The sequence below is a fragment of the Ascidiella aspersa genome, chromosome 4 (genome assembly GCF_963924565.1).
Source record: "Ascidiella aspersa chromosome 4, kaAscAspe10.2, whole genome shotgun sequence".
Lineage (NCBI taxonomy): Eukaryota > Metazoa > Chordata > Ascidiacea > Phlebobranchia > Ascidiidae > Ascidiella > Ascidiella aspersa.
In genome coordinates this window covers 418,708-489,187 of record NC_139450.1, presented here as the reverse complement: position 1 = coordinate 489,187, position 70,480 = coordinate 418,708, and the positions used below count along the sequence as shown (strand labels likewise).

At 35.0% G+C, this 70,480-nt stretch overlaps 8 protein-coding genes across 9 annotated transcripts in view; 6 read left to right on the top strand and 2 right to left on the bottom strand.

The window, feature by feature from the left end:
• LOC146146512 (uncharacterized) overlaps nt 1–3,257 on the top strand; it is a 12,234-nt gene extending 8,977 nt beyond the window's left edge. The window contains exons 13-16 of the mRNA XM_083386835.1: nt 351–415; nt 777–883; nt 1,976–2,137; nt 2,993–3,257. Coding sequence (XP_083242961.1) covers nt 351–415; nt 777–883; nt 1,976–2,137; nt 2,993–3,190 — 532 coding nt within the window. The 3' untranslated portion in view covers nt 3,191–3,257. The remainder of the gene's footprint in view (nt 1–350; nt 416–776; nt 884–1,975; nt 2,138–2,992) is intronic.
• Nucleotides 3,258–4,324: 1,067 nt separating this feature from the next.
• LOC146146511 (neurocalcin homolog) lies at nt 4,325–14,472 on the bottom strand. Its single transcript, XM_083387235.1, has 5 exons — nt 14,311–14,472; nt 11,730–11,853; nt 10,384–10,529; nt 8,975–9,080; nt 4,325–6,271 (listed from the first exon to the last, which is right to left on the bottom strand). The coding sequence occupies exons 1-5, from the start codon at nt 14,416–14,418 to the stop codon at nt 6,162–6,164; spliced, it is 594 nt and encodes a 197-aa protein (XP_083243361.1). The 5' UTR covers nt 14,419–14,472; the 3' UTR covers nt 4,325–6,161.
• A 3,487-nt stretch (nt 14,473–17,959) lies between these two features.
• On the top strand, nt 17,960–39,822 carry LOC146146510 (uncharacterized). Its single transcript, XM_083386834.1, has 28 exons — nt 17,960–18,068; nt 20,790–20,926; nt 21,233–21,410; nt 21,856–22,085; nt 22,665–22,847; nt 23,416–23,520; nt 24,024–24,207; nt 24,727–24,871; nt 25,157–25,252; nt 25,795–25,946; nt 27,198–27,304; nt 27,777–27,942; nt 28,504–28,677; nt 29,083–29,208; nt 29,632–29,748; nt 30,645–30,860; nt 31,316–31,482; nt 31,914–32,300; nt 32,968–33,450; nt 33,790–34,060; nt 34,723–34,944; nt 35,379–35,599; nt 36,188–36,357; nt 36,740–37,000; nt 37,484–37,610; nt 38,046–38,168; nt 38,826–39,021; nt 39,659–39,822. Exons 1-28 carry the CDS (start codon nt 17,960–17,962, stop codon nt 39,820–39,822), a joined length of 5,217 nt encoding a protein of 1,738 aa, XP_083242960.1.
• Nucleotides 39,823–40,472: 650 nt separating this feature from the next.
• LOC146146509 (mediator of RNA polymerase II transcription subunit 20-like) lies at nt 40,473–43,478 on the top strand. The gene is made up of 4 exons (XM_083387233.1): nt 40,473–40,573; nt 40,732–40,868; nt 41,806–42,059; nt 42,642–43,478. The coding sequence occupies exons 1-4, from the start codon at nt 40,560–40,562 to the stop codon at nt 42,843–42,845; spliced, it is 609 nt and encodes a 202-aa protein (XP_083243359.1). The 5' UTR covers nt 40,473–40,559; the 3' UTR covers nt 42,846–43,478.
• A 213-nt stretch (nt 43,479–43,691) lies between these two features.
• Nucleotides 43,692–45,800, bottom strand: LOC146146508 (peroxisomal trans-2-enoyl-CoA reductase-like). Its single transcript, XM_083387229.1, has 2 exons — nt 44,811–45,800; nt 43,692–44,381 (listed from the first exon to the last, which is right to left on the bottom strand). Exons 1-2 carry the CDS (start codon nt 45,550–45,552, stop codon nt 44,281–44,283), a joined length of 843 nt encoding a protein of 280 aa, XP_083243355.1. The 5' UTR covers nt 45,553–45,800; the 3' UTR covers nt 43,692–44,280.
• A 1,920-nt stretch (nt 45,801–47,720) lies between these two features.
• On the top strand, nt 47,721–48,825 carry LOC146146507 (protein CREG1-like). Its single transcript, XM_083386832.1, has 2 exons — nt 47,721–48,084; nt 48,511–48,825. The coding sequence occupies exons 1-2, from the start codon at nt 47,758–47,760 to the stop codon at nt 48,823–48,825; spliced, it is 642 nt and encodes a 213-aa protein (XP_083242958.1). The 5' UTR covers nt 47,721–47,757.
• Nucleotides 48,826–50,897: 2,072 nt separating this feature from the next.
• Nucleotides 50,898–56,752, top strand: LOC146146506 (ribonuclease P protein subunit p30-like). 2 transcript variants are annotated; one of them, XM_083387224.1, is made up of 7 exons: nt 50,898–51,167; nt 51,892–52,037; nt 52,855–53,043; nt 53,704–53,843; nt 54,065–54,322; nt 54,393–54,499; nt 56,666–56,752. In XM_083387224.1, exons 1-6 carry the CDS (start codon nt 50,999–51,001, stop codon nt 54,463–54,465), a joined length of 975 nt encoding a protein of 324 aa, XP_083243350.1. In that variant the 5' UTR covers nt 50,898–50,998; the 3' UTR covers nt 54,466–54,499; nt 56,666–56,752. The 2 variants fall into 2 exon arrangements, with proteins under 2 accessions (XP_083243350.1, XP_083243351.1); XM_083387225.1 differs by lacking the exons at nt 54,393–54,499; nt 56,666–56,752 and having other exon boundaries at nt 54,065–54,372.
• Nucleotides 55,969–59,310, top strand: LOC146146505 (contactin-associated protein-like 4). The gene is made up of 7 exons (XM_083386829.1): nt 55,969–56,035; nt 56,666–56,752; nt 57,215–57,328; nt 57,679–57,801; nt 57,913–58,061; nt 58,447–58,576; nt 59,119–59,310. Exons 1-7 carry the CDS (start codon nt 55,969–55,971, stop codon nt 59,307–59,309), a joined length of 861 nt encoding a protein of 286 aa, XP_083242955.1. The 3' UTR covers nt 59,310.
• Nucleotides 59,311–70,480: the final 11,170 nt, after the last annotated feature.

Here is a 70,480-nt window from a genome sequence, read left to right as displayed (position 1 = left end):
ACTTATAAACTGAAATAACATACTGAACATTATGATTTTTTTTATCAATCCTCGTATTTCGCTATGAAACTTATTAAAGCGATACCATTGTTATAAATGTATATTTCTGGTTCAATTTATAAAGTTTTACAAACAATAGCAATGTCTTGGTTTATTTTTGGCCATTTATTAAGTTTCCGAACAAAATAGTTGCGGAAATATATAAGCTCTCTGAACCCACCTTGTAAGATTTAAATGTTTTATCCGAACTAGTCACTCTTTGATTTGTAGATTAGGTTACAGTTTGTTGTTTTTTACTTTCTATCACTTTGGATTTTTAGAAGATTTAAATTTGTTTGTTCTGTTTTTAGATTACCAGCGAGAATTCCAATCGTGGAAAATAACAAGAAAAATACGACGAAAGTTCAAAAACCAGGTGAAAAACAAACTTCACGTTTTTATTAAATGCCTGGAAGGTTTTTCGATTAATTAACACAACTTTTCACGAAAACTCATTCATACTTATAATGTTATAAAGCCTAAAATAAGTGCACAATGATTTTAAATAATTTCTATTTTTTTTGACCTATTGGAAGTTGACTATTTTTTATTTTCCTAAAAATTGTGTTTTAATTTGTTACACTAAAGTTTTTCCCATTACTTTTGGATACCCCTATCTTAAATTTTATCATCCGTGATCTTAAAAATATCTTATGGGTTAAATAAGGTTGCTGGCGAGTGCGTCTAGTACCTAGAATCGGATATATCGGGCACCCGAACCCCCTTGTACTTTACAGAGCAATCATGTTGGCGATGGAATGAACGAATTGAAGTTCCACAAAGCAACGGAATCGCCACAAAAACCTTCTACAAATCAGCAGCCAAAGACCACTACGTTATATCGGTCAGTTATAACTACAAAACAATGTGATTTCATAAAACCTGTACATGATGGTTGGAGGTTGTAGCCCGAATATCACTTTAGTTATTTTTTACGGCATATGTTGATTGTTCATTGTTCATCCGTATGGCGAAACCTTCAAAATACTGACTACTTCTGTATGGGTTTGCTATCCATTCTACGTCTAACTACAACCTCCAGCCATTATCTTAAGATTTATTCGAACTTTAGCAAAATGCTTTCTACTTCTGGAAGGGCTTTAATATTCTTACTACGTCCTGTGCTTAAGTGTTGAAAGCAGCGAGTATGAACTATGTTTTGTGTTTACATCAACAAAAAAAAATACAAAAATGTGTTTAAAGTTCAACTCTTGTTTTTTCGTCTTAATTTAACCTAATGTTTTCTTTAAATATTTCCATCAAAATTGAAACAAACAAAAAACTAAAATAGTGGATACTCAGTTTTAACTAAACTTGCTTACATACTAACTATTTCTTCGCATTGAACTATGTCAGTGGTCGGCAAACTGTGGGCCGCACAGCCATTTTTAGTGGGGTGAGCCAGTTTTTAGATACTTTTGAATAGTTTAGTGCTATCATGTAGTTCTCGGCCGCGTGATCACAGAGTGGCCCTGATAGTGCATTTCGAACTATATTATTATTTTTTGTTGTTTGGAATTTTTTTTTTGTAGTGGTCCCCCACTAGCTCCGAAAAAAGTACTTTGGGCCGCGAGGAAAAATGTTTGCCGACCACTGAACTATGCATACGCCGATTAGTTTCTTGACCCACAATAAGGCTATTAGTGTTGTTCGTTTTTTAATCCAAGTTTCCAAAATTAAACCACAAAAATTTAAAGAGTTTTAAACGGCTTTATTTTGCACTAGAGAACTATAGAAACGCTCAATGCCAACCTAATTGCAAAATGGGATCTTATCATTGTTCGATAAGAAGAACTTTTCTGCTCGAATCTTTTACAAACTTAGATAAAATGGTTAAACTCTCTGAAATTTTTAAGCCGCCACCAAACCTTACAAAAATGTCTATTTCGACTTGGCAATTTATTTTTGGTGTAACTTTCTTTGTTGCTATGCGCAGTGCGGCGACTGCGCAGTGTTCCTGTCGTCAGGACGGCCAAAGCTTCCTTACATCGGTTTGATCGAGTCGATGTGGGAATCGTGGGCGAAGACGATGGTGGTTAGAGTGAGGTGGTTCTACCACCCCGAGGAAATAACTGGAGTCCGGAAACAACACGGAAAGGTAAATATGGTCACCTTAGTTACAAACCTGTCTGGAAAGCATGGCAGATCTGACGAAATCTCGGGGGTGCACAACCGAAAAAATCGGGTGACCAGGTGCAACAAGCGTCAAAAGCGCACCTGCTACTCTAACCTGTGGTTGCCGGGAGTATAACACAAAACGCAAATCAAATAGAGTTAAACAATGCTGCCAAAGTTACCTTATTGGCGTCATAGTTTTCACAGCTAAACATCACTGGACGACAGGACAAAAATTAATTGGTTGGAATGGAGAGAGCTTGAGGTCCCTACTGGTTAAAAAATGCGGAATTTTGTGATGGCTTAGTTTTTTCAACGTTTTGTGGGAAACATGATTTTTTTATTATTAAAATATGATGGCTTTCATCTATTGGCTTTATACCAAGACTATAGGATGGTGTCTTGAATTTATTTATTTTTTAAATAGTTTAGGGCTAGGCGCAATAATCAACCTTCAATAGCAAAGCAACCTTTATAATCCACTTGTAAGCTATGTGGAGCTTTTTCACTATTCGGATCGCATTACTTGGAAAGGGACGTTTGCAGCTTGAAACACCCCTTGTCGCACTTGGCGCAGTCGGGGTTCGAACCCGGGTCTGAGGTTGTAACCCAAGCCACCTGCCGCCGAAACGTCGATTATAGCTTCGTTTACAGCAGGGCTTTCTATGTCGGCTGGTGGAGCTAACACTATTTTAAGCTTATCGCAAACTAGATCCCGCAGTTCACGGATTTGCTAAATTCAGTAAAATTAGCTTCGGGCCAAAACAACATTTGTCGCACTTTACCCGAGTCGGGATTCGAACCCGGTTCTCAAGATCCCAACATCCAATATTCGCAGAACGCGCTTTACAAATCGACGCACATCGACGAGAACGACGTCCAGACGATCTCACACATCTGCTACGTTCTCTCCTACGACGAATACAAGCGCAGAAGAAGGAAGGCCGGTTCGAAGCGACAGTTCTACTACTGCGCCGGAACTTACGACCCAACTTCAGGACAAATTACGCAAGAGTTTCAAGAAAACCTGGGTTAGATCCGGGATAGGGGCGTCCGATAACCGATACTGTGTTTCGATAACCGATATTTTGGACGAAAGTATCGTGATCTGACCAAAAAGTGGAAAACTTTGCGTTAAATCGTGAAACAAGGCAAAATACACAAGTTACTTGTTATCGGATCGGCACCGATACCACCCTAGTATCAGACGAGTATCGATATTACAATTGGCATCCGGTATCGGCTCCGATCCGATGTTATTGGACATCCCTAATCCGGACCTGCACAGGGCACGTTTTAGCCCTTTTTCCACTTTTCTCTCGCGCATAATCATGTCTGTACTGCCTTTATTTCGTTGCGTGCTTTTGAACGATTTTATCTTTCCCCGTTTTACCATTTTGTTTTCTTTTTTATGAAATAAATTTATGGCCAGTTTCTCCCTGGTACAAACGCAACAAAAGTTTTGGTGACAATCGAGACGTGTTTTTGCTTGAGTAGAAAATGTTTAACAAACCGACACCAAAGATTTGTATCGCATCCTAGCTAGAAGGTTTAAGATGAATAAGATTGAAGCTTGCGAATCTCAGTTAAAACGAACAAAATAGGGCCCCAGCCGACTTCAATGTAGCAAGGACAGGGGATTCACAGCAAATTAGCCTTGGCTCCAACTCCGGAGCCATTAATCAGTCGTTCCCAAACTTTTTTTTTTTTTTTTTTTCTGAACTATTACGCGGCACACTTTTAACAGAAAACAATGGAGTCATTTTACAATCGACAAACTATATGTAAATGTCTCAATATTAATAATTTGTAATAGATAGTGCGTATTTAAGTCTAAAATGCTTGCGTGTATGCCTATTGGTAATACAAATACTCACTTTTCCAAAATTGCAAAAAAGTTTTGCGGCACACTTGGCAATCTCTCGAGGCACACAGTTTGGGAATCACTGCATTAATCACTTAACAATAGTTCCCATTCTGTGGCTGTTATTGGAGTTCAAAGTTGCCTTAGTACAAGCTACATTAAGTTATATTTTCCACACAACTGTTGAGTAGCTTTCATTTGAGCAATTTGAAACTCTTTCGAGGTGTAGCAGAAAACAGTTTCATAGCTTTAGCTCGCAAAATTAACACATGGCTCCAGCTCCAGTCCTGAAATTAACACTCGCAATTCAAACTATGAGCAAGATATTTATTACAAAACTCATTTTCAATGAAAGAAACACCAGAAAAAAGCCAAGAACAAGATCATACTAACAACGTTCAGCGTTTCGGTGAAATCAAGTCATGCTTTGCGTTATAGCTTAAGTTCCTGTATGAACCAATTGCACAAAACGCAAGCGAGCGAGTAAAATGTGAAACTTAACGGGATTTTGGTCTTTTGTTAATTGCCAAAAATAAACGTATTTGGCGATTTTGTTTGAAACAGGCGTTGGTGTTTTTTTGTAACAAAAATTGAAACTGCTTTAATTATTTTCTAGGAATCGTAATGCAGCCACTGAAAATATTCAAACGATGTCATTTTTTAAGTAAGAAATAAGGGTTTAGTAACAATAAGGTTGAAATATTTAAACCAGTGGCAACCATAATAAAGAATCCCAAAACACTTTTTTTTCAGAAATTTAAAATTTATCTGTGTCTTATAAAATTGAACTTTTGAAAAAGCAAGAAAAAAAGTTAATTAGGCTTAATGGCGTTTGTTTTGATGAATTGGGAAATACTAATATGATTGCCACTGATTAAAAATGAGCGAATAGCAAAAAAGCCTAAAAGTGTGTTTTAGAAGTTAATAAAAACAGAAGAAATGTATATTAGGCTAACGTTAAGGTTCATGGTGACAAAATAGGAAAATTTAAAGTTCACTACACACACAGAAACCTGTAAAGCTTTTGCAAACAAACCACTGGAAAAGTAGCAAGAAAATGAAAATCACACCTTCCTTGTTTTAGTAAAAAAATAGAAATAGTCTTGACTATTTTAATTTGACGCAAAATCACTATAAGAAGCCATTAAGAACATTAGCTAAGGAGCATAGTGTCTGGAGGTTGTAGTTAGATATACAAAGAATATCAAAGCCCATACAGAAGTAGGTAGCATTTTTTTCGTAAAAATGTTAAAAATGACTTTAAACGTTCACAAAATGCTACTTACTTCTGTCATGGCTTTGTTTTCATTTTACATTTTTTAGAGAAAAAAAATTAGGAAATGTATACGATTAGAGAAACGTGAGTTGTAATTGTGAATAAAACACAAATGAAATACTTTTAAAAGCGCTGGGTATACTGCTTCAAATGTTTTGACACAGTTTTGGGATAAAATGTTTTCATTTAGTGCAAACTGGATACTTAGGGCCATTTGTGTGTGATGGTATAGAAGCCCAATGATGCATATCTCAAGAGGAATATACAATGTAAAAGAGGAAAGTAGGATTTGAGAAATCTCTAGGCAAAAAGATATAGCGTAAAACTTTCAATGATTTCTCTATGTACATAAAATCCCCAATCAAAAGCAATATCTCAAAAAAACAGGGGGATAATTCAAAGATGAAAGAAAGTTGTATTTTGTTCTTTGGACATCCCATAATTAAGGAATCTTTATTTACACAAACTAGATTCATTTTAAAACACGTAAATCTGCAATCAATATGACAGTAAAGAAATAATGCAGCATACAAAATCCCTTTGATTTGTTAAGTGGATTTTTTTGTATTAATGCAGAATTTCTGTGTAGACTATTTCTTCGGATTTACAATTGCAATCTGATCGTAATGCAATTCTAAATTATAATACTATGAAGAAGCAACCACGGCCCAAAGTCTTTCTTAATGCTTTCGGGTAAAGTTATTTTCAGGTAGGGTTTTGGAAGTTTACTAAATCAACTTTACTAGTGTATTATCTTTTTTTTGTTTTTTGCTTGGGGATTATATATTGGCAGGTCTTTTTGAATGGTTGTAAAATGAGAGACCTCGCTGCATTAAACGAATCCTGAACTTGCTAATGTTAGATTTGTTACTGTCCCTGCTGTCCGAACCCCCCACTTCCGGGGGTACATTGCAGGAGTCGGACAATCGACGGGTCATTCTTCGCTCCTTCGATGAATTCCTCCAAAGAAATGTGACCTGGAATGTAAACAGAAAAGTGTTTATTATTTGCAAAACTTTTTTCCAAACCTTATGTGCTCTAAAGGCTACTCGAGTTCTCATGTATTCAAGATGCAGCAACAAATTGAAAGTATACACCTTATCAACACATCTGTACCTGTCCCACACCTTAAGGTTAAAGTTGATAACTAATGAATGTACCGAGCTATAAACTCCTAATTAATAGTGGCCGGCTTTTATAAGTGAGGTTTGAATTGACTTCAGCCACACTAACTGATGATGATGCAAGTTCGTATCGAAACTTCTTTATTAAGATGATGTCGATCTACTCGACCTTTTTGGTTTTGACATTCACTATCAAGCTACATTACAGATCCTCACACTAAAGTGTTTAATTTTGGTAAGTAAATAACCTGCTTATATACATCAGGGGCAAGCAAAGGAGCAATATTCGCTCCCAGTGGTAATTATTGCCAATGAAGATTGACATACAGTTTAAATGTTGTCAGCTGCAATTCAATACTAACTTTAAATGAACTTTCGAACTGAAGGACAATTCCATAAAGATCACTACAGTTGTTAAATAGCTACTTTGTTCCAATGTTAACGACAATCAAATGAATAAAGTTTGCAGTAAAATTTTAGATATATCAGTTTTCTGTGAATTAAACAGCTCTTCTGGTTATCGTGATTTTATTCCAACGTTTCAATGTCCTACACAGGATGCTCTAACAGGGTTATTAGCACTTTATAACCTTTTATGGCTTACGATCCCCGGTGATAAAAAATAGATTGCAAAAAACTCTACTAGAATTTTCGTAATGTGTCACCATAACTGAATGTAGGAAATTATATTTGATTTGTTGTACTCTAATTGTACACAAAGAGTTGTTTCAAATGACTTACCAATATTTAAAATAGGTTCCTATTTAAATATACTATGCCTAATAGCAACAGCATATTTATTGACTTATCAATATTGGCAAAATCAATTCCAAAATATTTCGTGGCACCCTTGAGCAGTAGAAAACACTTAACTGAAACCGTCAACAATTTGGTTAAAACCTTTGTGCATTGGGAACAATATTGGTTGAATTACATAAATTGATGGTGATATATGTGCACATCGAAACGTCTTTATCAAAAAGATGTTGATTTACTTCGCCTATTTGGCTTTGCCATCCATTATCAAGCAACAAATTTGATTAAGATAGCAGATGCTTCCAAATTGATTGTAAGTTTTTAATACACGGCAATTAGCTTGGCACGGCTTTAAGAAAGCAGCTGTGCTAGCAATTCATACTTCCTGGTCTTGTAACACCATTGTCCATAAACACACCCACATGACAAACAATTGCGAGCTGTCTTCGCTAGCTTTGACAGTTCCTTATAATGAGGGTTAATGTGATCAAAGTTAATATTGACTTTATCATGTTTCGCACTTCAATTGATTTTATTGCTGAAGTGCAATAAGAAAACTGGGTTTAAAAAAATAAAATGTAGTAACTTATCATTTTTGAAGCAGAATGATTGGAGGTTGTAGTAAGAATATAAAAGAATATGAAAAGAGTTATTTGAAGCTTTGAAAACAATACCTACTTGTGTAAAGCCTTGATATTCTTACTAAAACTTATAATCGGATGTTAAGATTTAGGAAGTTCTATTTGGTTGAAACCTACACTTTGTTTAATACAATACATCAATTTATTTTTTGCATCTATTTTTGACATTTCCAACATAACTTTTTTAAATAACGTGTTAAAAATTAAAAACAAAACTATCACAAGTGAAACGGTTTATGGGTAAATGATCAGTGTACAACACAGTTAATTACCATTATATTTTGCCTTATGGTAATAGAAACAACTGAAGCCTGTCTAATTGTCAAATCCCTCGGGTGCTTTTGATACAAGTCTGTGAGTCCCAAAGGGAACTTAAAACTAAATGATTGCACTCAATGTAGAAGTTACAGTTGAAGCCTAATTAACTAAGCATCTTGAATTTAACCTTGGTTCAAGAACAATGCCCTTTAAACTTTCGGCTCGTATGAAATTTTAAAGAGTCTCTGCAACATCTTTCAAATATGTTAGTTGACAACTTGGGTTTAGCAATTAGTTTATATCAGGGGTTCTTAAACTGGGGTCCATGGACCCCTTGGGGGTCCGTGAACTAGTTTTAGGGGGTACATAAAGGCCTAATTAAAGAACTAGTGTATACTTAAAGTAATTAATTTTTAAACGTAAACACTTTAATTAAAAATTAAACGGTTTTGCACTCAATGTATAGTTAGACTCCATTTAAATTTCACATTTTTCGGACCGAAATAACAGAGTCATGAAGTCTATTTGTATTATGACGTCATTTTGGAGCATTTTTTGCCTACCGGGGACCATGCAAAGCAAAATAAAAAATTTAGGGGTCCGCGGTAAATAAAGTTTAAGAACCCCTGGTTTATATGAATACTGATTTGTATGTAAAGTAATTATGTTAGTTTGATCTTTTTTAACTTATTTTGTTTTAAAATTAATGGGGTTTACCACAATTTTAAATATACCAAAAAGGGGTTCTGGCGATAAAGTTAACCAAACACTTTTCACAAAAGAACAACAAAATATAAACTTCTAAAAAGTAAAAGTTGTTTGACACAGCAAAACTTTTGTATTATTCCACTCTTGTATCAGTTAATGTGGAGTTATAATACAATTTAAACCTGTGACTCACCGTCTAAGTTTTTATCCATTTGTCGAAATATTTTGTCGGTTCTTTTTTCTGGAGTCGATTCATCGTCAGGCATTTTCATAACAGCTCCAACCATTTTGTAAATCGCCTGAAATAACATAATAACGATACCAAAATTAATTTCAATTAGAAAGCAAACATCTTCAGAATTCAACTAACTTAAAGACTTGTAACGTAATGATTATTTGTGATAAAATAGTGTGTTGGTTTCACAGTTGGGTACTGATATTACAAACAAACAAATGCTAAAAAGAGTCCTATGGTAGCAGCTAGGTTTTATGGTAAGTATAACCTTAATAACACCACAGTTGTATTGTTTCATAAACTGCAACTGGGAAACTGTTAAATATGTAAAAATTTTTAACCATACCTTGGTGCAAATTAAGAAAAAATGTTTGAAGTAAACTTAAGCACTTGAATTTAAAGTTTTCAAGTAGCTATTTTTAATTAAATTCAGTCAACAGTAAGTTTCTAAAGTGAAGGATTGACAGGTAAAAGTGGATTAGCATAGATTATTGTCGATTATTATTTGAATTCCAGCATTATTTCCAAACAAAACTTTGTATTTTGGACAGGATTCTTAAGAGAATATAATCCAGGGTTCTAACTTTAACAAAAATATATTTGATAACAACTTGGAAATTTGGTCAGTAGAAGTGTCAATTGAATTCTTAAAGCGAAAATTAAACAGAATCCAAACTTAAAGACATGTTAATACAATCCCTTATGCTTTGTGCTGCTCTATAGCTCAAACCATTATTTGTAAAGAGGCTTTTAGCAGGTCTTGAGTCACACAATGAGTCACACTGTTAGGTCAAATTTCATGGCCTTTTAATTATGTAGTGAGTAGAAATAGCTGGGTAGCACTGAAGCTTAACGAATGGTGGCAAGTCACTGAAATGTTAAACTAATTTAGATTGGCACTTGCTAACAATGGAACTCTAGTTCTTAAGTTACCACATTCAAGGTCAAAATAATTATATTTAGCAGTTTTATCGCAGCATTGTAGTTTCTGGCTTCAATCAGAATTTTAAATTTTATCCTTTATAAGGTAGTATGCTACTTTCTTTTCAATAAACTAAATAAAAATATCACAATTTAAACTGAATCTGAAGATTATTTTTTTACAAATCAAACTATTGTGTTTTAAAAACATACACCTAATGAATGCATTTTTTAACACGTAAACTTCAATCTTTACATTTTACAATTCTTAGTAATAATGGTGAAGCATGCTATTTCATATTTTAAACAGTAAATAACTAAAAATGTCATCATGAGAATTTTGTTTTGAATTAATATATACATTACTTAAAATAACAGAGTTTAGGTTTGTTTTCAGCCAATGTAGACAAAGCAAGTTTTTAACGCACAACAAAATATTGACTTACCCTGACTATTTCTAACATTTCGTCTCTCGAAATCGTTCCATTTCCGTCGCAGTCGTACATCGAAAAAGCCCATTTCAACTTATCTTCTAAATTTCCTCGCGACGTTACACTAAGCGCCACAATAAACTCACGGAAGTCAATCGTTTCTGAAAAAGCAAACCAATCTCATTATATCAAAAAGTTATGCAAAAATGAATAAATTATTGATAGGCGCATTAAGCATTTTTATACCAATTAATTATTAATTACATCATAATTAAAATATTGATTTTCAAGCAAAATCAAACAAAATGCTTAATAGGATGCAAAAGTGGAACTTTCTTTTGTCTGCAAGAATGGGGGCAATTAGGAACAATTGAACTTCCTGTATGACATCATAAACCTAATTAACAGCAGACAAACAAAAACAAGGCAACAATAAATTTAAAAAAAGCAACTTCTTACAACCATTAAATTAACAAATTTGCATTAAATAAAATTCCAAAAACTAACTACAATGAATTAATATTTTAAAAGGAAGCTGTATATATGGAGTCTTTAAATTCAGTGTCATCATAATAACCTTTATGACAAGACAATAGAAACCATGAAGCCCTACTTTGTATAGGCTTCATTAGTCTGTCCAATGCCTTATATCAAGCTGGCTGCATTTTTACCGAAAGCAACTTGTATGGTTCAAGGCTCTAATGCTAAACCATTAACCATTACTCATTTGAAAGCAAGAAGTAAAAAAATTACAAGGCAATAATTAAACTTGAAGACACTTCTTTATATAAAGCAGGTTGTGGCCTTTGGTCAGCTTGACTATTCATTGTGGTTGGGTCATTTTTTGACATAAAAAACACACAGCCACAAAACATTGCAGTTTGCAACTAAAACCATTAGCTTGCTGTACTATTTTCTGTTTTAGTTTTTTGACCAACAAGAAATAGTTAACCAGTTAAAACTGAATTAAAGCTTTAAACAATAAAATTAGAAGCTTAAAAAACATGTTCAATATTTATCCTGAACTACAAAGCCCTTAACTTTTTTAAACTTCGGGTTATTTGTCCGCATTGGAACTCATTTGTAAACCAAAACTTGTAAAAGTACTAAGTTAAAAAAAAACATCAGTTTAGGCCTTAAAATAAAAACAAAAACTCTATAAACCTTTACCATTGATGTACTACAGCAAAAGTGAAACAAACTCCAAGAAAATGAAAATGCAATTTTGGGTTTGTGCAAAAGTTAAAAATATTGTTCGGGCTAACTTGTTTCTAATATTTTACTGCTGTAAGCAAGTCTCTATTACAACACAAATCCAATTGTTTGAATGTTACATTGGTTGGCTTCTAAAAAGCACTTACCGTCGTTGTTGGAATCGAATGTGCGGAAAACGTGTGCGGCAAACTTTGAAGCGTCTCCTTGTGGAAAAAAGTTTCCGTAAATGTCTTGAAACTCAGCCATGGTAAGATTGCCCGATGGACAGTCCTGTAAAAATGATACGCTTGGTTATTTAAAACAACATAATATTGCACACTAAAACCAAGGCAAATCGCTATTTCTTATCTCTTCACGAATGTTAAGTGCCAAAATGTAATATGTCAAACTTAAGTGCAAACCACAATAGAGATCTTGTATGGCCTAAATTATTATTTTAACAGACACAAGTAAGAGCTACTGAACATTTTCATTGTTGCATAAGCCTATTGACTTCTAGAACACAATATAAAAATATGTTGTACGATTTCTACCAAGCCTGTGATACATAGGTGCCGAACTTTCAAAATCTCAGGGCGTTTTTCGAATCAGTCCTTAAAAAGGGGGTTCCGGAATTTCAACTTAGGGAATTGCCCTGTTTTCCGTCTGACTTTAATGAATAATGACGTCATTAAAAATACGCAAAACAAACATGTGCGTCGAAACCGTTCAGTGTGCAATCGTTAACTTCAGGCGAAAAACTAAACAAAGACGGTGAAGTATGTGTGATTGATTTTGGTAGAATCGTGTTTCGACTATTAGCTGCGCACTTTCCCAAGATGTACGGGACTATGCTTAATTACAAGCACGCCTTTCTCCACCTGCAAAACTAAACTTTTTTCGTGGGAGTTATTATGCGATTAGCGCAACATCTGTGCCGAGCAGTGTGCCAAGTCAGCTAAAGTACAAGCTGCGGTTTTGGGAAAATAAGTTGTGTGAATGTGAATTACACACTAAACACGTGGTCTTTGGACATGAAAATAATTATGCGGTGACTATCATGGGTGCCGAACCCCGACTAGGATGCACCACTGCTTGCTCATTACAAACAAAACGTAGCAGGTCTCGCAAACGGATTTTCCAACTTTGTATATTATGTTTAAAACAAGCGTTATGTCTCCTGTAATTTCGCCAGAATTAATTGTAAGCTAATGCGTGCTTTGTTCCTGCATTAAAAAGGACGAAGGTTAGTGCTAATCTACTTTGAGCAGTGTCTGTAACTTATTATCAGGCATACCATACGTGCAGAAGGAGCGAGCAAAGCGAGGGGGGATTTTTTGGGCTATACCGATATTAAGTACTGAAGAGACTTGTGCGAGAGGAGTCGGTGTTATTGAACAAGGATTTTTATGTGTTTGGCGTTTAAATGCTTATGTTCGAAATATTAAGTTTATTTATCGAATTGAGTGACAAAACATCTCAGCATATTAAACATTAGGAAGCACTGTGTTATAAAGCGTTTAAAAGTTAGGAAATAGGTTATTAATACTTGTCTATTTATGACTCACTAATTGGCTTGACCCATGTTACTCATCAGCTTAAGCTTGACCTACATTAGCGCGAGCTGGTATTTCGTTCTTTCAGCGCCGCTTCGGTTTTATTAATAGGTGCGAACGAACACTTTCGCAGATGGTACTTCTCCCCATGTAATTCAGGAAAGTCGCGCATACTGTGTTAGTGAACCACGATTGCACTACTTGCGGTGTACATTATGCTAGCTTTAATATAGTGTTCACAGAAGTGGAGTTGCACACAAAACTTTGTCAAATTCTAGGGCATTTTGATGCCCTGCAAGAAATCCAGGGCGTCAAAAAACGCTCTGCACACCCACGTTCGGCACCTATGCTGTGATATCTATGTTTGTATATTTATATCAATATTAAGTGCAATTTGCTTTAGACGAGTAATGATTGACACCCACTTGCCCAACTGGCAAGTGCCCTTAAGCAAAATTGGTTGTTGATTTTAGGCCTATGCACTCAATTTCTTGCTCAGTGACAAATTCTTACACCAAAAATTAAATCCAAACTTTTGCCTTTTTGGTTCTGTTTTGTATTAAAATACTTCTCCTTTAAATTGTTTTAAGGGCTTGCTTAAGTCAACAAGGTGAAAAAAATGTGATGGTGATGTTTTCTAGCAAATTGTTTTACGTGTACTTTCCCATCTTTAAGTGAATTTAAAACATGTTGATTTATGATGTACACAGGATACAGTTAAGGTGCGAGACATTGTACCACAGATCAGTTATCATTAGTTGGTGTTTAACAACGTTCCCTGGAATTTAGAATATCATTGATGCTTTCTATTTATAAACTTAATACAACCATCCCAATATTCATGACAAACAACATGAATATTTTATGACAGGGTTATTTCATACGTCATATAAAAATGAAAAGCAAAACCAATATCACAAAACACACAGAACCTCATAGAATAAACCTTTGGAAAAAATTCTTTAGAAAAACTATAAAATAAAAAAGGTAAAAGAAAATATGGTGAGCATGACAATGATTGGGACAGCTTTTAATCATATTCAAATATTTATAGTCAAAATATTTTCCTCACGACTAATGTTTAAAAAAAATATATATATACTTGGTTGTTCAAAATTATAAGACAAATTAAATATAAACATAAATAAACACATCAATCAAAATTTAAATAACACATTAAAAATTATCCGACCTTGATGAATCCCTTGTACCATTCTTGCAACTCGTATTCGTTGAACTCAGTGATGGCCCTCAAATCACGGATGTCCTCGGGTTTTAGTTTGCTGTTCTGCTTTCCCATCGTGTCAAGAAAATTATAAGAAAACAGAAACTTACAAAAGAAAAAATAATCCTTTTCACCTGAAGTAAAATTGTAGAAGTTAAGTTATTTACAACAGTATATATATATATATAAAGTATGCCATGGTGTTGAGAGTTTGATTTACCAAACAGAACCAAATGCTATAAATAAAAACAAAAAGGGATGGCAAAACACAGTTAATTAAAATTAATTATTTAAAACCCCATTTCTATTAAACTGTTTCAATAAGATGAAAATGTAGTTGCAGATTGCCTTTTTTTAAGTACTTAATAATTGGTGTGCACCAACTTAATCAATGTCAGTACTTATACTATAATCTAAACAACACTAAACATTCAGATAGATAGACAGATTTATTTCGGAGCAACATTATGTAAATGCAAAAAAATGAAATAAAATAAGATATCCAAACTGTTAAGTCATATTATAGTTAGCTGCCCCCTGGCTGTCAGTAAGTCTGTGTTCAACATTTTGACAAAAAAACGGCGAAACAAAATAAAAGCGCTATATCTATTAACTTTAAGTTAAATTCCATATCACACATCCTAACTTTCCATAAAAAATTATTCGACACACAGCAAACTTAATACTATAATATAGTGTATATTATACAGCTGATTCCAGAACCCTGTACACAAACTTATATTTTACTAATCAATGGAATAGTGAACCATCGGCTGTATTTTTTAATAACTGATAATATAATACAGTAACACATTTCCAAAATCCATTTTTTAAACAAGTATAAAAATTATTTAATGAGAAGGTAAATTAGTGCAAAGAAAAAAGTTATTTTCAAATAATAGTTAAAAGTATTCTGATGGTAACTTATTTTAATGATCTGTTTTATTTAATATTTAATGTTGTTTTAACTTACATGGACCACTCAATGCATATATTTGCAGAAAAGTGTTTAAGGTGCCTTAAATAGGTAACCTTAGTTGTAGTATAATCAAAAAGTTTAACTTCCAGAAAAAAAAGCACTAGTTTTTTTGATTTACTAAATTCCCTATTTAAAGTTTTATAGTGCAGAGCAGAATTTACTGTCTTTAAACCATTTTCTCTTGTTGCTTATTAAAAAACACTTAATGTAATTACTACTTGAAAACTTAAATTGATTTATCCGCATTTACATTTTAATGTTATAGAGTACAAGGTCTTACAGCACTAATGTTCACAAAACAAGAAACACGCCATGAGGCTTAAACTTTTAAAAATACACAAATTGACAGACGTACCCCTAAAGCAAATTGACACGCGAGCCTCTAACATATAATTTTGTTGAAGGTAGAAATTATTTAGGATTATAATAAAAAATGAATGAGTTCTCTTCACTCAAGTCTCAAGCCATTACTTTTTTGCACAAATTGAAATGCTTGTTTGGGGATATTTACGTTTAGGTTACACCAGGTCAGGTTAAGCTAATTAATTTATAAACGTTTACAAATTTCTGGGAAAAAATAAAACTGTCAAACTTTTCTGGAATTAATAACACTAACTGGTGTCACTTTTTTTCTAAAAATATTCAATTTTGCTATAAACAACACAAGCGTTTTAAAAATCAATATTAACCATCTAATTAACGTAATTAAAATACATTAAAAACATATGGTAAGGTATGTTTCCTGGATACAACACTTATAACCTGCCCACGTTATAATTGTATGAAGCATAACATCCTGATTTCATCAACAATGTTATTCACGCAAGTTACATCTGCGTTTCTTTAACAAGCATAAACAAAAATCAACAACTAGACGTCATGTTGTTTACTGTACTTTCCCGTTGTAATTTTTCCGTCATTGGAAATGCATTTTACTTTATTCATTGACAGCTTAATAATCTTGCAGCTAAATTGGAAAACAACGTAATCTTCGCAAAACCTTGGAATCCTGTTTAAAACGGATGTACGAAAAATGACGTAAATTAATGGGGTGTAATTATAACTATTAAGAAACCCTCCAAAACTGAAAACCACATTTGCTTAAACATCGCCAAATTTGCTTTAATTTTGCGAAAATGAAAGTAATGCCATTTTCTTAAAGAGAGTTCATCACTTTAATAAACAACATTTTAATGAGTCATTTTTCGACTACGCTCTCTGTATAAAATCTATTATTTACATCTTGTTAAATAAAATATTAAACAAATTTGACATTATCGCATTGCGTTTCTCAAAATTGCAAATAAAAATTTAATTAATTTATAAAACTTGTTATTAAGTGTAATCAATTACCAAAATGGCGATTAAAACATAATATTTTCGTACACCGTCTAGCGGATATTATTATAAGATATAATTACCACTCTAGGTCGCTCGCAACAACGTAGTAAATGGTAATGTGGTGGTATAGCGTAGAATAATCTCAAAATACTAATGGGATCAGATAATTAACCACAATATGGTCTTTAAAACGAACAAAGATTCAATTTTACTGGTGTTGGCTTCGCAATTCCTCGTTAAAGGTATTTGTCTTTTTTTTTCTACTAGAAGTGTTTTTTGTAGATATTTAAAACCCTACTCCAGGTAAAATATCCGGTAAATTTTTTTAAGAAAGAAACCACTATTAATAAAATGATTGAATACTATTACTTGGGTAGGTTAATTTTAACCCGAGATAAATAATGATTTACGAAATTCGTAAAATATAATTTATAAAAGTTTCCCGAAATTTTCTTCTTTGTCGAAACGTGAATAAACATTATTGTTAAACCGTCAACCTGAAGAATAACTGCTTATACAAGTCGGTTTAGAAAAAAAACTAACGTGTTCTCGTATCGAATGCAATTGTTGTGTCTTTTTGTAATCCAAGGACATTATCAAATGTCCGAGTCTGTACGAAAGTGTAGATAAACGAATTAAAAAATAATGTGTTTGCAGCTTTTTTACGTGGTAATAAAACACATTTTTCAAGCTTTTTTGAACAAACGGGAAATGTTTCCTAAATATTCAAATGTGGAGCCGCTTTGCAAAGGATATTAAAACAATCGCCTCCATACACTTAAAAACGCACTAAAAACTATTCCAGTTTTATCCGCACTTAATAAAACGTTTTTTTAAACCTTTCGCGCGCACTTTGAACATTGAAATATGATCGCATTAAAGGTAACGCCCAAAAATATGAGGAGTCGGAACTTCAATTTTCTGCCTAAATCCTCTGCCGGGTAATTTGAAACTTGATACTCAAGAAAAAAGTGGCATTAAATAACGACCTCTCGGTAATTTGAGACAACGAGTTGCAACTTAACGCAGGTAAGGTGCGCTGGTAATGTAAAAACTTCCATTATATCAACGCTTTTAACGAAAAAACACTTTTAATGTTTGCTTTTAAACCAGGATCTGTCATTTTTTAATGATGTTTGCTTATTTGTCAAATGTTGCCCATAAGATGTAACTCTCATTTAAAAATTGAACCGCAAAGTTTTAAACAACCTTACTTAAAACGCAAAATCCTACAGTAAAAAAAGCCTAAATAGAATTACTTTCAAGGTGGGCAAATAAATTGACAAAGGGCTCAAAATGAAATACTTGATTAACAAAGAGAGCTTAGCAGTTTCTGAAGTAAAAGTCCTTATGGCAGAGCTTATGGATATAAAAGTCCACAATGATCATGTTCTTATAACCTTCCGTATACAACTTTACAATCGTGCTTCGTCCCATCAGCAATTTGTAAAAAGTAGACCGGAACGTTTCGGCTTTTTTGTCAACCAGGCCATCCCATATTCTTGAAAATATCTAAACTAAGATATCAGTTGCATTTTTGTGCACAACATCGAACGGTAACTTCAGGTTTTCTGAGCCTGCAACATCTGCAACTGCTTTTTTCGTGTGTTTGATCATGATAAGTTTGACAACTCAACGATAGGAATAAGATTACTAAAGTTAATTATTTGATAAACAAAAATACCTTAAACGGGAAATACTCTACTACAAGAAGTTAGATGAAAAATTAATAAATTTCATTAGTAGGCTATATATCGAAGTTTATTGAGATGAGCTAATCTACTCGCTTCACTCTATTTACCTACTTTGGGTTTCGATTATGACTGCAAACTTTTTTATTAATCCCGGTGTGAAGTAACTGTGTTGTGACGTCATCTTGAAATTTGATTTCCGTAAATTTATTCTCCGTTGAACCCTGTTTATCAATAATTAGTAATGGTAGGAACGATATGAGCAAGCTACGTAAAGACACAGATTGTAAACTTGGAAATACAGTTTGTCAAGAGCATCGCTGTCAGTTTTTGAATAAAATAAATGCGGACATCACCTAAGATTGAAACCAAAGCTTTCTCAGAAGTAACGATACAGAAAAGTTTAAGAAAGACTGTAGGTTTAAAATCCAAAGTCATTAAGGTTAAAAAGTTCTAGAACAATTAGAATACTGTAGTTAGGTACGCCAAAAACGGCATCAGGAATTCCACTAAAAACTGCCAACACAAAGAAAATACATAAAAAGGCTAAACATGGTAAAAATTCACTACAAGATTTAACTGAATTAAAAAAATGAAGTGAAAGAAATGTTTTTTTCACGAGATTTAGACATGGCTTAAAAGTAGGCCAGAAAAGGGAGCCAGTCTATATTTAAACGGCCATGTAAACCAGCTCTTTAATCGGATCAACCTATTCGCCCGGGGCTAAGCATATCACGAAATCGCAAAACGAAAGGGTGCCATTATAATCTGCAATCGACACGCCCAATGCTTTGGGGTATGAAGCTCACGCGACTGTTACCGCACATATGATGGATTGTGACGTTTGTATACTCATTTGTTTGTTTACAACCAATGGCGCGCGTGGGATTTTATTACGTGGATGTTTATTCTATAAACGAAAAAAGTAATTCCTCGAAAGAATTACTATTAGTAAGATGAAAAAACAGATAGGTAGAGGTAGTTTGACTGGTATTATTCCTGATTTGAATCGTTAAAGACCCTTTACTCCTGTTTTAGCTTCAGTTTATCGGGGAATACCTTTTCATTGTTTTATTATTTAGTAGAAATTCTGTTATGGTTGACTGCTCTTGCATTGTGTTTGTTGTAATTAATTTATTTTAAAAATATCAAAGTTACATACAGCAAAGTTGTTCGAAAAATAATGCTGTTGTACCTTAATTTTAACTGTTTAAAGTTAATCTTAATCAGGTATTCAAAAGCTAACTTAGATGAATTTATCTAATATTCGCATGTGTATTTATCCAAAAATGTCAATTGGCAGTTTATTAAGATATATAATGTAAAATATGTTTTAGGAACCTCAACAGTTTATTTTTTGTAGGGTAGGGCTTGCAGCAAATAAGCACTGCGCTGTGGCGGTGAAGTTCATATCCGCTGAAGTTCACCCCAGCCAGAAGCATGTTGTTATTACTGCCTTTATTCAGCTTGTTTGGAATATTCAGTCAAGTTATATCAGGTATCTGCAAGCACATGGTATAAAATACATTTGTTTTGTCCCTCAATTAATTGAATCCAGTAGGTCGGATTACAACAACGATGTTTTGCGTGCAAGGCATTCGCCAATATAGTCAATCAGCACTTGCCCTGAGCAAATTACACTTCCATTGCGAAATCGCAACCTGCATCAGGAAAACAAACAAAATGTTCTTGTAGATTAGTATTTGCAACTCTGTAGAATGCAGAAGATTGTTTTATTCACCGACCTATATTACGTCACAAAGACATTTCACGCGCCTAAAATATTTGAATATTTATATGTAGCGAGACAGTGCGGCATTCAAGGGGCTTCATAAACTGGGTTCTGTGAACTAATTTAAGGCGTCCATGACGGCCTACTTATAATATAGTTTATAATAAAAAAATGAAAAGGTTTTTTAAAATTCAGAGTTTGATTGAAAGTAACACTTCAGGTTCCATTTTCGTATTTAGACTTCAACATTTTTCGGACCGAAAATAGCGGAAATAGTTTTATATAGTGACGTAACGTTAAAAAATGTCGATTTAAATCACACTTGGTTCAAAGGTTTTAGAGTTTTTAGAAGTCAAAAGGTTTTAGGTTTTTAGAAGTCGCTTGTCGTTACTTGTAATCATTTTGTTTCGTAATCCACAATTCTATGTACGTCATTCTATTGATAAATCGGGCGCTTGACTCGATCACACTTTATCGGCATCTTTTGATTGCTATAAAAAGTTTAAGTAATATGAAATAAAATTTGGTTAAGTAATTGCATTTTGTGTCCTAGAACCAATTCTTTAAAAAGATTCGCTAAAATAAACAAGATTTACGAATGGTTTGCGATAGTGGACCACTAAACCGTTGAATTAACCTTTATTGAGATTTAATCTGTTAAGATGTCAGCAGTTCCAATCCAACGACACTTTTTATTTTGCAGATGATTCTTGTGGCTACTCCATGTTCAAGAATGCCATGGTTCAACCAAGATCCCAGCACAGACCTTTCGATATCCTGGGCATTTCTCGCACTCTGCACAGAGCCAAGCAGTTTTGCGACAGAAACATAACTTGCCAGGTAAATTAATAAAGGTTTTGTGGCTTATTCTTGGTCGAATTCTCTGTGAATTAGCAAAAACGAACCACTTTTAAAACACAATAGACAGGTTTTCTCAGTAATGTAATAATAATAACAATAAAGCCAGAATATTATGGCTTTTTTGTTTTTATTAACTCACTTTTATTTCGCTCAAAATTAGCAAACTTTTTGTTTTCTGTAATCGTTGGACAAAAAGCAGCTTCACAGGGGCTAGATCACAGTTGTCCAACACAACATATGTGTGTGCCATTGAACTACTTCAACGTGGCTTAACTTGACATGCAGGCGATAGCAAAGGGATTCCACCATTCCAACCTTTACTTCACAACATCCGACGAGGAGGGACTTCAGTACACTGATGACGTCAATTGCACCGTGTGGATGAAATCATGCCCCGGAGACCCGGATTATTTGCTCCGTACAGCTCCGGATATACCCGGCTATTTCGACCCGGTGTTAAAAGGTAATTCTATTGAAAATAAAATATACGTTTACCATTTTTAATACTTAAATGTTGTAATTCTATTGCTTTTAGCTAAAACGTTTTTTTTTTTGCAACGTATTTACTGTGAAACGCTTCTAGCGTCATTTCTTGCTTTAGTTATGCTCTGTATATTTTGCGAATATGGTCGAGGTTGTGGGTTCGAATCTCACCCTTCGCCTCGAAATAATTATCTTTAAATCTACAAAAATCTTTGATTTCTTAAAGACTCTCCGGGGCATTGGCTATATTAATTGTGACATTATCAAAACAACTTTAGAAGTACTCGATAATTGCTTTTCACATTTGTATTTGATATAGTTATGCTATTAACTAATATTGATATTTGTTCGCTAGTTTTGTCATTTTTCCCCTCTCTAAGCATTTACATTTACTTAAATTATTTTTCCTTATTTATTTCCGCCAGGAACACAAAACTCGGCCATGATCCGCCGCAATTACCGATCCTTTCACGACGAGGCCAGCAATGACGTCACCGATGACGTCATATCCCCAGCCAGGGCAGTGACGTCACTGGGTGATTATGATGTCACATTGGGTCGTGTGTCGCTGCCGAGGGGCGTGGTGGCTGAGGAGGCAGTAGAGAGCTGGTGCATTTATAAGCAGTGCGAGATTTCACCGAGGACTTATTTCCAGGTCAGGTTACAAAACTGAAATAAAAAGTGATTAAACATAGATTTTAAAAACCGCTAGACGACGCAATTTGAGTCGTATCTGGTTGTAGTTTTAAGGCTTGGCATTAACGTTTGTAAGCGTCTGAGACAAATAAAGTTTACCTTAGGACAGCATATCTAAAGAACTGTATTTTACAAATGCATTTAAAATATGTTGTACGGACGCTTTGGAACTTTCTTATGGACTTAATGGTTTCCTCGAACCTTGTTTAAAACCACTTTAAGAGCGTTTGAATTGTGTTATTTTAGTGTAATGGTATTTAGCTAAAACACAAAATAAATATTCAAGAGGTGAGCCATAGGTTCCGTAATTCCCTCACTTCCCTCACATAAACTCTCCTTCACATAAACTCATTGTAACACGCCGGAATCCTTCGACAGATTTAGGGGATTAGTCGATCAAGGTGCAAGTCTGTGATGGTTCGGTGCACTGTAATGATACGTAAGCTGTAATCGTTGGTCAATAAACAAGAAGGGCTAGATCACAGTTGTTAAACATGCATGTGTGTGTTTCATTCAATGTAACACTAAATACTTTCAGCCTGTCACTCAAGACTTCTCCATAATTGGTCTGACCGACAGTCGGGGACAAGGTCACGTGATGCTTTTCGGCGAATCAGAGCTCGTCCCTAAAAGCCACGTGGTCACCAAGGTCAACAACAAGCCTGCCAAGGTCGCAGGAGTGCATGGTTTCCACGATGGAAGATTCGCAGTGCTGCTATTTGTAAGTAGAGCTTGATAGAAAAGTTTATTCTATTAAAATGTGACATGTGAATTAGCAGCGTTAAGATTAGTTTAATTTAAATCGTTGGTAGTCGGCATTTCGTGACTGTTTTATTACAAATAAAAAAAAGTTCTAACAACTTTTATAGGTAATATTTTTATTACTACCCAGCATTCGGTTACAAAGCATACAAAGGTTTATTAATCGTTTGTATACAACGAAATTTCCTAACAAACAAACCATAGTTAAAAATACTATTTCTTGGAGGTTAATTGGTGAGATTGGTAGTAATACATTAGAAGGGAGGTTTGTATTTTTTGCTGTATAAGATCCTACTTTGTTTACAAAGAGAGTTAAAAACGCTTCAATGGTTACCAGTCGCCAAAACATATTTTTTTACTTACCTTAGAAATAAGCAAGATGGTAAAGTCAAACTTTAGAGTAAAAATATTATAATTCAAAAACAAAATGTATGCTTTATACAAAAATAATATATTTTAAATTATGGTTACTTCACCTGTCTTTTAATGATTTAATGTAAGTTCCGAACGTATGTTTATATTTCCAGGTTCCAAGCGCTAACGGCAGCATCCCTGAGATGTACTTGCAGTTTTACCGATCCGATTTAAGCGTTGGGTGGACGACTTTACTCAACTCAGCTATTGCTGTCCCGGTGCGTTAAATATTGTTTAGATGTTTCCTAGATTTAAAACTTTTCTCGTAAATGGTTAAACCGTAAATATCACAACAATAACGCTTTTTTAATGTTGACAGCATTAGCATTTGTATTTTTCTCTTTATTAAATTGTTTTCTATCTGTTCAGCACTATAGTATAATACTGATTAGGTCGACTGATTTCGGTAATCCTTTCCTAAGGCATCTGGTGCATTCGTAATTCAATTGTTCATTTTCGACTGAAGTGCAAAAAATCAGGAAATACCTTCCTTAGTTGTGTGTTGTTTGAATTTGGTTTATTGTGACATTACAGCGAAATGTTTATATTGACTATGTTGAAAATGAATAGATTTATTCTAAACGTTCAAGATGATACCTACTTCTGTATGGGCTTTGATATTCTTACTACATATTTGTATATTCTGTGGGATGCCGTGAAAAGCCATAACAATGTTCAGAACCATTGTTTTGAGGTATTTGAATATTTTTTTTATTTTTAGGCTCGGGATGTCGGGGATTTCAGGTTATCCTACGGCTCAGGATATTTCGCGGCTTATTTCAGCGTACTGGGGACCGAAAACTTTGCGAATGGAACGAACGGGGAACAACTTGCAATCATTGATGATCGGGGAAAACTGAAAAGTACTTCGTTTAAAATACCCGGACAAACATTCGTTCAGTCAGGTAAACGTTGTGTAAACGTTGGTATTTATGTTGTTTCTATAATATTTACTTTATACTGTGGCATTGTTCTAATCTTAGAAACAATTTAATTGAGTGTCATAGCTCGTTTATTATATAGTCTCTGTTTTTATCATTTAAAAACTAAATTTTTCTTCTGACAATTATTTGTTGTAATTATTTCAGTACAAAACACACCAGACTTCCAGGTTAGCGCCAGTGCACATATGTGTATTAGTTTCAAGTTAGATTTCAAACCAACATATATATATGCTGCTAATTCACGCTGCTTTATTAATAGTTGAAGTTTTTTATTGGAATCAGACATATTTTGAATAACAAGTGGACAAATTTTATATTCTTTTTTACATTTGTTTAACATAAGATGACTGTGTTTCGATTGACAGTTGAACGGTTTTAAATGAATCCTTCATATCTGAGACAATTTTTGACTGACAGGTGACGTATTTTAATTGATAGGTGACGTATTTTAATTGATAGGTGACGTATTTTGATTGACAGGTGACGCTTGGGGCTGCTCGCACTCTCTAGCGCAGCTAGTGGACTTCCATTCGGTTGAGAACCAGTTCGTCACGGTTTGTGCGGCTGACCTGTTCCCCAGGGGGATTTCCCTCGGGGATTCTGTGGCGGGGACTCTGCTTTACAAGTGAGTGAAGAATGAGGAGGGGTGTGTCGCGCTCCCAAGTATTTAGGGAGGAATTCCCAAACATTTTTAATGTGGACGTTCTCACAAGTTGTTTTTTTGACCACTATTGACACGATCTTTGAGATGGCGTCATTAATTGACGTCATACAACAAGCAGACTTGAGGAAACTGCTGTTTTGATACAACAAACGGGAAAAATGTAAAAACAAACTTTCCAATACCACATATTCAGGGCAACATTTACTCATTTACTCACTTCTAACCCAGTCTATCGTACTCGTCCAGGGCTGACGGCGATGGACTCGGATTCGCGAGTTCTATACTCGGGCAACTCGCACAAGCAGAGTTTGGATGGAAGATGATCTTCGCCGCCCAAAACTCGTCAGTAGACAATGTTCTGTTACAATTTTATTTATTTATTAGAAAATTACTATTTTAAAAAGTTTTAACAGGGTAATTTGTATAAAAACAGAGATTTTTTTAGGAAAATTGATTAATATTTATGAGAAATAACAGAAGATAATGTTCGCAGCTCAAAACTCATGAGTGAGTTTTTTTCCCGAAATTCTGATCAGCCTATGAAAAGATTTCATAAAACAACTGTTTAATTTTAACAAAGGAATCACTCAAAAAACAGTTGAGTTTTGTTTTCGTAAAATTGATTGTGCTTTATCAACAACAAAATGAAAAGCGTCTTGAAACCTTTAAAAGCCGACACTCAGCGAGTCGACTTTTTTCTTCATGGAAAACCTTCATACTTCTAACGTTTCTTATAAATGACACAAATTAAGTCTTCTTTAATCCTCAAAGATGCTGAAAATTATTGACGTAATTATGGGAGACTTAAGTGAAAAACAATATCTACAATACATTTACTAAAAAAAGTCTGTAGCGATTTGCTCAAATCTTGATTTTATGTGAAGGGAATGTTGTCCTGGTCGCGGAATCGGTTTCGTTACGATTTATAACGAAGAAGACTCAATCACAGGAAAGCAAGCTTTTGACCCGGTCACGTGGTTAACACAGAGTGACGGAAGCACTGAACGGGACCCTGTGATTGGTCGAATATTTACAGGTAAAGTCTGTGATTGGTCGAATATTTACAGGTAAGGGCTGTGATTGGTCGAATATTTACAGGTAAAGTCTGTGATTGGTCGAATATTTACAGGTAAAGTCTGTGATTGGTCGAATATTTACAGTTAAGGGCTGTGATTGGTCGAATATTTACAGGTAAAGTCTGTGATTGGTCGAATATTTACAGGTAAAGTCTGTGATTGGTCGAATATTTACAGGTAAAGTCTGTGATTGGTCGAATATTTACAGGTAAAGTCTGTGATTGGTCGAATATTTACAGGTAAAGTCTGTGATTGGTCGAATATTTACAGGTAAAGTCTGTGATTGGTCGAATATTTACAGTTAAGGGCTGTGATTGGTCGAATATTTACAGGTAAAGTCTGTGATTGGTCGAATATTTACAGTTAAGGGCTGTGATTGGTCGAATATTTACAGATAAAGTCTGTGATTGGTCGAATATTTACAGGTAAAGTCTGTGATTGGTCGAATATTTACAGGTAAAGTCTGTGATTGGTCGAATATTTACAGGTAAAGTCTGTGATTGGTCGAATATTTACAGGTAAAGTCTGTGATTGGTCGAATATTTACAGGTAAAGTCTGTGATTGGTCGAATATTTACAGGTAAAGTCTGTGATTGGTCGAATATTTACAGTTAAGGGCTGTGATTGGTCGAATATTTACAGGTAAAGTCTGTGATTGGTCGAATATTTACAGTTAAGGGCTGTGATTGGTCGAATATTTACAGGTAAAGTCTGTGATTGGTCGAATATTTACAGGTAAAGTCTGTGATTGGTCGAATATTTACAGGTAAAGTCTGTGATTGGTCGAATATTTACAGGTAAAGTCTGTGATTGGTCGAATATTTACAGGTAAAGTCTGTGATTGATTGGTCGAATATTTACAGGTAAAGTCTGTGATTGGTCGAATATTTACAGGTAAAGTCTGTGATTGATTGGTCGAATATTTACAGGTAAGGGCTGTGATAAGCCACTTGCTTAAAGTAAAGCCTGTAATTGATCGGTGGATTGTAATTGGCTTCAGGATGTCTAGTGAAACCAATATGCTTTCCTTTTAAATTATGTTATGCTTTGGACATTTGCCCGAAGCTGATAATTGCAATTTTTTTTTCTCCTAAATTCAATCATATTGAGGTTTGAGCCATGACGACCTAAAACCAGTAATCTGTTGTATCATGGGACAGGACTACTTCACAATGACGTCATACGATTCATCGTGACGTATTAATTTGTAGGTGACGTCATTGACACAATTGAGGAGTTGTTTCTGGTTGGTTGGAGGGACAGCACCAATGAGGTTTACAAGATCGGAATTGCAGATTCGTTCGGAAACTTTTACAGGGTTAATACAAAATAAACCTCAAATAAAGCAATGAGTCTCATAAAAAAACATGTTCATTTTGTTTTATTTATTTGTTTATATATTTTTCAATTAAACAAATTTCTGATGTTATATTTCCAGTCATGCGACAAGTCCTAACTGTCGAGGTAAAAGAGACAGTATAAAAAATGTAATGTATATACATTTTTATTTTTCTAATTCATTGACTAGTAGTGGTACGCCCAGGCTTAATCATATTTTTTTTTAATTAAAATATTTTTTTACCTAAATTTTCCTTGATTTTTTTAAGCCATTGTACGATGGCAGCCCTATATTAAAATGCTGTAAATTTGAACTTAAAACATATTTTATCACATCTGTGTTATTTTTGGTCTATTTCGAAGTTTAATAACCCTTCAATCAATAAACTAAATTTAAATAAATTTTTTTCGTGTTGAATATGGTAAAAATAAAATCATTTTCAAACTATTAGAGGCCGATCGACGTCTCTTCCTTCCCTGTGGACTCGGATAATTTGACTTGCACTAGCGATTGTGTGAAATGGGGAAATCGAGATGATTCGTTCACAACTTTGATGGATGGGAGGGTTGGGTGGATCTCACTCGAAGCAGGAGCTAAATCAATCAACTTCTACAAAGGTAAGGGTTTAAGCCTTTGAGGTTTAGATTTGGAGTATAACGGTTGGAGGTTGTAGTAAAACGTACTTCTGCAAAAGTAAGGTCTGGGGTTTGAGGTGTTATGGCTTAAAGTAAGAACTTAATTTAACGGCAGAATAAGTCAGAATGTTCAGTTATTTAATATGAGTTTTTTCGGGATAATAGCTTAGCAGGGATTTATAACTGGAAATAAATTCAACAGACTAACCGAGTCAATTGATCAATTAAAAAAGAAAGTAAGACCAGGTTAGAAAAAAATAGCCTGTCGTGTGATTTGAACTCACGACCGTCGCTCTACCAACTGAGCTATACAGGCTCAGAGGGGGCAAGTCGAGAAACAACCATAGCACTGTTGGTTTCTGCATCCTGTTCTTAAAACTAGCCTGTGGGGAGGTTCGAACGAACTCACGACCAAAGACCAGTTGCTTTTCAGCGTGGCATTATCTATTGATCGAATGAGTCAGTTTACAGTGGGGCTTTACAAAGAAAATCCAGTATTTGTTTTAATACCACTTCGCTAAAACGATGTTTTTATTTTTCCAGTTGGTGAGAGTGGCGACGTTAAGACTGGTTGGAGTCTATGGAGCGGCTGGTCTCAGTGCAGTCGTAGTTGCGGGACCGGGGTCGCCACTAGAGTGCGCTCTTGTCTCGCCGTCGGTACTTGTGACGTCACAGAAGGATCGGAGACGCAACAATGCAACACGTTCGATTGCACAGGTGGGTAAGACCGAGAATTAAAAAGTTAAAAAAATAGTAGTTAATTATTTTACGAATGCAGTTTAGAATGTTGGGTTTAAAGCTTAAACTTCGGGTAGATCTTTTTTATAAATATATGCATTCTTTGCAACAAAGACATAGAAATGTGTTATATTAACCATTTTTCAACAAAATGCCATGTCACGCTGATTGATTCCCGTATTTTTCCAATTTGAAAGAAGGACAGGTAATTGTGGAATAATGTTGTAAAATGTTAAAATACAATTTCCACTTGGTTTTAAAAGTTAAATGTGCAACGCGGTTATCAATACAGAAAAGGTAGTTAATTGCTAAATCCTCACAGTCAAAACTTCGCAGGATTTAAACTAGAATTCAAACCACAACAACTTGTTTGTTACGTCACAGTGCCGATTAAGTGTACGTTTGTTGACCATCCTGGTGAGAATTTGGACGGCGACCTGTTCGTGAACCGGGAGCGTCAGTTCGCATTTACGAGGCAAGAAGGAAAAGAAAAGTGCGCCATGTTTAAAGGTAAGAACTAGCATTGTGACGCCAGTAATGCTGGTTGTTTTAATGGAACGCCCGAACAATGATACCTATACTTCTGTATGGGCTTCGATATTCTTATTACGTCTAACTACAACCTCCAGCCATTATGCTCCAATGCGATCTTCTATTGTATATCTCAACTTTTGCTGCATTTTTAAACTATGTAACTGTCCTACAATAGTTTAACCACCATAACACCATTAATAGGCATGTCAGGTATTATGGGATAGGTGCCGATCCGATACAAAATTTCAGTTAAGCCATTTTGTAACCAAACGCTGCGAACTTTAAAAGTTAATTTGTAACTGCCACATCATGTTTCGATTTGGGTAATTTACCATTGTTTGTACGGACAAGTAGTAACAACCGCGAGATGCGATTTATTTGATGTTCGTCTGTTTGCAGATCTTTGCGCGGGAATCACAAGACGCAAGTCACGTGGTTTCTACTTCTACTTTCTCAAAACCGGCACAAATCGAAGTGAAGATGCGGGCAGTACGTCATACACCATGACGTGTAAAGGTAAGCGTACTATTACGTCATACACTATGACGTGTAAAGGTAAGCGTACTATTACGTCATACACTATGACGTGTGAAGGTAAGCGTACTATTACGTCATACACTATGACGTGTAAAGGTAAGCGTACTATTACGTCATACACTATGACGTGTGAAGGTAAGCGTACTATTACGTCATACACTATGACGTGTGAAGGTAAGCGTACTATTACGTCATACACCATGACGTGTAAAGGTAAGCGAATTATTACATCATACACAATGACGTGTAAAGGTAAGCGTACTATTACGTCATACACTATGACGTGTAATGTATTCTTCCCACTAACCCACATTTCGAATGCGTCTCTATAATCTAATTGAAAAGCAACTCGTGGCAGTTGAAATATTTAACTTAAAGCGATGTTAGTTGCAGAGAAACTAATACAGTTGCAGTTTAATAAACCCTGAAAATATTTGTTCGAAAATGAGGGGTTAAAATACTTTAGCGTGAAGTTTGTCAAGTTAAGCGATTTTGCCCTAAAGACTTAAGTCAAGTCAGCTGTTTTGTATAAATAACTTAAGTCAAAGGCAAGTTAACTCATTTTGTTCCAAAAACCAAAGGCAAGTCAGCTATTTTATTCAATTGTCTTACGTGAACTCAAGTTAAGTGAATTTTCTCAAAAGATTAAGTCAAGTCATTTTACCCAAAAACTTAAACCACATCTAGTGATTTATACAATTGACAAAAGTCAAGTCAAATGATTTTGGCACGAAGACTTAAGTTGAGTTAAATGATTTAAAAACAGTGGCACAAGTGCACTTGTGATTAAGTAATTGACTTAAGTCGTTATTGCAACACTCACATTAAACTATACGAGTTTCAAACTGTAGAGTTACTTTATTGTTTCGTCACAGAGAGCCCAGGTTGGTCGGATTGGAGCACGTGGTCTGCGTGTAGCGCCTCTTGTGGTGGGGGGAGCAAGGGGAGGTCCCGGTTCTGCGATGGCGCCGACCCCGGGTCCCCGGTGTGCCAGGGGGGCGTCCAGGAGAGCCAGCGGTGCCGAACGGGCCAGTGCCCCAAGTGGTCAACGTGGACAGATTGGTCGCAATGTTCAACAACCTGTGATCAAGGTGAAGTTTGTAAATTGTGAAATAAGCTGAAACGCTTATTTTCCTTAAAACTTCAACTTAAATTTGATATTTTTTGAAACTTATAACTAAAATTGATTTTTTAGGAACATATTAAACTTCAATTTATAATTGTTATTTTTTAAAAGGATATTTTAGTAACGCTAAAGTTGGAGTAGACGTTTTCCTTTTTTACATCACTTTTTGTGCCCAACTCAATGACAATTATTGACTTTTTATTGTGATCTATCGATTACTAAATGACTGCTTAATTTATCTTTTAATTAATTTATTTTAGAATGGCATAAAAGCCCGTTCAAGCAATTTTAGCTTTTTTTTTACCTCGAGATATATTTGCCAAGTAATATTATTCACTAACTCGGAACAAAAATTATTTTTTTTCTCATTATTTTTTTTAAACATTTTCCAAAGCTTTTTTTTGTCAACTTTAAACTCAGGAAACCAAGATCGGAGGCGCACGTGCGAAGGGGATTACCCTGATGGATGCTCCGCTCTGATTGGTCGATCCGTGGAGGAGCAAGCTTGCTCATTGGGCAGATGTTCGTCGTGGGGGGCGTGGCGTGGGTGGAGCCGGTGCTCAGACACTTGTGGAGGTGGAATACAGGTGAAGTACAAGGTTGAGCGTTTAGTGACGAAAAATCGTAAACTAGTCATCGTGTGATGAAAACGGAAGCGATTATGATGAAATATTCATCGTTCGAAATATTAGTTTTGGTTTTATGAAGTAAGTTGTAACACTTTCGAATATAAGAAATCTCCCAAAAATAGAATCATTTTGATCAGAACGATGAAATATTTAGAGGTGACGTCACAGAGCTACGTCATAACGTGACATGGAAAACTAGTAACCTTAGTAAACGTGGAGTCGTGCGCTAATATGCCTCTGAAATATTAGTTTAAATACACCAAAGAAGATGGAGGGACGGCCTGGTTAAAAACATAAAAAAAAAAAAAAAAATTTATTTCACCTGAACGCCGTCCCTACTTCCTTTCACCACGATTGGAACCAACTCACATATATTTTATTTTTCACAGGAACGCACCCGCGACTGTTCCGGTGATTTTCCGTGCCCGATACTGCCCGGGGGTCCAGGGGACACGGATACTCGCCCCTGCAACCCAGGGGAATGCCCCTACTGGAGCCAGTGGAGCCAATGGGGCCAATGTGGCGCCACGTGCGACGATTCACAACGGTTCAGGACCAGGGGTTGTTTGGGGGATTTCCAGGGGGAATGCCCCCTCTCAGGGCCGACTACTGATAGTGAGGGGTGCAATTTGGGGGGGTGCAACTACTGGGGCGATTGGGGCGCCTGGGAAGAGTGTTCCCGAAGTTGTGGCCAGGGTGTCACCAGAAGAAATCGTCGCTGTTTGGGGGATTTCGACGCGGCGTCATGCCCGCCAGGTGGGGCACAAGAGTCTAAGGTGAGAATTTATTTTTTTAGGGTTCTTTCAAATGTTTTTTGTTTGGTGAATAAAAGTACCTAAAGCCGCAGAGTTTCAGCTTATGTAGTAATACAAGCTATTTCAAACAACCTTGGTGTTTGGATTGTTAGAAAAAATAAATAAAATAATATCGTATAGAAAAATTTGTGATATTGTGTGAATTGGGCAAATCAAACATGTTCTATGTAATAAGTTTTTTTGATATTCATAAATTAAATTAACGGCCCCCGTACACTGAGGAAAGTTCGTGAACTTTGTTCTTATCGGGACGATTCGGTTCTGTTCACTTATAACAAACGTGTTTCTCACGATAAAGTGTTATCATTTAACGAATTCCTTGTATTCTGGGTGTCGTTTTAAACAGGCTTTGAGACGTATGCAGATTAACTTACGACTGTTGTACTTTTTTTGGTCACTTTTGTAAAAACAAGACATTGATGCGAACTCCCCAAATTACAATAAATATCAGTCATTGTTTTTAATTTAGAGCAAATCCACCCCATTTGTTTTATATCCAGTTACGGTTTTGTGCTTTCTGGGGCAACTTTTGTATAACCAAGACACTAATATCCACACGGCAATAAATATTACTAAATGTTCCTAATCTCCCAATGTAGTAAATCCAACCCTATTCCCTTATACCCAGGACTGTAATTACGGATCTTGCGCTTTCTGGGACGACTGGGTTTCCTGGAGCGCGTGTAGCGCCTCTTGTGGCCAAGGTGTGACGTCACGGAGTCGTAAGTGCATCGGGAACTTCAGCTGCCCCAACGACCAACCGTCGCAAATTACCACCCCCTGTAACCTGGGGGTGTGCCCCTCCTGGAGTCAGTGGGGTTCCTGGGGCCCCTGTTCCATCACCTGTGGAACCGACGGCCTCAGGACCCGGCGCCGGGACTGCCTGGGGGATTTCCCTGATCTTTGTGACGACACAGGCTTCTCGGAAGAAGGTTCTTGTCCAGAGGTGACCTTGTGTCCTCGTTGGACCACGTGGTCGCAGTGGGGTCAGTGCTCAAGGTCATGCGGCAAGGGCATAGCAACACGTTCAAGGTCATGCGGCGCTGATGACGTCGAGGTGTGTGACGTAGGCGCTGATGACATCAATCCGGCACCGGAGCGTGAAATTGAGGTAAAATTTGTGTGATTTTGGAATTATTGTTAAATTTAAGGTAAATTTCTAGTTTTATTAAATTTAATTCTTTTTAAAATAGCTATCCCATCACTAATGGCTACTATATTCAACATTTTTTACCTTACCTTTTTGCAATAACCTTGTGTTAGAACACGTGTCGGTTTTGCGACTGATATTTCAGCAGAAAAAAACATTAAAAAATGTTTTTGGCAAAAAAAATTTCAAATTAAACTTGGTTCTGACAGAAATCGGATTTTATATTGCAAAAACATATTTTCTTAAAATATTAAGTTAATTCGTTAAAAAATCGTTTTTTACCCTGTTTTAAACTTGAAGGTCACTCGCAACACTCTCGGGCTCCACCAAGGTCACGAGAAGCGGGGATGCACCTTGGGCTCGTGCTCCTATTGGCTGGAATGGGGGGCGTGGTCGGCGTGTTCAGCCAGCTGTGACGAGGGCGTGAGAAGAAGACAGAGGGAGTGCTTTGGGGACTTCCCCGACACTTGCCTGCAATCCGGAGCGGCAGGGGAGAGCGAGAAATGCACGAGAGGGCGCTGTGGAGCGTGGACGGAGTGGTCCCACTGGGGGGCGTGCTCGAGTACTTGCGGTGGGTAAAAGTGGTTGTGACGTAATGAGCTCGATATTGTTGCTGGTCTGGATTATTGAACACTGGTCTGTTAAGTTTGTTGTTTTAAACAACGCCTTTTCATTCAAATGTAACTTTGTTGTATTTGATGAACATAAATATTAAACAAAACAAATCGTTGTTGAAAGCCGTATTTGTTTCATTCCAAATCTTGAAACATTTTTGGACGAAAATTTGTATTTAAATAGATTTGTGTAATACAACTTGTCTTTCAACAGTGCTACTTGATTTAATGGAACAGTTGGTAAAAAATGGAAATTCAAATCAGAATTTGTTTTGATGTTACGATAAATTGATATTTGGTCTGTGGGAACAAAATTCGTTTAAAAAAAAAAAAACTTGAATGTTATATTCTTAACCTCAGTAGAATTTAATGTTTTATTGCAACGAGCAACAAAGTAGCTTTCGATCTTAAGTTGTAAAGTTGTTTTCTTTTTTATGTTAAAATACTGTTTATTTTTGTCAAAATGGAGCAATTCAATTCACATCTTTTCTCTAAAATCGCCTTAAACTTTTCAATGGAATGAAATTATTTATGTTTTTAAATAAGTTTTAAAGATTAAAATTAGTTCTTGTAACGTGGTCATTTGCTGTATTATTACGTCATAATGTTTCATCCCCAGGTTCGGGCACGTGGACGAGGTCACGTGACTGCTTGGGCGAGTTCTCGGACACTTGCGTTGGTGACGTCATAGAGAGTGCTGATTGTGACGTAAGCGATTGTGTAGAGGAGTGCACCCCCAACCCTTGTAAGAACAGGGGGGAGTGCAGAAGGAACTTGTACTTGACGAGATTGTACAACTGCCAGTGTCGGGTTGGATGGATGGGAAAGCATTGCGAGTATAGTGAGTTGATTATATTACATATAGAAAATATATGTTTATGCTTTATCGTAGGGTAATCAGGAGGCACTATATGAAGACACATTGTATTGATTCTCGACAAGCTTTCGCACAATCGTGCTTCATCAGGTCAAAGTAGAAATCAAAGTAGAAAGTAGAGACTTGATGAAGCACGTTTGTGCGAAAGCTTGTCGAGAATTCAACACAATTGGTCTGTGTATGTGCCACCTGTCTACCCTATTTACAATTGGACAAATATACTACTAATACAAAAATCAATTATAATAGTTTATTGGTAGTTTTGTTCTGAAGGTCCAAAAGTTTTAAGTAAAAACGTCAAGAAAATCGAAATTATCGTAGATATTTCCTAAATGCACTCGCTAAACTAATATCCATTGTTTTGATAACACATAAACAGTTGTATTATTACGTCACAGGGGGTCCCGACCTTATATGTGGTTCTGACAGCATAATCGTGGCGTTCGATCGAAGGATCGTCCAAGATGAAGGTCTCATCGATACTGACTCCCGATTGGTCGGTTTGGCGTCACGTGATTCAGTCACGTGCTTAGCGTACACCGACCACTTCAATGAAACTGATTGGTTCTTTTTGGTGGTTCCTTCGCCAGTTGATACTTCTTGTGGATCGTCTATGGAGGTGAGATCAAGTGGATACACCGTTAAAGTTGTTTGCGCCACTTCTAAGCCGTATTAGGTGTGGTAAAATGAGTTATGAATAAAAAATCGCCTATGGAGGTGAGATCAAGTGGATTGGTTTTGAAATTGAAACTAAATATGCCTAAAACGAGGCAACCATTAAAATATGACTATTGTTCCTTTAACTTTGTAAAACGAAAATAAATAATGTCGCTTGTTTAATATTAAAAGAGAGGCCCAAAATAATATAGAGCATTCTATGATTAAATATTTTTGATAAAGGAATTAGGTACGGAAAAATCGATTTTTCCAGCTTAACCGAAAACTGAAGATAAACCATGTAAATGCAGGGATATAAGACATTTCATAAAAAATACAATGCAAAAGAACCAACCTTTTACTAGGTGCCCCAAAATACATTTTGCTCAAACCATGATTTTAACTTTCATGTCCAAAGCCAAGTTGTATAATTGTCGTAAAAATGACCGTTCGGCATTCTGACCAATAACTGCGATTCGCTTTGCCAAAATAATTTATTTTTTGTTTTAATAAACACTCTCTACCGCCACCTACCGCTTACTGCTCCCAGGTGACACCTAGCGAGTACCGCGTGCGCAACCAGGTCACGTGGCAAGCTGTGGATTCAAGAATCCGGTCCACTGTGATCCTCATCGACTTTACTTGCTCATATGTGAGAGATGTGAAGGCGTCGTCGGCACTAGGGGCGGATGGACCGCTATCCGTGGAGTCCTATAAACGGTGAGGGACACAGGGACATACTGACAGAGACAGAGATAAACAGGGACACAGGGGCAATTCGGTCCGTTGTTAAATTCGTTTTTAAAATATTAGCACCTTTTTCCGTTATGGATATTATTTAATTTAAATTGGTAAATTTCAAACTTGTTATTTATTTCGTTTTCAGATAAGACATTACATTTAGGCACACCCCCCCCCCCCCCCCCACACACACACACCTTTGTAATTGCCCTGGTTACAGATCGTTACCCCCATCCGAACAGTTAAAGTTCAAAAAATTCTTATGAAAGTTTCGCTTTTTTCGCCCAAACAACACGTTTTTTGGCAGCTTAACAACTCACAATGTTAAATTCTCATCAACCATGCCTTCATTTTGCTGTAGCGAGATCGAGCTTGTTACTGAGAGCGGGATCTTCGACGTCGACATTTCCTTGTTCCGTGATCCGACCTATCAGCGTCGAGTATCGCCCCAGGACGGCTCCTCATTGGTCAGTTTGAACGAGGGCGAGGTCGTCTTCGTCTCGGTCGACCTCAAGTCACGTGGTCTGCTCACAACTGGTGACGCATTGCTCGTCATGGACACGTGCTTTGTGACGTCATCATTAAGCGCGCGCGAACCGATGACGTATTTGTTGCAGGAGAGGTGAGGGGGTTGGTGAATATCGGGTTTGTTCATAAATGGGAAACATTAGAAGGATCGCAGCTGACAATTCAGGGATTTTTAAACTAGGTTATGTGCGTCCCTAGGCTACAGGGACAAGTTTTAGGGCTGCACGAGCATAAATGAAACTTAGTGTACATTTCAACAAAATTGAATCTTTGAAAAATAAAGGTTTGGAAACTAAACCTGCTGCCAATGGTTTTGGATTTTATAAAGATACGCCTTTTAAATTTAATTTAGGTAAATTGCACACTAAAAGTATGCCTTGGTGAACACCAAAAACTTGTTCCATAAAGATACGCCCTTTATATATATTAAAAAAAAAGTTTAACGTTTTTGGCGCCTAAAAACAGCTGGAAATATCTCAACTTAGCGATTGAAACAAGTTCTACACTTGTTCAAACATTGCATATCCTTACTGTAAACCTTATGCCCCCACACTACCGACGTCCCACGTTGTTGCAGCTGCCCGGTCAACCCGTTTGTCGTCGTTCTCAGCAACGGGGAATCCCGCTCGGGTCGCTTCAGTGTCCGAATCTTCGGTTGGACGGGGAAGCAGATGACAGCAGAAGATGTGTTCATTCACTGCACGGTAAGTGGGGTTAATAGCTGGGGCTAGGGGTAAGTTGTGGGGTTAGGGGTAAGTTGTGGGGTTGTGTATTTCCGATAATATCGGTGCCGATCCGATTCCAAATTATAGAGAAATTTCAGCCATAAAAAATAGCATAGTCTTAACTTTAAGCAAATTTTGGCATAAAAACCTGAAAAAAATAATATAGTCTTGCTATTTTTTTGTTTAATCATAGTAATGACGTAATTTAGCATCGGGTAGCGATATTTATTGTCCAACATATCGGTTATCGGAATTAAATGTTAGCATCGGACATTACTCCTTTTATCATAAGTTTTATTTCCAAGGCATCCTCACCCCTTGGGCCGGTTTTTACCTTTTTCCAAACTTGGGAAACTAAAAACGCAGTGAAAAATCAATTTCAATAAATCCCAACAAAGTTAACTTTATCGACAGGTGAGTATTTGTGACGGTGACAAAGACAACTGTAAACCCGATTGTTCGTCATCAAAGCGAAATAAAAGGAGTTTGGACCGTCCGTCACTTAGCCGCGCTAGAGAGGCACTTCAACAACAGAAGGTTTGTTGCAAAGTTCCAAGGTTTGGGGTTCGATTCTGACAGAAGCATCGTAGAATGATAAAATTATCATTTATTTAAAATAATATTGTCATTTCAATAAAAATCTCAAAGCCTTAATATTCGATAAAATCGACATTTTTTGGTTCACAAACGTATAAAGTATTTAGGATTTTATGATTATCCCCGATAAGAAGTTAAAAACAAACGTTTTGACTTTAAAGAAAATACAGAAACACTAAATTTGACACTGCAACTGGGATGACGTGTTGCCGAAACATTTGTAAATAACAAAATATTGGTTTTATCGAATATTATCGCTTTAATTTTTATTGAAATAACTAAGAAAAACATATATCGTGTTCCAATATTGTCATTGTTTATATAAAAAAAACAATTGAATGGATTTCTAAACAATATCTATCTTCATATCTTCGCAAAACTTAATTTCAATAGTTGTTTTCCACAAAATGTTTATTATTTAAAATTTTAATTAAAATTTTGACCAACATTTTTAAAACCTTTAAAATATTTTGTTTATTAAATTATTCAACTTAGGAATTTGGACAACCCTGATTTATTATGAATTCAGTAATTTTCAAACTTTACATTTCGTCAATGACCTTGATCATTTTTAATGACCTTGACACTTTTCACCAGGCAACACGTGACCTTGACGTCACACAATCGGGAGGTGCAGTGAACCGTAACGGAAGACCTTACACTAAAATAGAACGCTCCGTGGCGCCCCTAGCGGACGGTAGGGCGGCGCTGAACTCGTCACGTGACCAGAAGATGAACTTTGACCCGGACAAAATGGTGTCAGCTGGTCCGCTCGAGATATTCCTCGTCGCAAGTGAGAAACCCGAGTTACCAAAAGTAGCTGTGATTGGTCTCAAATAAACTAAAATGAATAATCATTTCAAAAAATATATTTTTTTAATTTTATTTTAGTTATTGCTACTTATCGTCCTTAATATATACGCCATACGGCCATCTACTTCAGTGCTTCATAAACTTTTTAGAAAAAACGGAATACTTTCCTTAAAATCCATTTTGAAAATAAAAAAAATTAAAAAAAATCCAGGCAACTTGTTTACTGAGCCCAGTTCTTTTTACAAAATACTTTTCGTACACAGTTTGTAAAAAGATTTATTATCAATAAACTCAATCAATATGGCGCTTTCCAACAAATATAAAGTGTGTGTGTTATGCAGAATCCATTGCAATTCTGTGCTGAAATACCGTAAGTCGATTTTTTCTAATTGCAACGGCAGTGGCTGGCTTAAAACACACTTATAATTGCTACAAATATGTTGGCTATATATTTTTATCGGCCGATAGTAAAAGACCATAAAGTGGGTTTTGCCAAATTGCGAACCTTAGAAGGAACACTGTGGGCGACAAAACTAGAAAACTAAGGCAATATTTGATATTCGTGTTTTTTATTTACAAAACCCCCCAAAAAACAATAAACATGATTCCATCCCAAGGTCGCCGAAGCGAACGATCCACCAACGTAAAGTTGATTGCGTCACAAGATGACGTCATGCAACTTCCGGTCAAGATTGTCGTCATCATTTCTTGCGTGCTTTTTATTGCATCACTTTTCATGGCTTATTTCCTAATATCAAAAAGAAGATCACGTCAGGATTAATTTTTTTGCCAATTTAATGAAATTGTGTTAATCAATACTGTCCTAAATTGTAGCCAAACCAAAAAAATAAGTTCTTTCAATCATTTTAAAGTCATTTCGTATATTAGCAATAGGGTTTTATTGTGCCGGAATATATTGCACTAAAACGTGAGAATTATTTTAGTGTTTGAATATTTTCTTGTGTTTATCGCCTCATGTTTATTTAAATTTGTTTTTTTATTTTCATTTCATCACGCGTACTGCCTCATATATTGCGTCGTACATTTTGTGTTTACTGTTCGTCATAATCGTTCTGTAAAAGTAAAAATACTCAAAAGTAGTGTTTTATCAGAAAGAAGCCCCGCTTTAAGAATGCTTTTTTATAATTATTACTTGGTTTTAGTATTAACTTGGGGTAATACCGTACAAGTAACCATCCCGAATTAAATAATTTTACATATAACTTTCTGCATAATTGTTAAATATAAAAAAGATGAAAAGAGTGTTTTTTAAAACATCTGAAAAAAGTTAGGGTTTTGAAATCTAACGAAGGAAAGATTTGTTTTTAAATATTTGCGATTAGCAAGTGACATATTTAGTTTAGGTTTGTTCCAAAACTACAAAGTATATGTAAAAGTTATATACGTCGATTCAAAACAAGAAGATTTCACCAAGATTTTCAAGTGGAAAAGAAGTTGTTTGAATTTTGTCTTTAGCTTTGTATAACCCTAGAAACTTTTTGTTGAATACAACCTATAATGGGAGTAACATAGTAAGTACTAATATGTGATTTTAAATGTCAGTTTAGACTCAATTATTGTTAAATGTTTAGAAACTGTTTGTTTACTAATTTCAATTTTTTGAATAAAATCATCTTTATTTGATTTAATTATTTTAACTGACCTCCACCTCTAATCTTTTTTTGGTTAGTGTGACGCAATACGAGCAACCAGATGGACAGAATGTTCAGAAATCTGTTGAAGATCTTAATTTATTGATTGAAAAGCTTGGAGCTAAAAAGTCGGGATTATTTCATGTTGAATGCGAGTCGTTCTATGCCCCAAACAGTAAGTCAAGTATAAAACAATTTTCTAAATACCTTGCCTGTCATATAGAGGGATATTTGTCACTGAATTAAAATTTGAAATTATTGTAACCAGTAAGTTTTGTACTTTAGCGTTCGTAGTTGCGCTGGCTCTTAAAACGAGAACTGACGGCTGCCTAATTGTCTCTTAACTTTTCCATGTATCTGAACCAAAGGAGCAGTCCGCTAGAATACCTGTCCTTAACTTCTTGAACTCTAGACTGGGTCACTTCACTGAGTTGATATTGCTCCTTGAGTGTTACACATGATCAGGTTTTTTTTTAAGGTTTGTCTGGGTGACCGCTAAGTAGTTTTAAGAGACCGCAAGTGTTCATTTAAATACCAAAAAGTTACAAGTCCAAAATTTGGGAAACCGCTGGAGAAATTTGGGGGGCCGTTTCGGTCCCCCAAAACACCTTAAAAAAACACTGCACATGATAGTGATAATATGTGACTCAAGCTGCTAGTATAAAACCCAAAAAAGTAGAATTAAAAACCCAGAAACCTCTCGCTTTGGTGTTGGTTACACCTCAGTCGATAATGTTCATGTGCGTTATGATGTTAAACTGGGAAATGCAAAGGTGCACCAAAGGTCAAAGTGCGCATCGCTGCTATAACATATGTGAAATCGGGTGTATTTATTTTTGGGGGTGCAGGTTGGGTATGTTGAAAAAAAAACTTATGGGTTAGGGTTTACTTGTCATACTTTTTGCAGTGGTTTGTGACGTGTAAAGTTATAAAATACAATTTTAGAAAGATGAACTAGATATAATTACTTTTTGTGAATGACCCTTAACAATTTTTTTGGTTTTATTTTGAAGAATGCTTAACATACCAAACTAAAACCTTCTTACGGCCAATTATTATTTTTTGATACATACAAATCTATTTACCTAAATTTTGTAATTTTTTTTTCACAGTCCAAAACTCGAAAACACTCCACATAGTTCACGACTCTGAATTCCCGGCTTCTCGATTTGCTCACTTTGAGGATGGGGCAACCCTAGTGGCGGACACGATGTTACCCTCGCTGCTTTCGAAGCTCCGAGCGGTTTGGCAGCCGAAGAAAGGTGGAAAGATAGAATGCAAAGGTCAACGATACGAGCTCGGCGACTTCTTGATTAAAGTTGGAATCGCAGCCGTGGGCTCAAACACAAGAGGAATCGCTTTAGAGGTGAGAATAAGTTTGATTTTTTTTTGACAATTGACCTAATACAAATGACAGTATGAATAACTGATTACAAAAAACAAGCTCATCTATTCAACAGTTGGTTAAGCACTTTGTTGTAAAAAATCAAGCCTTTTGTCTAAGCAAAATATATATTTTTGGGAATTGCTGTCCTAACTTATTGCGTATATCATTAAGAAACTTGTTTTCATCAATGTTTTTAAAACAATTTTTAAAATCATAAACATTTTCAGTGATCTTTTATGTTAAATGCTTTCAAAAGTTGAAAATCTTTGATTTGTTTAGTCTTACACAACAGACTAAAGAAACTTAAGTACGCTATGCACTAATTTAAAATCTAGCTTGATAACAAATCTCAAAATCAAATAAGTCTAGTAAATTGACATCATCTTGATAAAGACATTTTTTGAACTGAGAATGATACAAGTACGTGAAACTTCTTTATGAAGATGATGTCGATTTACTAGACTTATTTGATTTTGAACTTCATTATCAAATCTCAAGAAAATAATTTGAAAGTTTTTGTCCTTGTAAAAATTATTCTTTTAAACTTAAGTTTCTTTTTAGCTGGAGTACACCCCATGCATTTTCGCTCGTGAATGTTGGGGTTTGATGAGTGAAATGTTGCAAGCTTTGTTGGGGGAGCAAAACACCCCCTCCCTCCCAGGTTTGATGCAGATTAAGCAGGCCGAAGCGTTCACCCCTCAACTAACAGTCCAACAATACATCGCCATGTTCAACAACATGAGAAAAACGATCGCTCCACGGTAGCCGATTGCATCAAAAAGAACTGTTAAGTGTTAACTTCAGATTTCTTGGTGAAGTGAGATGTTGGAAGGAAATGTTTGGGAGCATTGGTTGGTTTTCTGGTGTATCATCTTAGACAATTTGATACATAAAACTTTGTGAAATGAAATGCTATAAATTGGGCTTATGATTTAAAAAATGCTGGTAACTTCTTAAATTTAGAATTTTCTAATTTAAAATTCACTTCCGTATAACTGATGACTTTCATTGTCAACGTCCAATTTACTGTTATAACAGTTGATATCTGTAATCAGATAAACTAATTTTTTTATTATACTGATAGATTTGTAAAATATTTAATATACTTAATAAACAACTTACATTCTAGTGATATAATAAAATAAAGTAAAAAGTAATGAACAAAAAAAATCTACTTTATTTTTCTAATTCTTCTGCCTTAATACTTATACTGATAACGCCTTTGCCAGCAGAATTGTCTGATCTGAATTACTAGCTTTGCTAGAGTATTCTGCTGTTACTGATCAGGAATTGAGGTCAACATTTATCTTGCAAGGGTCATTTCCAATATCACATTCAGTGCGACATTAAACAAACTAATATGCTTTTTAAAGTCAAATCTTGCCTTAACGCATTCATTCTACTTTTTAAAAATATACTTGAAACTGCTTGAGTAAAAATCTAACAAAAAGGCATTTTAAAGATAGTGTTTATATTTATAATAGAGGAGTCAGGTGGCACTAAAATAAATTGTATTGAAATCTTAACAAGCTTTCGTACAACTGTACTCCATCAGGTCAAAGTAGAAATAAAAGTAATTAAAATGCACAAGTAGAAGCACAAGCGCGAGTAAAAGGCGATAGGAATGGCGAAGTCTGACATACCAAAACAAAAACAATAATAACTGGAGGTCTGCACGACAAAATACGCTCGGTGTAGAAAATCGTGTTTTTGTTGTAATGTGACATAAAACCCAAATTCTTACTCATCCTGGCATTGATGGCATCTAACATATGTTTACAATAAAGGCCTTGCTTTTACACTGGGTGACAAAAAGCTAATAAATGTTATTTACTTTAAAAAAAGAAAAAAAACTACATTTTTTAACTAATAGCGCTAAATGCACAAAGAACAATAACAATTTATTACAAAACTATACAGCCAGGACATGTATTGTTCGGAAAAAGAAAAAAAAGGTTCCCTGTAATGACTTGTAGCTATTATTTCAAGACAAATTTCAACTGAAATATGAATTCTAAACATTACACAATTATAACGTTTTTAATGTACACTAAATTAACTTTTTATTGGACATATTAAATGACGATAACACTGCTATCACCAAAAAATTAAAAAATGCATAAATATTTAAATTAATTTGCATATAGGTGCTTGAAGACAATTGATTTTATATTTAAAAAAAACAGTGCAAACATAGAGATCATAGTTTGCTCCACGTCCACGGAGGCAGATTATCGTGCGGTGGAACTTTAAGAACGCAATCGTACAAACTAGAAGCTCCATCAACTTTAACTGTTTCACCTAAAAATAAATATTTTATTTTACTGCAACAATTATAAAGTAGTAAATTATGAATAATTTTAGTTTATAAATGTCACTTTCAAGTAACTGAATAACCTAATTATTAGGTAAAAAGCCATAATTTCACAATTTTTTTCATCAAAGTCTCACTTGTGATTTAGAAAAAATGTAAGACTTACAGTACTAACTATCATAAGAATATGTGTTTGGTCCACTGTTAGTTTTTTCCTTTTTTTTTGTTTTTTTGATTTATCCATTTTATATTCACTAGAAGTTTTACACTGATGATGGCATAAGGCATTCCCGAAACGTTTGTAAACAACAAAATGTCAATTTAATCGTTTTTTTTTAACCTGTGTATTGTGTTTCGAAGGATATGTGCGCTCAAGAATTTTAAGAGTTTGAAGTCCTGATACTTCAAATTCACACCTGTAATAAATGAAGCAGCTGGTGACAGAATGAAGCAAACCACACTTGATATTTCCTCCGGTCGTCCCAAACGAGCGGTTGGTTGGATTTGTTTGGCCAGTGTGAAGACGTCGCTCGGATAATTAGCAGCTGCAGTATCCGAGTAGATCGTACCCGGGGCTACAGAGTTAATCCTAACCCCCTTATCAGCCCACTCTATAGCCAGGGTTTTGGTCAAATTATCGACGGCAGATCTTGCTGCCCCCGAGTGTGACATTAAGGGGAATCCTTTCCACATATCGGCCACTATGTTGACGATACAACCGCCATGCTCACTCATCCATGCTTTGAACACTTGCTGGCAGCAGAGGAACGTGCCAGTGAGGTTTGTTTCTATGACTGCATGCCAACCTTTGGCTGTTATATTTTCGGCTGGACACTGAAATTGGCCGCCACCGTTATTTACGAGGAAATCAATTCGACCGAACCTTGAAACTACAAACTCCGCGAGGTTTTTAACTTGGCCTTCTTTCCTGATGTTACATTGAACTGGAGTTACTCTCCCTTTTAAGCTTGGGTTATTATTCATAGATTCGGCGGCTAGTGTTAGTCTTTCTAGATTCCTTGATGCAATTATTACGCTGCATCCAAGGTGAGCAAGTTCTTGCGCAATCGCAGCTCCAATACCAGTTCCTCCGCCTGTTACTATGGCAACCTGGCCAACAAACAGGTCCGGCCTCAGAACACTAACAACTTTATCCATTTATATCAGTTGCTGGGAAATATTCACATAAACATAGGCCTACCATATGTTTTTTCTTTTTATGAGAAGCTTTTTATTTTAAAACTTGTGTTAATTAAGTTATTTTGCTTGCTTTTAATGTGCAACAATACAACATCCACAAGCCATGCTATATACAGGTTGTTTTGAAATAACTTAAATCCCAGTCAAATCATTTTCAACAAATAGCAAGTCAATTTTTTTTATTTGTGTTCCATTAAAACACTAAATTTTGATCTAAGTCATTTAAAATAATAACTGTAATTCAATTCAAGTCATTTGTACAAAAGACTCCGATATTTTAAAAACAACAACTTAAGTCAAGCCACTGACTTAAATCATTACAACACTATCCCAGTCTGCATTTCCTGCACTTCAAGCCAAGATCTAGGGTGTGCAGGTGTGCAATCATGTTTTTTCACCCCTTAGGTTAGAAATCCTACTACAATTTGCTTTTTTTTATTAAGTTTAGGTGTTTTTATTAAAAGTGCGCAATATATTAACTCAGGTGTGCACACAAATAGCGGCGCTCTTTCACTATTGTACGTAAAAATTAATAAAAAAATGTTTTTCTTTAAATGCCGCATACCACAACACATATTGTTAGGGATTGGGTTAGCGTTTGGGTGAGGGTGGGTCAAGTAATATTATGTTTATTATTAATAATAACTTGACCCACCCTCAACCAAACGCTAACCCGCACCCTAACAATATGCGTTGTGGTAAGCGGTATTATTATTTTTTTTTTGCATAACTTTTCACGTACAATAGTGAAAGAGCACCCAAATAGCTTTAGAAAAAACATGTGGTGTACCACAAAACGCAGTCTGGACACTATCTGTATAAGTATTATCAATGACCAAACATAAACAAAACTCAAACAAACAAACTGATTTTATGAAGTAACTTTTCGTTGGTTAATCTTTAATTGAAAAAATATCTTCTAAATCTGTCAAAAACGTGCCTACGCATTACTATTGCACCAAAGTTTCAACCTTGCAAAGCGCCTTCCAAATTGAACTTTGAACCCACGCCAGCATATAGTTGTTATCATTCAACATTCTGCTTCGTAATGTAGCAAGCGTGTTTAGCATGGAATGTGTGGTTTAAAGTGTGTTCTAAGAAATCAAAGAAAATAGGAACGGTAGTTTTACTGTTTGTTAGTATTGTGCAATCTGCTTAGTTTATTTGTAGTAATAAATAGGTTAAGTGACTCAGCGACATTGTAGCTAAGCTGTTTTTATTGCACAGAATAAAAGAAACATTAGGTGCTGAGCACAATTTTATTGCATTATGTTGCTATTATTTACCAGCAGTGCAGTTTGCAGTAAAGAGCCGTGAAGCAATTTAAAATAAAAATCGGCATCGTAGTGAAAAGTTGAATGTTTTCAAAGTGTTACGGCGGCGACCAAAGAATATTATATTTTCCGCAAACTTTAATGATTTTGCGTCAGAAATTTAACGATGAGTCGCCATGTTATGACTGACATTGCTCAATGCTTGACTAACCTTTGTCCGAGTGTCAATATGCTGTCCTTGGCAGTTAATAAGTGTCTGTCATGTGTCGGGAGGTTTCATAACTTGCACTTTGTACCACGAATTTATTGCACAGTAAAGCAGTTGCTTTAAAGGACAATGTTCGCAGTAACCTAGCATAAGCATAGCAATGCAACGGCATAGCAACCTTAATCAGAATGGATAAATCATTTAAAAGCAGTGATTCTCTACTTTGTTGCGCACCCACAGATTCTGAATGTGCCGCGCAAATATTTTGTAAACTAGCCTATTTGTATTCGAATTGATATGCATACAGGGATACAAGATTGGTTTGTACACTATTATTTGGAAATCTGATAATATGATAGGCATACGTACAACTTTATTAAGCAGTTAGGGCAAATTTTAAGTTATGCCTGTTGGTTTTGTGAAAAGCGTGCCGCGAAATTGTTCTCAATATTTAGTGTGTTGTAGTCTGAAAGTGGGGGAACGATTGGTTTAAAGGCAATGTATCAGGTTTGGAGAATGTTAATGAAGGTGGTATGTGGAATGTCTTAACTGTAAGCAAATGGTAACTGTCTGAGTTTTTTTTTTCGTGTTACTTGTTAGGAATTATAATAGCGTAGGTAATGGTGTACCGTACAGATAACAACTAGCCTCAATAACTGCTGATTTTTGCAACCAGCCAATATGAAGTATTTCGGCAGCTTTGTGCTGATACTTTCAACAGTTTATGTAGCCAGTAGCTTCAAAACCGAGAAAAAGTTCGAATTCGAAAGTTTTTCTTGGAATCACATTAGGGACAGTCCCCCACCGTACCAGGACCTGGCCCGAACGGCCCGGTACATTGTCCACCAGGCCAACTGGGGGGTTGTCGGGACCATTTCGACCCACCAGGGCCGTAACGGTAGCCCCTTCACTAACACATGGTCTATGGTAGATGGGCCTGTGAGCAACAGCACAGGAGTGCCTTACTTCTATATCATTGACATGGACGTCAGTGTACAAGACATTAAGGTAGGTCTGCTACGGATGAACGTGGTTCGGCAACTAAAACACATTAACGCAGGGGAGCGACACTTAACCCCCCTTTGGTCCCCGTTTTAAGGTAAAACCTTTTTTAAGAGAATTTGTGCTTTTATCACTTTAGGAAACCTGATAAGTTGCTGCATTTTAGATGTATTTTAGTCTACATTCAAACTGTATTTGTGCAGTATTATTAATTTACTCTTTTAACTGTTCGTATTCTTAATCTTTTCGTAGGCTTAAGTGAAAACAATCGGTGTATCTAAATCATTGTGAGAAGACGCAACCGTTAGATCCACCCGATCATTGCTACTTTCTACAGACAAGTGTCTTACTTTTATTCAATATTATATTCACCTCTATATATTCCCAAGAATTCGGGTTCAAACCCGTCAAACTGCCTCTTTCTTCATTTAGGCGAACAACACTGTATCCCTAACCCTTACCGAGGCCGAGTCGGACTACTGCCGAGATAAGGGTTTCGACACAGAAGATCCGAGATGCGCTCGCCTTACGTTAGGTGGCAAAGTTGTCAAGCTCACAGATCAAGAGGAAATCAACTTCGCTACAAATGCGCTTTTCTCGCGACATCCAGAGATGAAGGAATGGAAGGAGGCACACAACTTTTACCCTGCTAAGCTCGTTATCGCCACCGTGTGGATACTGGATTTCTTTGGACCCGGACACGAGGTGTCGCTGCAGGACTACTTCGCCGCTAAACCTCATTTCTAGTAATTAAAAGTAAACAAAACGAGTAAAAGACCTTTATTGTTAACATTATATTTTCTATTGTTTTGATCATTTTAATGTTATATTGCCCTGATAAAAAGCGAAGTGAAAGAATTTCAATATAAAATCTAATCTTTTATTCACGTTTTCATCTTCAATGTTAGTTGTGCTTCAAGTACATGATTCTATATTGTAAGATGCTTTGTTTGTTGCAAATAATTGTAAAGCAAGCCGAAATAAAAAGGTTAATAGGGTATGCGCACAGTTTCAGTCAGAAACAGTATCGAAGCTCTACGTTGATATGTACACAAGAGTATAGAAACTCCTATATTGATGTCTTACAAACTTTTTGTTTTATAACGGTTTTAAACATTCGTCCATGGATTTGTAGATGTAGTTGATAATGAGTCTCAATTAATTGTCTTTTGTGCCTCGGTGTACCAACCTCACGACTACAATGTAGATACCGATTCAAATAGAATTGTTCATTGTCGACTGCTTCTAACATACGAGCACTTCAATTGGTTCCTTGAGTAACAGACAACACTTTATTCGATACTGATCTTCATATTAATGAATTGAATAATCATAATTCATCATAATAATTTACAATGATAAAGAATCTTATAACGCAAGCTTATAAAGGAAGAGATCTGTAGAAAGAAAGGCAAGACGTACAAGTCGTAATAAAATAGTTATTTGTCATATTATAATACGTAGGCATCACGTGACAAGGGCGGTTCCAGCTGAGCTTTCTTCTCTCGACTCTCTTATACACGGAAATAATATTTTTGTCCCAATATGGCTAAAACAAAAGCCCTTCGATCGACAAAGCCACGTAAGGGCCAAACGCATATTCGATTCTAAAAATACCGAATTGTTGACAATATTACGAATTTCAAAACACGCGTTAACATTAAAACGGATGTACGTATGAGCCGGCGAGGCCTGACTCAGTGAAAAATGGTGTCTTTGCAAAATCTTGCTAGATCGGCAATTGATGTTTTTTTACAGAAAACTTTTCATGACGAAACATTAAACAGTGATACAGCGATAAAACAAAAAAAATATCTGTGATAAATAACAATGTGACGAAGTGTCGCTACAGATTATTTGACTTTTTGTTATTATTGTGGTGTTATTTTAATTTTTCCTGATGATAAATAGAGCCCTTATTTTTAAAAGAAGTAAAAGGCCTGCCAGGTGAAAAAGTTTCAGTATTTCTAATTAAAAGTTTTCCTCCGGACGAATATATTGTTCTGTCCATAGAAATGTTATGTTTTACAATCTTCTTGTTTAATCATGCCTGTCACATGCCGCGAAACACGTGACACAAATAAATGTTTGTTTGTAAAAATACTTTAAAAAGGCCATTAATTGTTTTGATTCAAAGTAAATTACAGTGTTGTAAACAAGTCATTTAAATGACTCTAAGTCCCAGTCAAGGCGCTGGTCTAGAATCCTACCACAGTTATTAAATCAATGCACAAAATTTAAGTTAGGGTGCGAGTTAGCGTTTGGGTGTGGGTAGGTCAAGTATTGGCGCTCTTTTACTTTTGTACGTGAAAAGTTATGCAAAAAACAAAACAAAATAATACCGCATACCACAACGTATATTGTTTGGGTTAGGGTGCGGGTTAGGGTTTGGGTGAGGGTGGGTCAGGTAATATTATGTTTATTATTAATAATAACTTGACCCACCCTCACCCAAACGCTAACCCGCACCCTAAACCAAGAATGTTGTTGTAGGATTCTAGACCAGCGCCCCAATCAATTCATTTGTGAAATACCCTAAGTTCAAGTCAAGTCATAATTAGATCAATTTAACTTCAAGTCACGTCCTTTAAAATGAAACGTTAAACTATTAGAGCGATCAGGTCATTGACTTTAAAAGTCATTACAACACTGGTAAATTAAAATATAAAAAAAAAAAAAAAAAAAAAATATATAAAAAAAAAAAATATTATTGGAATCAACAAGTAATTTAAATCTAATTACTAAACCTGCCTTTCTTTTTTACCTAGATTTTTTTTTTTTACATTTTTACATTTTTTGGGCAAGAATGTTGTTAACCATCTTTTTTGACAAGTAAAACAATAGCAAGTAGCCTAACTATCTTAAATTTGTTTACTAGGCCTTCCTTTTCACCTAGATTTTTTCACAATTGTTAGCAACGATGTGTGACTTGCCTCTGCCCGAACATGGCAAGTTTTTCGACCTCAACATGTCGTTCGAGGAAAGTGTTTCCACAGTCGCTAAACGACTCACGATGCTCGTGTATCTTGGTTACGAGGTCATTGCTTTGACACGATTCGTTTCAAGCACTGGAAAACCAAGCGGAAAATGTAAGTTGTCACTGTTATGAAAATATTCTACCCTTGACCTGGCAAAGCGCTGTTGTCGAAATGTTGTTAATTTGTAATAATACAATTAATCGTTTAGTGGTGTCTCCTGATTTCAAGATTTCTAACAAGCCAAATGGCAAATATTTTTATTTATATATTTATCTTAAGAAAACAAATTTTGTCTTATTGCCACATACATATGTTTGTTTGTTAATATTTCAGTGACTTTGCTATTTGTAGTACTTTTTACTAAATAAAGGCAATTCAAATGTTATTATGTCACAAATAACTTTTGTTACAAATTATTTTTCAAAAACAATATATAAAGTGTTATTTATAGGTACATATATTTGTTTAATTTTTTTCCAAGCAATTAAAATGTTATTTCAATGTATATGTAATACATTCATTGGTTAAAAACTTTTTTTTATTATTTTACTTTGAATACATTTTATATGTTACCACCAGTGCCTTGGTGCAGGCGTGATTGTAGCTCCAGCCCTAGACCCGGAGATTATTGGTACCAAAGCCCTGGTTACAACCGACTGTCAATTTACAGCGATTCTGTGATAAATTAAGTTGGCAACATAAAAAAAATGGTCTTTTGTTAAAAACTGCTGCAATTCTGTGTTAATCAAAGTTGCTATTATGTATACTTGGTCTCGTGTATTTAAAATATAAGATAACAATTTTATAAACTTTTGTTAAATTTAATTACTTGCAGCCAAGAAGAAAATCCTTTTACCTTCCCCTCCTGAGAAAGTAACTTTGGAAGAAGAAGCGGTCGGAATGCTCGATGCTAAGAACGCAAAACTTGTGCAACTTACAAGAATCACAATTGAACTAAACGAACTTGACGATCTTGCAAAGGTAAGGCGTTTACCTTTGAAATAATGATTAATAAACTCGAGAGAGAAACTTTTGACCTTAAATTTTTAACAATAGTTGAAAACACAAAAATCCTGAAATTTAGTGACAATATGATATTTATTGATCCTTCCTGTTTTGTCTTGACCGTAATAAGAATCCATTTAAACAAATAAATTATGTCAATGTGTGATGAGTTAATATATATATATATACTGTAATTATTGTGAAGTAAATTTTCATTGTTGGACTGACAGCACGGATCAATAGTAAAGTTGTCTCTTAAGTAATATATATATCTGAAGCCAGAACTGAACACTATTGGTACTCGGTGAATGCTACATTTGGGTAGTGTAGGTGCTAATTTGATTAAATCTTCGCATTTTGCCATAAAAAAACAACCAAGTCTTTCTTTCTATTAGGGAATTTTAGTAAGAAATTATTAAAATCGCAACCATAATTTCCTTAGATTTCATCAATTTTTGACTCCATGTAAAATAAACGATTTTTAAGAGCACTTGTGTCACTAAATGTAGCACTGATTATGTGGTAATGGAAAATCACCTTGACCCTTGCAAGATAAATGTCGACCTTAATTCCTGACCAGTCTCAGCTAGGCAGCTGCTAGGCAGCTCAGCAGCTAGTAATTCAGCATGCACTATTAAATGATCTCAAAAGATATAGATTTCGCCATGGAAGGCATAGTCAGTATCTTAATTTAAATTAATGGTATCTTTATCTTTTAGGAGCTTTCAATAATGTTTGACCTAGCTTTGCTAGATCATTCTCCTGTTGTGCAACTAACTCGTGTATTTTTTAGGTTCGTGAAGTTTTAACATCTGGGACGTTCGACATTGTGGCAGTTCTTCCGCGAACAGAGAAGTTGTTCCACACTTCGTGCACCGAACTAAACATTGACATTATTTGCATCGATGGAAGCGACAAGCTTGCGTTTACTCCAAAACATAATCCCATTAAAGCTGCAATCACCAGGGGCATTTTCTTTGAGGTTTGTGCATATTTCTCGTAATAAACCATATTTTTTATTTTGTTTACAATATAACATCCACAAGAATTAAAAAAAAAATACATAGTATCCTAACCTTGCTAAAGTAGATGGGACAAAAGATTATGACATACTAGGGTATATAAACATTGCTACTATCCACTTACGAGGCTGCTTTCGGGAAGGCTCCAACCAAAATCAATAGTTGGTCTTCAATCTGATAGGGGTGACTGGTTTTGGTAATTTAGCCTTTCAGAAGGTGTCCAGTAGAATTAAAAGGTAGTTAAACTATTGGCATTTAGTTTATATATTACCTACCATCAATAATTAGATCTTTTGAAGTCCTAACATTTAAGTTCATTATATCGATAATGTTCAAATATTTTGCTGAAAGTGAGTTAAAATCCTTTGGGCATTTTATTTTATTATAAATTTATAGAGGATTAAACACATCAGATATATATACCATGGAAATTGTTTTTATTGTCAGCTGACACTTGTATTAATGCAGCAACAAAAGTACTCATTTTAATTATTTGAGATTTTTAATACTTAACTAGATGAAAATTTGGTCGTAATAAGCCACAGCTTTTTACCTAATTTGTTGTTTAACATGATTTATTAGTATTTCTGTAGATACAAAACTTTTACTTTTCAAAACAGGTTTGTTATTCTCCGATGATACGAAATACAACTGTGCGAAGACTCACGATCACAAACGTCCAAAGATTTGTCGAGTTTTCGAGAGGGAAGAATATAATAATGTCGAGTGCTGCCATGATCCCCATGGAACTTAGAGGACCGTGAGTTGTCAATGTTTACCTCAAAGTTTACAGTGTTTTCACATTTTCAAATATTGCTTGTAAACTCAGGGTTAAGACATTAATGATTTTTTAACTTTTTTTACAAATTTGTCGGTATAAACTAAGCTATTTTAGTTTAAAAGTAAAGTATACTTTTCACTTTTTTGTTACATAAACATGCTATGTTTAAACTATTTGCATTAAATATACATTGCTTCCAGGTATGACGTAGCCAATATGACGTCACTTTTCGGTCTCCCCAAGCAATCTTCAATCCACGCGCTTTCAAAGAACTGCAGATCCTGTGTGGTGCACGGGTTCGCCAGAAAAACCGCGAAATCTGCCGTTTTCGTCCAAAAACGAACCCCGGATGACGTCAAACTGACGTCACAACCTGTCGATACCAAATTTGTTGACGTCATCCTGCAGAACGATGGTTGCGTCACAGATTCGACACCGCCGAAAAAGAAACGAAAAAAGTAATTCGTGGGTTTTGTGTTGCGATAATAAACCTTTGTTTTGAATGTTGTTTGTTTTGTTTTTTTTGAGGTTCTTTGCGATGTCGGATTCCCGGGGTTGTGAGTTCGAATCCCGGCTAGATAGATTCGTAGAAAGCAGATAGCAAAAAGTAAAGTGGAAAGCAACCTAAAAGCGAGGTAATTTAATTTAAATTAGATTTGCCAAATTATCTAAATAAAGCGACTTTCATCAAATTTAGGCGACATTTTATTCGTAAGTACATTTTAAATTACACGACCACTGCGTTAAACCACCAACAGTACATTCTCACGATAAGTTGATTAATGGTCATTGCAAAGTAGCAGGCTTTTTCCGTTTTGTTATTTCAAGTTTCAACTGAGTTGCAGTCAGTAGATCACCGAGACTTTAGCGATTAGGGTGAGCAGCAACAGGTAAGTAGGCGCTGGCTCTTAGGCGAGAGCCGAAGGCTGCTCAAGTCTTTTACACGTCCTTGTACCTGACTCCAAATGAGCAAGTCGATAAAACACCTGTCCTTAACATGAACTCTAGACAGAGTCACTTCCCTTAATTGATATTGCTCGTTGAGCATAAGTTCACAAATGTCAAGAACACGTTAAATCAAGCCGCTAGTAAAAGCGCCGTATAAAGTTGATTCGCGAAACGGCGATAACGCGCGGCTTTTGGTCACACCTCAGTGAACGCCGGTCACGTACGTAGTGACGTCAAGACGCAGTGGGGTTAGGAAAACTACTTCCCAATCGCTACAACGACATTTTATGGTTGACGAGTTAGTAATGCCAATGTACTGATAAATTAGTGGCGGCGCCAGTAGGTTGTTTAGGTTATTGTGACAGCACAGTTCATTTAGGAAGTGGGTGAGGATGTTTCACCAACGACCAGAGATATTTACACCCCTGCTTCATCAAAGTTGACCGTTATGGTTATATAACCAAGTGGCACTGTTTACAAAAATTGTGGTATCTACGAAAGCCTGCCAATACTATATATGAAATAAGCTATTGCTGCCAGGCATAATATATAACAGAGTGTTGCTCATCAAGCAGTATATATAAAACTATGTATGTCTGATTATACCAGATCGCAGCCGATAACCGATACCAAAAGTATCGTGTGCCCATAATATACGAAGGGATTTCATATTTATAAAATTTCTGCTAATACTTAGGTTTTCTTTTTTCGAAACATTGTTCTTATATCTAAGAAATGCCATTAACTCCCATTTGTCGGATTTTCAAAATAATTGAATTTTCCCATAACAATCTTATTAATATTCATCTTACTGCCAATGGATTGTTTGCTATGTTAGTCATAGTTGTCCCAGACGTCATTATTTTGGTGGTACAGCAATAGCAGCCATAATTAGCAGAATTAACCGGTCAACTGTGACACCTGATTTCCACATATAGGTTCAGAGAAAAACGCTCACTAAAACACAGATTGGCAGCAAATAAATAAGTGGCTTCCGGTAATAGTTTGCTGTTTTGGGGTTTGAGTGCCAACAAGCTACCCACATAACTGGGAGGTTGTGGCAGGATGTTGTTAATTAACCTTGGTTGACTGTACCACCAACTGATATGGCCACTGTATGCGAAAAAACGTTGCTTTAGTTAGTTGGTCAGTAATCATGGCGTTGATAACAGCGAAAATAGTATTTCTTTTACTGGTCTTGCTTCAATTAGTTGCAGCACAAAGTAAGTTGGCTAACATTTAAATGTTTGTTAAGGTAATTTTCACTTTTAGAGCATAATAGGTTGCAGTTAGCTACTTACCGCTGCATAGGCTTTGATATTCTTGCTAATCTTTAATTATTTAATACCTTAGTCGTTTGTGTAAATCCTATTACTTTTACAAGAATTGCTAATTAGGTTTGCGACATTCTTATTTGCATTCATTTTAATTTTTTTTAAGGCAACAGTCTTTAAAAAAATGACTAGTCCGTGCAATTTATTGGAAATTTAGGCTATTTTTTTCATGAATAATATATCAGGAATGTACTTTAGAAAATATAAAAGTTTTATTTCGTGGTTTTAAAAACCTCCAACTCTTCAAATAGGCTTAAAAAAATTACATTAAAATTGAACAAATAAATGCAAACAAGCGATGTGTAAAAAACTCATATTTTGATCGGAACTCTAAATTAGTTCAAACAAATACGTGGACAAACCTATGATATCGCTCCATATTCGATAATAAAGTACTGAAGCTGACCAATTTGTCTTTAAAAATTACAAAAACTCGCTAGAGGGTCGTCGCAAACACAAACCGGCACCAGAATATAGATGACAACACCCCTGTTGTAATATTCGTTGCTTGTCCCACAGAAACAACTTTCTTCTTCACTAAGAGCGAAGTTCACCATCCTAGTGATGACGTCAGTGAGAAATGTGGAATCCCCAGCCGCGCGAATGGTGAGAAAATGCTGTAATGAGGAGTTGGAACGATATATTTCAAGTTACAAATACATCGTTAACCAACGTTTCTTTTTAAATCGCCTTCTTCTGCGTAAATGGCACGGAACGCTCGTAATACGCACTTTCAAGAGTTAAATACTTTAAAACGATGAAATAATTAGTTTTACCTTATTGCCTAATCTGTTCCAGTTTTTTTAGGGCAATAACAAATCTTCACCATGAATTTAAAACAAATATTAATGTGTTTTTACTGTGGTTTTCATGCTTATTGACCTTCATAGTCATTTTATAGTGCGCTACAGCATTTAGGTTAATCCAAAATGTTTCATTTGTTTCTTAGAGCATAGATTTATAATATTTTCGAAACGTCGATCTATTAAATATTCTTCTGGAAGAGCAACACTGCTTTTCCCCTTTGTAACGTTTATGTAATGTTTCACCAAAATCATACTTTTTTAGATGTGAACGACTGCCGTACGAATCGTTGTGAGAACGGTGGTAGTTGTGTGGATGAGAGCAACGGGTTCTACTGCGCATGCGCATTGGGATTCACCGGGGCGTTGTGTGAAAGAGGTGAGGATTAAAATTTTGTGTTTGTGTAAAGACAGAAGTGTATCATGGTTACAACCAAGTATTTGAATCTTTAAAAGTGTTTTAATGTTGCGTTTGCGCACATTCCTTTTTTCAAGCTTTTATCTTCGAATCAAGACAGCACTTATACTGTTCAAAGCGTAGTTGCATTTGTTTCAAATAAGAATCAACATTTGGCCTTATTTCACCCCGATTTGACCTTGATAAACTACGTTTTGACCTTTGTTACCCCGATTAACCCAGATTCTTCGCCCAAATTTACCTCACTTCATTGCTTGCTTATTTTAGGACGCAAAGGTTATTTATGTCTTTTATTTCTTGTTTCCCCACAGAAATCCCCCGAACTTGCGCACACATGGATGACGTCACAAAAGATGGTAGATACGTCATCGCCCCTGAGCTCAACAATACGTCATCCGTCACGGTCCAGTGCACATTTAATAAAACTGCGAAAAGTTAGTATTTAAATAAAATAATTTTAAACTTTACTTCTTACATTAAACAAATATAAGAGCTGCTTTTACACAGTCACGGAAATCAGCAATAACGCTAATACTTTTACACAGTCACTGAAATCAGCAATAACGCGGAAAGTGAGGAGGAAGTGACGTGTGACGCGAAACGTTGTTTCCGAAAGACGATAAGGTACAGCGCCACCAAGCGACAGGTGCAGGCGATAATCGATGCTTCAGCCCACTGCAGACAGTTTGTTAAAGTAAGGAAAACCCGAGTACTCCAATTATTTACCAGTATTAGTTTGTTAATGCTTTTAAGTAAAGTAGGTGTGTAAGTATGTTTTTCTATGGATTACAATCTCTTATTAACTGTGTTTTAAATTTGGTTAGCTTAAAAATAATTGTTGTTTTTAATTAAACATTTTTTTACCTGAAAATTTACTTCAACTAAAATAAATAAATTTGTTAAAAAATGAAGTGTTTATATTAAGAGGCGACATTTTGTCACTTATTATAACTATTGGTTAAATAACACTTTATATTTAGTAGCCACAAAAAAGTTTGTAAAAATCTGTTTGATATTATTTCTTCAACATATAAACACTGTTGTTTAACCTCCATTAATTATGTGTTGTTATTGTGTAGTATCGCTGCAAGGGGTCGGTGCTTTACCAGAAAGGTGTGATCTGGGGAAGTTGGTACGACAAGAACAACCAACTTGTGCGACATTGGGGAGGGGGCAATAAACCTTACTACTGCGCGTGTGGCGAGACTGGTAAGTTGGTATTATGGCTGATATATATTCAAATGTAGATGTAGAATACAACTTATATATTAAATCTGTTAGTGTTTTGGATTTTAACGTCCTTTGCTGAATGTTTTAGGGAAATATTAGGAGTTTTAGAAACATTTTAAAGCTTTCGAGAAAATTCTCTAACGCAATGAATAACATAAAACTTTCAAAAAATATTAAAAAAAACAACAAAAGCCTCAAACTCCAAAGCGCCCATTACACATCGTAACATGACGTCATAATTATGGCGTGACGTCACAATCCTAACATAATTCAGTTCGTTTATTCAAACATTTGGAGGATTTATTTTTCCACTTGATGTCGCGCAAGAGGGTTGACACTCATCCATCCTAATCCGATGAACATTACGCCATTATTACTCATCGTAACATGACGTCATAATTATAACATGACTTCACAATCGTAAAGTGTTGTCATATTAATACAAGTCTAACGTATTAGTAAACCTGTCGCCATAATCGTAGTTATACGTCATAATCACCACATGACGTCATAATGTGCAGGTACTTGCATCGACCAGAAGTTCAAGTGCAACTGCGGTCAGAACAGTGTTGACGTTACGACGTCAGACGAAGGGTGGTTGGACGACAAGGAACTTCTCCCGGTGAAAGCTCTCACGTTCGGTGACGCTGGTGGGAAGGGGGAGAGGGCCTGGTTCACTCTCGGCAAACTACAATGCTGGGGGAAGGCATAGAACAGTGGTTCTTAACCTTGATCTTCTAGAATTGCTTAATCAACAAAAACAATGTAATTTTAAACAAATAGCGGATAACACATTAACACAATACCAAAATATAAGTTAGTTTTGCATTTAACTAAGCAAAAAAATAAATTACAGTAATACATTTACTACGTCTGATCCAGCATCCCTGCACCCCCTTGGAACAGTTTTTCCCTTGGGGGGTACAAGCACCCCTGGTTAAGAAACTCTGGCCTAGACCAACCCCTCTACTTTAGATCTTTACAGCCTAATCCAAGCCGTGATTAATAAATACTATCAAACTTCAAACGCAATAATTGAACAATATTTCTTAATATTTAACATATTACGAAATATTTCTTAATATGCTTTAACATCAATAGTTTTTGTTTTTGGGACCGAAACAACCAGGACTCAGTACGAATTTACAAAGAAATGACAGTTGTTTGTTCCAGTATTCAGCGAAAGACTGTAAGGTACATCGAGAAAGTGCACCCTGTTTGCGATTCAATTTGAAGTATATTCACAAAAGTTGTTTAGAAAAACTTTTCCTACACACGTAATAGTGATAGACTAAAAAAAATATAAAATAAACGGTCGCCACAACTGACGGGAAAACAGTGATACAACGAAACATAAAAGTTGCCAAAAGTTTGAAGGGATTAAAAGGAAAAAGCATCACAAAATGTTGTGGTATAGGCTGAAATAATTGCTATCTATACAGTAGACCTATATAGGACAACACAACTTTTTTTCGATATATCAGACAAGGCGAATAATTATTTGCTTCATAAAATAAGTCGACGTTACAGATTGAAAATCAGCGAATTACCATAGTTCCCCACCTCGCGGTTTATTTCGTCTATTTAAAAGCGTCGAGCTTATGTTAAGTAGTTATAAGCAGATATCTGTTTATATGTTTTTTGACCTGATAATCTTTTAGATGTGCGGGAATCTCTGAGCAACTTGGCTGCAGATTCAATGTACGGGGTTGCATATTCTGCATATTCTGGTTTATTCGGCGTTTAATGCAAAAAAAATGATGACCTCCGTTCTAAAACCTAAACAATTGCTTCCAGTTGGTGTGAAACAAAACAGCAGGATCATCCAACCGTTATTAGCCAGATCTTATAGGCAAAGAGTTAATTCGAGATATTAGGTTTGGGCGATTGCAAGCAGCTGAAGCTTGTGCACGTGACCACAATCCGATTCCTGAAAAATTAAGTCAAGTCGAACAAGAGTTTACCCATTGAAGTTGTATTCCATTTCCACCGTTGCTTCCAACACAGAAGTAAGTCCGACGACTGCACGTGACTACAATGGGATGGAACCCAAATACTAAGTGCAAGTGTTACAGCAAAGGTTTGGCGACTTATTTCCCATCACTGACGTAATCTAGACAACCAAGTCTGCTTAAGAGATCTTCACAGAAGATAACGAATTTAATTTAGGCGCGTCACCCTATATCGGTCATGCTCAAATGGCGGATCGCGATCCGGTTCCGGATCTTTTCAACCTTATGTGCGGATCTTCTAATGTAGTCTTGAAAACATAAACTTTCTACAGTGTCTCGTGTGAATACCAATTGTCAGTGTTGATGAATTTTGTAAAAAGTCAAGCATAGAGGGAGACTCCCAAATGCTAATCTTTGTGAGCGTTTGAGGATATCAGTCAGCGACAGAAAGCCCCAATTCGATGCTATTGTAAGACCTAAAGTCTAAAACAGGGGTCGGCAACCCGCGGGCCGGATAGTTTTTGACTATTTTAACTAAAAGAAAACGTAAGTGCGAAAAATTTTCACGCTTCGCGCGAATGATCTTACTGCGTCGAACTTGTTTACGTTTTAATGCTATCTTTTCAACTATAAAAGCGCTTCGTTGCCGTTAACGGAAAACTTATTCACATATATTTTTTAACATTTTTTTTATTTTCGGCAATGTAATAAAAACTTGCAACAAATTTAAAAGAAATGCCGGTATACGTAAAAAATCGCGCTCGCTTCGCTCGCCACGTGCGCCCTGACTTGGAAAGCTTAAACACTAAACAAGATTAACTATCAAAGTTATCGCGTTTCTTTCAAGTAGTTTTATTACACTTTTAATTGGGAGTCGGATGACGACGTAAAAACACGCTTTTAGGTGAAAAAAAAGACCCGAGGTCCGCCTGATTAAAAGTTGTTCCAACATTTTAATAACACAATTTTCAGTTAAATGTTTGTGCTTTCTGAGTTTGGTGTTGCCCGAGACTAGAAAAAGGTTGCCGACCCCTGGTCTAAACCAACTCATCATTTTTCTCACTGAAACAATCTTGGTGCTGTAGCACACTTCACTTTTGACTTTACAAAGTTATCAATATGTTGTAGGGTACATTTACATAAATAAAGCACCATAAAAATTAAAGCGTGTCTAATATGTTTACTATTCGTGTTTGGTAGACCCTCATGTTGTCAGGTTTGACTGTGGTGGATCATGGCAGAAATCATTTGAACACCCCTGCGCTATTGCATCAGGAAACGTCTTTGCTCGATGTAAGCCCTCCCCTATTTGTTTTTAAGAGCAATAAAATCAGCAGGTAACTTGCAAGAAAAATTGCTGATTTGTTTGTATTGAAATATGAATTGAATATTTGCATTATTTTGTAAGGTTTTGGTTTATTTTAGTTATCTGTTAAAAATATTTCGGACCTACAACTCTAATATTATTTCTCACAACAAACCACAATCTACCCTCAACGTAAGCAATCTAAAGAATAAGAAGAGCAGATTTATTTTATGAGAAACATTGAGGATTTGTTTTTATTCAAAGTCAATTTATGAATAGTTGCATTGTTCTCTTTATTTTAAATTGAGCAATAATATGAGCAGTGATTTTCTGGGAAACATCGCAATTTATATTTTTTAGAAACGAATCTTTCTTTTTCAGATCTAAACAATAATAATTTCTTTGAAGCATTGCGAGTTCGTTTAAAATCAACTATGAATAGTGGCATTATTTTATTTCTTTTTCATTTTAAACAAAAATTTCTGAGAAACATTTCGGATTTGTTTTCATTCAAAGCCAACTTTAAAAAGTTGCTTCATTTTATATTATTTTTTTCTTTGAAATATGAACCATTATTTCAGCGGATAATTTCTGAGAAACATTGCGGGTTTGTTTTTTTTCAAAATCAACTTTGAATAGTTGCATTATTTTACTTATTTCTTTTAAACCTTAACTTTATTCTTAGCAGAAAATTGAAAAAAAAATCACTGTGGATTTAGTTTTATTTAATTTGAACTCTTAGTCAAACATCTTCTTTATTTGTAATCTGAAAAATATTTTATTTTTAATCACAAAAATATTATTCATTTAGTAAAACCTTTGCGGATTTAGTTTATTCAATAATTGCATTACTTTATATTATTTTATTTCATTTAATTCGAAAAAAGTTATTAGCAGATAATTTAGTAATCATTGCGGGTTGTATAATTTGAACGATGCAGGTAATCAAAGTTTATATTATTTCTCACAACAAACCACAATCTACCCTCTCTACCCCAACGCGTAAGCACAAATGTAAACATTATCACAAGTTTCTCGACTCGTTCCCTTCTGAGCCTGCATAGCTCAGTTGTTAGAGCGACGGTCCCGGCTTGACCGGAGGTCGTGAGTTCTAACCTCACTGCAGGCTAGTTGTTTTTCTAGTCTGCCCTGCTTGCATCATAGATCAATAGACTCGGTGAGTCTGCGATGGCTTACATTATCACAAGTTTATGTTTCTGGTTGTTTTTATTGATGATCACACGAATAAACAACGGATCCATGAAGATACTTCGTTGTTACTTCTCGGTGATTCATCTGAAAATATTAAAAAAGTGATTAATGTTGATAATTTGATCCGTTAGATTGAACCGTTACCTTTAGGTTTGGTTTAAAGTGAACAGTTAGTCTGCGATTTGAACAAGCAACAGTTTTATTAAGTTCTATAGAATTCTTTAAATCAAGACAAAAACATTTGCTTTAAACGATGCGAAACAAAAAATATTTTTTCAATTAAAACTCACCTTTATTTATTCCTGCTCGTCTTGGTTCATATCGAGCTCTGGATTCTCAAAGTTTTCAGCTGATAATAAAGTTAATTCAACAACTTAAAACTATTATTAGGAATATTATATTTTGCCTAATAGATCAAACTAGGTTCACCACAATATATTGAACCTGACATTTGCAAACAATTTGAACTTTCACAAGTGTATGTTATTGTACAACTTTAACTCGTAGATATTGTGACGTAACAAAATTGGAACAATCTGAATTTTACCTTCGTCTCGGCCGGAAGCCCCTCCTGTCGGGGGGCCCGGTTGTGGCGGCGGAGGGCCATTCGGTACCGCCTCGCTTTGATCAACAAAAAGTAGGAGGCCAAGTAGAAGCGCCATCATAACAAACTTGTTCATCTGAAAAACACAAACCTAATGTTTACACGAATAATATGGAAACTTTATTCAATAATATTTGTCCACATTTCTGCATTTGAGTCTTACTGTGACTAGTTTACTTCGTTTTACAAAAAATATGGGTCAGAAATATAGTTTAATTTCAATGTTTTAGTTTAACGGTTAACACAATAACACTTACCTTGTTGTTTCAACTTGTCAGTTCTGTCAATCCAGAATAAAACTGTGTGCCAACTGAGATATTTCAGCTCAATTTAAAGGTTTTAAACAATATCCTGACTTTCAGTTTGCTGAAAATGTGCGGCAAAAATAATAGTTTGAATGCTACCATTCATAACCTACATTAAATGGTTGCAATTATTTGGCAATAAAAATTATTATAAGCATTTATTCAAAAATACTGCCGAATTTGTTTTAATTTAAAAGTTTTTTTCGTTTATTTCTGAGTAATAATGAAAACAAATGTTTACAACAAATTCTGTTGCTTTGTTTACATAAGATGTATGTTTTGAATAGTTGCATTATTTTATACTATTTTCTTTCTTTGAAATCTGAACAATAATATCAGCAGATAATTTACTAGAAACATTGCGGATTTGTTTTTATTCCAAGCCAACTTTGAATACTTCATTATTTTATATTATTTTATTTCTTTGAAATCTGAACAACAATATCAGCAGATTATTTTTGAGAAACATTGCGGATTTGTTTTTATTCAAAATCCACTTTGAATAGTTGTTTCTCAACAATAAATAAGTGACAAAGTTTACATTCCGCGAAAGAAATGTTTCTACAATAAAGTAATGACCAAAAACGAACCAAGGCGTGGTAAAACTTTACCCAGTAAAAGTAGGCAACAGTATAGCAAATCATAGGCGTTAAACCATTTTAACAGAATGATTATATTTGATGATTGAACATGTTAACTTGCCAAAATGTAATAAAATGGCCATACGCTATCTACGTAAATTCTATTTATCAAATGAATGTTTCAATCATTCCCCAAATCCCTCGCCGTATTTGAATTTATCTAAGACATAAGTAAAAGCGGGGAATTTTTGACCCATATCTGTTTTTGCTTGCAGAAACATATCAAGGCAGCAACGCTATTTATGCCGGCGGCCAACTAACAAAAAATAAAATAAATAAATTTTTAGTTGCAAAATAAATAATTTTTCAGTAACATTTTAGTTGGCGGTACAGTTTAACATTATTTATAATTACCAATTTGCACGAATTTTTTGCTTACCTCGTTTTTCACTAAAATCTGTGGCGACAAAAACAGAATAATGTCTACCTGAATATTTTAGCTCTTTTTGTAAGTTGTAAATCGTTATGACATAAATTGAGTTAAAAATATGGCAGACAAAACGGAAAGCTATATTACATTTGTTAAAATCCCTTGTTGAATGGAAATATTGTTGTTCTTGGGTTATCGGCAGCTAGGCCGAGGTTATCGGCAGCTATTTTCCTAGAAACATTGCGGATTCGTTTTTAATAGAAAGTTCAGCATTTATGTATAAACAATAATATCAGCAATTAGTGGAAACATTGCGGATTTATATTACTCAAAATAATACTTGAATAGTTATATATTTTTCTATTCTTTTATTCGTTCTTTCGTTTCTCTCTAACATAACGCAATTTTATTAGAAACTTTGCGAAACATTTAAAAAAAAATTCTATTTTGAATAGTTTTTACACGAATAATATGGAAACTTTATTCAATAATATTCGTCCACATTTCTGCATTTGAGTCTTACTGTGACTAGTTTAATTCGTTTTACAAAACATATTGGTCAGAAATATAGTTTAATTTCAATGTTTTAGTTTATGTGTCAATCCAGAATAAAACTGTGCCAACTGAAATACTTCAGCCCAATTTAAAGGTTTTAAACAACATCCTGACTTTCAGTTTGCTGAAAATGTGCGGCAAAAATAATAGTTTGAATGCTACCATTCATAACCTACATTAAATGGTTGCAATTATTTGGCAATAAAAATTATTATAAGCATTTATTAAAAAATACTGCCGAATTTGTTTTACTTTAAAAGTTTTTTTTCGTTCATTTCTGAGTAATAATGAAAACAAATGTTTACAACAAATTCTGTTGCTTTGTTTACATAAAATGTATGTTTTGAATATTTTCTTTCTTTGAAATCTGCACAATAATATCAGCAGATTATTTCTGAGAAACATTGCGGATTTGTTTTTATTCAAAATCCACTTTGAATAGTTGTTTCTCAACAATAAATAAGTGACAAAGTTTACATTCCGCGAAAGAAATGTTTCTACAATAAAGTAATGACCAAAAACGAACCAAGGCGTGGTAAAACTTTACCCAGTAAAAGTAGGCAACAGTATAGCAAATCATAGGCGTTAAACCATTTCAACCGAATGATTATATTTGATGATTGAACATGTTAACTTGCCAAAATGTAATAACATGGCCGTACGCATTCTACGTAAATTATATTTATCAAATGAATGTTTCAATCATTCCCCAAATCCCTCGCCGTATTTGAATTTATCTAAGACATAAGTAAAAGCGGGGAATTTTTGGTCCATATCTGTTTTTGCTTGCAGAAACATATCAAGGCAGCAACGCTATTTATGCCGGCGGCCAACTAACAAAAAATAAAATAAATACATTTTTAGTTGCAAAATAAATAATTTTTCAGTAACATTTTAGTTGGCGGTACAGTTTAACATTATTTATAATTACCAATTTGCACGAATTTTTTGCTTACCTCGTTTTTCACTAAAATCTGTGGCGACAAAAACAGAATAATGTCTACCTGAATATTTTAGCTCTTTTTGTAAGTTGTAAATCGTGACATAAATTGTGTTAAAAATATGGCAGACGAAACGGAAAGCTATATTACATTTGTTAAAATCCCTTGTTGAATGGAAATATTGTTGTTCTTTTATAAATGGCCGGGGTTATCGGCAGCTATTTTCCTAGAAACATTGCGGATTCGTTTTTAATAGAAAGTTCAGCATTTATGTATAAACAATAATATCAGCAATTAGTGGAAACATTGCGGATTTATATTACTCAAAATAATACTTGAATAGTTTTATTATTTTTCATGATTTTATTTCTTTCTTTGTGAAGCAGCTGAATTATTAGAACCAATATGGGTTTGTGTTTAGTTCTAGTAAAATTGAATGCTTGTATACTTTTTATTTTCCATTATTCTTTTTCAACCGTATGCTATTAGCGCGAGTTAACACAGAAAACTGGGTTAAACATTACTGATAGCGTAATAGTTTTCATTAAAAGGGCCTTATTTTATCAACTGTTGAAGCTTTTGGTTTGAGGTAGACTACACAGTTTTTTTTCTTTATGACTTAACATGCGCAGTCAAAGACAACTTTAAATTATTGCATTGTTTTATATGATTTTAATCTAAACAATAATATCAGCGCCAAATTTCTTTAAAACATTGCGGGATTATTTTCTTTCTAGGAAATCTCAAAATTAATATCAGCAAATAATTTACTAGAAACATTGCGAAATCGTTTCATTCAAAACTAACATTGGATGGTTTCGTCATTTTATCTTATTTCTTTCTTTTTAAGTTAAACAATATTAAGAGCAGGTAATTTCTGAGAAACATCGCATTTGTTTTAATTGAAAACCAACTCTGAATAATTGCATTATTTTACTTATTTCTTTTAAATCGTAACTGATAATGTAGTAATCATTGCGGATTGTATAATTTGAACGATGCAGGTAATCGAAGTTGATATTATTTCTCACAACAAACCACAATCTACCCTCCCTACCCCAACGCGTAAGCACAAATGTAAACATTATCACAAGTTTATGTTTCTGGTTGTTTTTATTGATGATCACACGAATAAACAACGGATCCATGAAGATACTTCGTTGTTACTTCTCGCTGATTCATCTGAAAATATTTAAAATGTGATTAATGTTCATAATTTGATCCGTTGAAGATTAAACCGTTACCTTTAGGTTTGGTTTAAAGTGAACAGTTAGGCTATGATTTAAACAAGCAACAGTTTTATTAAGTTCTATAGAATTCTTTAAATCAAGACAAAAACATTTGCTTTAAAGATGCGAAACAAAAAGTATTTTTCAATTAAAACTCACCTTTATTTATTCCTGCTCGTCTTGGTTCATAGCGAGCTCTGGATTCTCAAAGTTTTCAGCTGAAAATAAAGTTAATTCAACAACTTAAAACTTTTATTAGGAATATTATATTTTGCCCAATAGATCAAACTAGGTTTACCACAATATATTAAACCTGACATTTGCAAACAATTTGAACTTCCACAAGTGTATGTTATTGCGCAACTTTAATTTGTAGTTATTGTGACGTAACAAAATTGCAACAATCTGAACTTTACCTTCGTCTTGGCTGGTAGATGCAAGGCCCCACTTATCCAAGGAAATGCAAAGTGGAATGTAACGTTTGCAATAGCAACCGTGGGATTTGCATTTGCAAGTCAAACCCTTGAAAATGATTGGAATCTTTTTATATCCCTCGCTCTGTTCAACTAGAAGTAGGAGGCCAAGTAGAAGCGCCATCATAACAAACTTGTTCATCTGAAAAACATACAAATTTAAACGAATAACAAAAAGTTGTTTTTTAAAGCAACTTAATTGACAAATATTTGTTCTTAATTTCAATTTTGTTGCATTTTCAGTTTAGTTCGTTATACAAAAAACTGGTCAGAAATAAAGAAACATTTAAATGCTTTAGTTTTCACAACTTTTTTAATAACACTTACCTCGTTGTTTTAACTTGTCAGTTGTTTCAATTCAGAATAAAACTGTGTGCCAAATGAAATATTTCAGCTAAATTTAAAGGTTTCAAACAATAATCTGACTTTCAGTTTGCTGAAAATATGCGGCATAAACCATTATTATATTGAAAACCAACATTGAATCGTGACGGTTCGTCTATAAAATATAAATAACAATTTATTAACTAGAAACTGCGCGGATTTATTTTATTCAAAATCAATTTTATAAAGTTGCTTTATTTTATATTATTTTCTTTTATTTTAATCTAAACAACAATAGCAGCGGAATATTCCTGAAAAACATTGCGGATTTGTTTTTTATTCAAAAACAACTTTGAATAGTTGCATTATTTTCTATTGTGTTTTTCATTTCATCTAAACAATAAAATCAGCAGATAATTTACTGGAAAATTCGCGGTTTTGTTTTCATTCAAAATCAATTGATGAATAGTTGCATTGTTTTATATTATTTTCTTTCTTAGAAACTGGAACAATAATATCAGCCGAGAATTTAGTAGAAACATTGCGGATTTGTTTTCATTCAAATTAACTTCGAATTAATGCTTTGTTTTATATTATTTTAATCTAAACAATAATATAAGCGCAAAATTTCTCTGAAACATCACGGGATTATTTTCTTTTTTGGAAATCTAAAAATTATTATCAGCATATAATTTACTAGAAACATTGCTGATTCGTTTTGTTCAAAACTAACATTGAATGGTTTCATCATTTTATCTTATTTCTTTCTTTTAGGTTCTACAATAATAAGAGCAGATAATTTCTCGGAAACATTTCGCATCTGTTTTAATTGAAAACCAACTATGAATAATTGCATTATTTTACTTATTTTTTTTAAACCTTAACCTTATTCTTAGCAGAAAATTGAGAAAAATCATCGTGGATTTATTTCTATTTAAATTGAACTCTTAGTCGAACATCTTCTTTATTTTTAATCTGCATAAAAATATCATCAACTTATTTAGTAAAAACTTTGCGTATTTAGTTTATTCAATAATTGAATTGCTTTATATTATTTTATTTCATTTAATTCGAAAAAAAATATTAGCAGATACTTTAGTAATCATTGCGGATTGTATAATTTGAACGATGCTGGTAATCGAAGTTAATATTATTTCTCACAACAAACCACAATCTACCCTCTCTACCCCAACGCGTAAGCACAAATGTAAACATTATCACAAGTTTATGTTTCTGGTTGTTTTTATTGATGATCACACGAATAAACAACGGATCCATGAAGATACTTCGTTGTTACTTCTCGGTGATTCTTCTGAAAATATTAAAAAAGTGATTAATGTTGATAATTTGATCCGTTAGATTGAACCGTTACCTTTAGGTTTGGTTTAAAGTGAACAGTTAGGCTGCGATTTGAACAAGCAACAGTTTTATTAAGTTCTATAGAATTCTTTAAATCAAGACAAAAACATTTGCTTTAAAGATGCGAAACAAAAAGTATTTTTTCAATTAAAACTCACCTTTATTTATTCCTGCTCGTCTTGGTTCACATCGAGCTCTGGATTCCCAAAGTTTTCAGCTGAAAATAAAGTTAATTGAACAACTTAAAACTATTATTAGGAATATTATATTTTGCCCAATAGATCAAACTAGGTTTACCGTACCACAATATATTGAACCTGACATTTGCAAACAATTACAAACTTGACCAGTGTTATTACCAGGGAGTCGAACCGGAACCGAACCGGAACTTTATGAACCGGTTTTGGGTCAATTTTTTCCGAACCGTAACCGAACCTGAACCGTTTTTTATAGGATTTTAAGGAGCCGAACCGGAACTGAACCGAATAATTTGAAAGTACCTGAACCTTAACCGAACATGAACCTGTAAACAAAAGCGGTTCGCTCCAGCATGACGTCACAACTTCTATTTTAGAGAGTCAAGTTACGCCATGTTCGAAATTTTATGAAAAA

Excerpts from the sequence above, each read along its gene's own strand:
- LOC146146507 (XM_083386832.1), top strand. The coding sequence starts at position 47,758 with ATGAAGTATTTCGGCAGCTTTGTGCTGATACTTTCAACAGTTTATGTA. Across the intron at positions 48,085-48,510 it reads TCAGTGTACAAGACATTAAG|GCGAACAACACTGTATCCCT; the intron begins GTAGGTCTGCTA and ends TTCTTCATTTAG.
- LOC146146510 (XM_083386834.1), top strand. The coding sequence starts at position 17,960 with ATGAAATACTTGATTAACAAAGAGAGCTTAGCAGTTTCTGAAGTAAAA. Across the intron at positions 20,927-21,232 it reads ACAGAAACATAACTTGCCAG|GCGATAGCAAAGGGATTCCA; the intron begins GTAAATTAATAA and ends CTTGACATGCAG. Across the intron at positions 27,943-28,503 it reads ATCAATCAACTTCTACAAAG|TTGGTGAGAGTGGCGACGTT; the intron begins GTAAGGGTTTAA and ends TTATTTTTCCAG.
- LOC146146511 (XM_083387235.1), bottom strand. The coding sequence starts at position 14,418 with ATGGGAAAGCAGAACAGCAAACTAAAACCCGAGGACATCCGTGATTTG. Across the intron at positions 11,854-14,310 it reads GGTACAAGGGATTCATCAAG|GACTGTCCATCGGGCAATCT; the intron begins GTCGGATAATTT and ends TCATTTTTACAG. Across the intron at positions 10,530-11,729 it reads ATTCGATTCCAACAACGACG|AAACGATTGACTTCCGTGAG; the intron begins GTAAGTGCTTTT and ends TTGCTTTTTCAG.
- LOC146146509 (XM_083387233.1), top strand. Across the intron at positions 40,869-41,805 it reads GTCGTTCTATGCCCCAAACA|TCCAAAACTCGAAAACACTC; the intron begins GTAAGTCAAGTA and ends TTTTTTTCACAG. Across the intron at positions 42,060-42,641 it reads CAAGAGGAATCGCTTTAGAG|CTGGAGTACACCCCATGCAT; the intron begins GTGAGAATAAGT and ends GTTTCTTTTTAG.
- LOC146146505 (XM_083386829.1), top strand. The coding sequence starts at position 55,969 with ATGGCGTTGATAACAGCGAAAATAGTATTTCTTTTACTGGTCTTGCTT. Across the intron at positions 58,062-58,446 it reads ACTGCAGACAGTTTGTTAAA|TATCGCTGCAAGGGGTCGGT; the intron begins GTAAGGAAAACC and ends GTTATTGTGTAG. Across the intron at positions 58,577-59,118 it reads CTGCGCGTGTGGCGAGACTG|GTACTTGCATCGACCAGAAG; the intron begins GTAAGTTGGTAT and ends CATAATGTGCAG.
- LOC146146508 (XM_083387229.1), bottom strand. The coding sequence starts at position 45,552 with ATGGATAAAGTTGTTAGTGTTCTGAGGCCGGACCTGTTTGTTGGCCAG. Across the intron at positions 44,382-44,810 it reads AGCTGCTTCATTTATTACAG|GTGAAACAGTTAAAGTTGAT; the intron begins GTGTGAATTTGA and ends ATTTATTTTTAG.
- LOC146146506 (XM_083387224.1), top strand. The coding sequence starts at position 50,999 with ATGTGTGACTTGCCTCTGCCCGAACATGGCAAGTTTTTCGACCTCAAC. Across the intron at positions 53,044-53,703 it reads CCAGGGGCATTTTCTTTGAG|GTTTGTTATTCTCCGATGAT; the intron begins GTTTGTGCATAT and ends TTTTCAAAACAG. Across the intron at positions 53,844-54,064 it reads CCCATGGAACTTAGAGGACC|GTATGACGTAGCCAATATGA; the intron begins GTGAGTTGTCAA and ends CATTGCTTCCAG.